This window comes from Indicator indicator, chromosome 11 (genome assembly GCF_027791375.1).
Source record: "Indicator indicator isolate 239-I01 chromosome 11, UM_Iind_1.1, whole genome shotgun sequence".
In the NCBI taxonomy this organism is placed as follows: domain Eukaryota; kingdom Metazoa; phylum Chordata; class Aves; order Piciformes; family Indicatoridae; genus Indicator; species Indicator indicator.
Window position 1 is genome coordinate 23,891,928 of NC_072020.1, and position 72,089 is coordinate 23,964,016.

Below are 72,089 nucleotides of genomic sequence, written 5' to 3' on the forward strand. Positions count from 1 at the left end.
GCTGGAAAAGAGCTTTAAGATCATTGAGTCCAACTGTAACACAACTACCATGACCACTAAAGCATATCCTAAAGCACCACATCTACAGCTTCTTGAACACTTCCAGGGATGGCAACTCCATCACACATCACCTCCCTGGCAGCCTGTCCCAATACCTCACCACTCCCTCAGGAAAGAAGTTTTTCCTAAGAAGTAAAATTTTTTCAAGTTCTGGCCATTCCATGCATGGAATAATGAGCAACTCGCAGAACCATCTTCCACATGTTCTAAACAGAAAGTATTCCCAATTACCATAGCTTTATGAGAATGTCTTACCTAAAACTACAGTAAGTTGGTAACATTAATATCACACAGAACATTAGGGGTTGGAAGGGACCTCAAAAGATCATCTAGTCCAATATCTCTTAACTCTGAATTAGTATGTTTTTCCACTTCACGCTGAAACAATTCAGCACAAAGATTCAAAAGACTCACTTTTGAAACTGTTATGGTAAGAAAGAGCAAGTCAGGTTTTGAAAGCTGCTTTCCTCATTCCCAATAGCTCAACTGCCAACAAATTCAATACACTCTCATTCTCTACTTAAGACCAGTCTCAGAATTAATTGATGCACTATTCCAGTTCTAAAATGTCAAATGAGAATTCCAGATAGTAACTGCTGAATGAGGTATGAAATAATTAAGTATTCAAACATATTTCTGTGTGCACAAAACTGCAGCGGCATGAATGTTTCAAGTGTTTCATGAAGTATAAATTCTTTCAAAATACATAATAAAAATCAGCTTGCTTTCATTGTAGAATTTCCTTTCTCCAAGAGATCATGAAATTTGTAGATAAGTAATTCAATGCAGAGTGATGCTAATTACTGAACTTTACAGAATTTTTAGCAATCTTCACAGGTTCACTAGACATCGAAAGCAAAACAAATCAGATAATGTGACAGACTGGGGACTTAAATAAGCCACAGACACATATTACCCTAACTTAGCAAATGGCTGATATTTTAAAGACTATAAAGTTTATAATGGAGTTCATTTCTTGCCATGAAATTATCCCTGAATAACAGCTTCAACAAATAAGAACGTGGAGTAGGCTAAATGTGTCTGTACAAAAAGTGTCTAAGTCAGCGACAGCAGTGAACATTTCACTCTAGGGTCACAGCATTAACATCTCCGTGGCTCAGGACATCTTTCTGATGAATGTGAAACAGCTGGAATAAATATATCAAGGGTAACAATTGCACTTCCATGGTAGATCCAGTTGCTGCAAAAATAAACTCAGGGGGAAAAGCTAAAGACACACAACAACATAAAAAAAAACCTGCTACACCATGCAGTCCCACTGTTTCTGCACAAGTCCTTTTAAAATAAGAGGACTCTCTGCAAATGCTGGTTGAAAATTATTGTAGCAAAACCAGTTTATAAAGTGCTTTAAATTTAAAAACAACAACAAAAAACAAACCACAAAACTAAAAGGGAATGATAGTTTTATTTATCAGCAGTATTCTTATCTTCAATGGTATTTTCCTCCAGACTTGAGGAACATGTACCTGCTAGTGAGAAAGTGATTTTAAGAACAAACAGAGACTCATAATCCTGTTAATACTTTATTAGTGTAATTTTTTAGCTTTCTATTAGACAGAACATAAAGGCAAACTTCAAAAAATAAAATAAAAAAAATTCAGAATCCACTGCCGTTCAGTAGAAGCGACCATGGCAGTTTGTTTCACGTTCATTCTTTGTTACAGAAACAAGAGGAGGGGGAAAGGGAGGAGAAAAGCATCAATAGAACGATTAGGCACACAGCTGACACTTACTGTACAATGATATGCACAAGTAATTGATAACAGCTATATTCATGAGATGTGCTCTTCAGATTATTCCCTTGGAATATATGAGCTTTGCTCAGATGAGCAAGGATCATTGAGAACAAGGGAATTAACAACAGAGTAAGAAATAAAAGACTTTTAAAACAAGTCCTTAAACAAACTAATGCAACAACAGAATGCAAAATTGTTCAGCTGTGAAAACGGTTGTTTGGTTTTTTTTAACCTAGACTTCAAACCATTAAAAACTCATTTATTTTACAATTACTCAAATACACATGCATTAAATGAAAATATTGCACAAAATTAAAATTTAGATTGTGGAATTCATATATTTTTATTTTGGTACACATTCTGGTAGCACTTAATGTACTGTTTAGTTCTAGCAAACACCAGCAGCATAAGTTTGAGGATGAACCAAATGACAAATTTAATTGCTCTGTTTCTCTTAAAAATAATTAAGGCTAAAACAAGTGCATTTGTTGACAATGGCACAATTTTCAGCAGCCAGTCCCAGCACCCAAAGACCAGAAGATACACCCAGCCAACTCAAGTGCTGTATATTAACATTCAGTTTTGGAGACTTCCCAGGATAATAGACTGCATGGTTTGACAGGGCAGCTATTTTAAATTGTCAACAAGAAAACTATTAAGAGACAAACTCTTTTTTAACAAAAAAAGGTATTCATTTCTGATACTTCTTGCCAGCCAACAGGCACCACTGAATTAGGAAGCCACATTCTGTAATTAAATACAGAAGACAAAACTTCAATACATATATACATACACACACACATGTATATAAATGTGTGTATAGGTGCATATATATGTAATAAATTCATTAATTAAAAGACTAATAAACACGGTGTATTATGTTCAGTTCACATTCCTAAAGATATTATTTTTGTACAGAAATGTACCAGATAATAAAAAAAAAAATCTCCCAAATTTGCACGTGATCACTATTCTCTTGAAATTTTTCATGGTACCTACAGATAGATAAAAGGTTCCACAGATTTGACAGACAGTATTTGAAGTTCCACCTTTCCTACTGCATGACAAATTCAGTGATTTAAAGGACAAATTAGAGTTGGTAGGATTGATGATATTTTAACTATATTGCCACGAACAATTGCTAAACGACATTTCATCCGTCAGGTGTCAGGGGTGCTGGAGCACCCTGACATCAGAGGAAGAGAGGCATGTAAACAATAGGAGCTGGCTATGTTGATTACACAGAAATCAAGAACTTTGTTAAATTCAACAGCACTTAAATCATCACTTCTACAGAACCTGCAGAGAGGAAGGGGGAAGGGTTCTTACATATTTACCAACTTGCCTTCCTAGGGATTACAAAAGATATTTCATTTACAGTATTTAGTTTTGCAATAAAGGAAAAAAACCCAAGTGCACTTGAGCCCATGCATACTGTATGAGAATGTTAACAGTACAAGATGATCATCATTAAGCAGTATGATAGAAGGCTACATTGCATTAATAAAAGTCCATGAGAAAAAATGATCTATATAGAGGCTTCAGTCCATTTAACTAGGTCCTCTGAGAGCCTTCTGTCTTCTCTCAGAACGCTTTCATAAAAGGTCTGTGTTCCTCCCTCACATAAAAGGATCATTTGTTCCCATTAAGACATAAGTTCCTATAGGGATCCTTGATCAACAGCTGTTATCTTACCCTGCGTTCAGAAAGAAACTGACTCTATGGGATTGTTTTCTAGTCACCCAGATAGTGGTGCTCAAACAGTTTGGGGACTATGAAAAAGAAAACACAAACTGAGATATGGTGTGGCCAAACAGGATTATTCAGTTGTTACTTTGTTTTTAATTGGACAGAAACTCTTCAATGAAACTAAACAGATGGATGTGGGGCCTTGATGTCAAATTTGTAGTAAAATTTACACTATGCACAAAAAAAAAAAATTTTAAATATTGTAGTTTTATCTCCTTTTTATTTTCATATATACACTGAGATGCATTCAGGAATTTCCAAGTGTTTGCCGATGAAACCCTTGCCTTGTGAGGAACCAATTAATTTAAATATTTTTTCCATATGAGGCTTGCACATTGAAGGGCAAAGAAATCTTTCCATTGAGTAGGACATCCAAATAGTCTCAAATTTTAATGGAGAGTTGTGTGTAAACTGTGTCTTAGTGCAATTTCCTTCTAATGTGATGTCTATCCTAGTACCCCCTTCCTTCTACAACCATCAACTTGACCTGTATTCGCCAACTGAACATAAATACAATGCCCCTTTTCCACTGAAGTTACATGCACTGTATGTATGCCAGGTGCTGTAAGAGCAGAATATGGCCCTTACAGCTACAGAATAATCAGAATAAAGGGTTTATTTCTACTGTACCTCTGCCTTCACTAAAATCTCCATTAGATCTAATGTTAGTTTATTTTTCAAAACAAGAAATGTGAAGTAAAGGTAGCATAAAAGCCACATTACCTCAACTTTTCTTTAATAAATGTACTTTTATGATGGGACTATAACTATTTCTCCTCTCTCCTACAAACCTGCTATTCCAGAGACTGCTTTTCCTGCTAGCTCAGCCTTTACAGGAATGTTAAAAGAGCCCTACAGAGCCTCAACAGTCATAACACAGCACAATTCCACCTGATTCTCACACATTGCACTATCTCCCAGTGCCAAAACATCCTTTTCTTCCACTGTATCACCACAGTTGTGCTTTACCTGGACAGTCTGGCACTTTCCCTTGCTGGTAAAACATCGACTCAGGAACGGAAGGAATCAGCATTCTTCTATATTGGGCTAACATTCTTCTCAATGTTGCATGAACACGCACCAAATTATTTAAGACACACAAACCCTTCTGGTAGTGGTTGAACTACAAGTGAAGATGAGAAGATCCACAGGTCTTACAGATGCATTAATTACCTAATATGTGACACTAGAAGACTGGTGCAGAAATAACAGCATGTGAGTTCGAAGCCCCAGAGAATCTGCCCAAGTAATTAGTCCTGGACAAACATACACCAGCTTAGCAGGTTTGAAGTGTCACCTTTTCTGCAAGGAAGGCGCTTGAGTAGAATGTAGTCTCTGCTTATACCTTTGCATCTGCTTTGACCGTGAATGAAGTTTGTTGAAGAGCTCATGGAACTTATTTTGTGGAAATAAGGTTTCTAGGAATCTCTCTAGAAACACGTACACCATTCTCTTATTCAGTTGAGCGTGCTGGAACATTTCAAAGACCCGGAGAATGCCTTTCCGTGTTGTCTCAGCGCCTATGATGTGCTTCAGTTCATCTACAAAAACAAAAAGTTACACTGAAGTTTAAACCAAATTCTGATTTTGTGTTAACAACAAACTGAATATAAAGTCTTTCAAATAGCAGGGAATTTGAAGCAACAGTGGCTCTGCAGTACATAACATGACAAAACCAGAAGGTCTCTTACAGCAGAAAGGATTTCTGACGATTACTTAATCTTTTATATGTTATTTTGCATGAAATCATGCTCTGCTCTATTGCAATATAGGTTTTCCATGCACATTAATCCTGTGGTCAAACTAAATACTGGATTAGTTCTAAAAGAACTAGAGCTGCAAAGTCATGGTATTCACACATTCAGTGCTTAAATAATAATAAAAAACCCAACTTTTTTTAATTTAAATATATTTCAGATGTTGACATTTCTTTTCAACAACCAAGAAGAATACTGACACTAATTCTAGTAATAATATATGATAAAAATTATTAAGCTTCAAATCTCAGACTTACTTACCTGGCATTACCTCCAGTAATTTGGTCTTCCCTGCCACTCTTGTTCTCATTCTAATAGCTTTGTCCCTCCGTGGAACAGTCTCTGCTAAAATGCCATTTGGCCAAAAAGCATCTCTGCAACAGAAACAAATCTGTCAAAACACATTAAAATTTTATCGAATGGAAGGCTCTTTTTAATCCCTCAGAGCTATTTCAAAACAAATACAAGAAAGTAATTTGCACACAACCTAACACACATACTTCAAGTATGAGAAATGAGAAAAGGCAAAAGAAGAAATCAAAAGCAAGAGGTAGAATACACTCAACCTACCAGCAGCTATCATAAATAGTTTAGCACGGGAATCAAATGAAAGAAAATTAAGAAATTATCACACCAAATCCATTATATGGAATGTAGTTATTCCATATAATACATCTAAGATCTGTGTTTAACAGTCTCTGTTGCCACTGAAACTCTAGGCATAGGCCTATTAATTGCTTCATTAGATCTCTGGCAGTAGTTAACCTATCAACAAGCTAAAGCTGAAGAAGAGGAGAAAACTCAAAAATGTTCTTCATATGACCATTTATGTATGTCAAGTGGGAGAAAGCAAAAGCAGTATGCTCAAACTAGAATTCTGTGCAGCAACACAGAAAAAAGAACAGGGAGGATACACAGTTATTAGACAACAACAGGCGAGTACTTCATATTTAACACCTATGATAGTCATACCTGAAGCGTTTCACCGCATCTGCTACTTGTTCAGGAGATGTCATCCAGTCAACATGATCAACTATTTTTCTAGAAGTCAAAGCAACAAGTCTCTTATTTAATTTTTAAAACAGAGAACAACTAAGTATAGCATTTTAAAGAGCACTCTAAGTCAAAAACATACTTGCAGTTTTCCCTAACTCTGTAAGTTCTATACAAAAAAAAGTACAGTAGGAAGGCAAATACTGACTGTCAGGATGAAAATTTAAACACACTGATCACTCCTTAAGCTAAAGCCTTTTACTTTTAGAGCAAATGTAAGATGACTAAGCAGGATTGAAAATTGATGTTGCATCTCCCATTAGCATTAGGTAAGTGCTCTGCTTGTAGAGCATTGCTCTTCATAGAGCTCTTGTTTCTGTAAGCAAGCAACCTACTTAAAATGTCAAATTACCATGCTTACCTATGCAGTTACTCATGTCTTTAAGAGGAGATACAGACTGAGCATAAACTTTGACCTCTATTCACCAATACTCGATATCCAAATCTAGTATGTTTATACAGCAATTATATATGCATTTGTGTATCATCATAATCCCAGGATTATGTCTCTAAATTTGAATTTAGAAGCAGATTCTGCTGCAAAATGCCATTAAACCCCAACAATCTACTAGGACTAGGTATGACTGCTGAATCAAAGGAATTTGTGAGTATCTGGGAGAGCTCCAAAAACAGAAGCAAAATAAGAAGCTCTGTGCACTTCTCTGCAAGAAGAAAGCAGCAGCTTGCACACCACTTATCTAATTATACTACAATCTGAAAACAGCAATAAGTATTCAGAGTTATTGACCAAGGCAGCATGTTTTTAGAAGCACAAGGTGCCAAGATAACTGCCACATGGCTGCAAGAAATTATTTGAAATCCACCTGGGGCTACTATTAGATGGCAGCACCACTACTGATAACACAAGAATTGTATATATGCTTAACAGTGATGATGGAAAGATCAAAAATATACTTGTGAAAGGTAAGAAGTAAAACAGTGAGAAATGTCCTGAAAAATTAATGGGGAACTACTTCGCACTTAACAGAAATTAAACTTAGATTCGCAGCACTAATCCAAAACAACAACTTAGCGCCAATCCTGTTCCTAGAATTTTTTTAGAAGGGAAAGTCCAGAAACAGATTTCTAAGCCAAAGGCAAGAAAAACTACTTATTTACTACTATACATTTGCATTGTATTTGCATTAAAAAGGGTGTGAATTACATACGTGAATTACAGAGAATATGGGGGCAGAACGGACCCTTTAACAGACCTTTCTCTTCCCCCTTTTCAATCTTTTAAAGTGTGAGAGCAAAAATGAAACACACACACTCAGTAATGTGTAATCAAATAATTTGACAGTGTTAGTGTATCATCTGTGGCATCAAAGATATGTAAACAGAAGTAGTGGAGAAAATAAACAGTGTTAACAACAAAGCATGGTGTGAAACACAGGGCAAAAGGCATAGACACCATCAGTATTAAGTTACGTTCACAGAAATGTGAACTCATGTTGGTAAGTGAAAGCTCTGTTGGAAGTTCTCTGGCATGTAAGGGTTTCTGGAATTCATCTTTCAGCAATGTTTTGTGTTTATCTCTTCAAAGAGAAATGAACGCAGATCTAAAAATCACAATAACTTAGCAATACCAAAAATTGTTTACAGAGGGACTCTACACTTTCACACAAACACTCTAGATACAAAACCCAGTACCTATTAATTGTATCACCATATGTTGCTCTAATAAGTTGCTGAAGCAGGTTTTTTATATTTCTTCTTAACCACTGATTCCTTTCCTTTAAATCAAAGACTTCATCCATAAGGAGGAGCATTACTCTGAGTGGAATATTGTCATCTACCTGATGAAGAAAGTAAAAGTATAATCAGTAAATATATTTTTGGTTAAAGAAAGCTATCGTTTTAGTAGCTACTTCAGAAGCAGAACAATGACAGAAACACTTTGCTGCCTTATACTGTAACTGTGAAACCTTCCCTAAAACTTCTGTGGCATCACTAATAGCAAAGAAAGCTTAATAATAATTTTTAAAAGAAATATATATATATAAATACTAGGTTTAAATCATTTTAAAAGAAGATAAAAGTTATTACACAAAAGTTGAATGAAGTTACTACAATATATCCTAAAAAGTGCTTCTCCCTAACCTCTTCCTTTGGTAACTGTCCTAATGAAAACCCTGCAAGGAGCTTATCTTTGGTGTCTTTTTCTTATGGATACACTGTGCCAAATTCAGAACCTCCTTAGAGCAATGATTCTTCACTGCAATGAACCAGCATTTATTTTGGTGTCATGCTGACTTGCATGGCTACTAACTGCTTTTATGCTTGCAGATGAGGAAAAGCATCATCATCTTAATTTAATAGGAGATGTTACAGATTGGATTACCAAAAAATTTATGGAAATTCTAGACCAGAGGATTCAGTAACTATGCAAAAGCTTTTAAAAGATGGATGACATACACTTGGCAGTAACTGTGAATACTTTTTCCAATATTAAAATTTGAGAGGCAATTTACTAAATTCTGTGGAGTAAAAGGATTAATTTTCATCTTTGTTGATATTAAGGTTTGTCTTATAGAAACAAAGATTCTCATGGCTCCTTAAATGCCAAAACGCAAGCCTATATATTCCTAAACTATAGAATAAAAAACTAGCATTTGGATTTATGGTTGTATTGCACAAGGGTACAAATTTCTCAAACACAACAAATGAATTCTTTTTTCCACCGATTCGTTATTTAAAGTTTAAACTTAAAGCTTTATAGAATAGCAAGCTAAAATTAAACATAACCTTCAGAATTTTGTTTTGTATATGAAATTTGATACAGCTCTACTTGACAGAGTAGTAATTTGCTGAAGCAGACTATTAATCCTTCACTAAAAGTAGCAAAATCTCATAGCTACGGGGATATATCTTTGTGGACTACACAAGTACATTTTTATACACAACTGGAAGACAGACAATGGATCCATAATCCAGATGGAGATTCTGTAGATCCATGCCTCACTTCTACACTATTGCTTCTCCACTTAAAATTCCATCTGCACTGCCATGTTTTTTTGTCTGAGTGACTGTAAATTGCAATTAACCTTAAAAAAAGCAGTTGAGAGTTCAAAGGTTTCAAAACATTTGAAATTTGCCTCTCAGAAATGCTATGTCAACTTAGAAGCTATGAAGAATTGTAGCTTCTATTCGTTTCACAGAAGAGCAATGAAGTATGTGTAGAAAAGCATGTACTTGAATGACATTAGTTTTGCCCATGTGAAACAGAAGCCATAGGAGTATCAGAGATATATACATTTGTAAATACAAATTTATGGATATGGTGTGATATAGTGGAAAAAAAAAAGAGGGGGGAAAAGAACACCCATAAGAACTCTGCTGTGCCATAATAGCAGTTCTACACAGGAAGACAAACTGGAATGCTTTGATGTGGCCAAAACCCCAAAACAAGAAGGGCAGAACAGGTGCAGATTTGTGACCATAGCAAATTGCATTTAATCACTGGTAATCTTACAGCCTTTCTGTCCTACTTAAGAGAGAAGAGGTTTTCTTCCAATTATTTTCACATGTATGATCAATATTTCAAGCAAAACTATAGCATAGTTTACAATAACATCAAGAGCTTAAACTTCACTTTCAAGCTGTCAATATTACTACTGTACACATTTTAGGTATTCACATACTAAAAGTTTATTATTTGTAAAAACATTCTGAAGGTTCTCCCATAAAAACATAGCAAGTACTACTTCCGATCCATTAAACAGATGCTCCCTAAAAGGTCACATCAGAAATTAGAATCTGTAATATGCCAATGATGTTAACAGTCTGGTATCCCACTCTCTTTGAACAGAAATTGGAGGGAGGAGGGAAAAGAACCCCACCAAACCAACCCCCACCTATAAAACACAGAAGCAGTAGAATATACACTCTATTATTCCACAGGTGTTCAGATCATTTTTGTACCAACAGAGATGTTCTGTAAGGAAGTAAGCTTCTTTTTACTGAAATTAAGAACTGTAAAGGCCTAGCAGAATATCAGAAACTAATAAATAGTGTAACATAAAATAGGCAGCTCAAATTAGTTTTAGGGAAGTCAGCTTTGGAATGATAAACGTCAGACTCACATTGTCATCAATTGTTGCTGCAACACGGCAATGGTCAGGATCTGAATAGGTTTTCTGGATCAAAGGAGGCACCTACAATGAAAAAAGTAATGTTTATGAAATAAAAAATATTTTAGAACACCAATAAATCAGATTCATTTCATAATTGATTTGGTTATCAAAATGAAAACCAAGTATTTGGTCAAAAGTCAGCTACATACTACTGCAGATGAACAAACAGCAGTCCTTTCACCTTCCAACACAAAGCCTGTAGGTATTCCTCCTACAGCTCTCAAAGTTATCAACACCTCTAAAAAAAAAAACCCACAAAAAAACACCCATACATTTTCTCAAGTGCCTAGTGCTTCAACTGAAAAACTCCTAAGAAACTCCTATGGGACTGATAATACTTCTCGTATTTCCTTTTGATCTTAAGCCCTGCCTAGCCATGAGCTTCTAGTGAGCATAACTGGGAGGTTAGTCACACAACAGAGAATTACCCAGCAATGAGGAAGTTCAGAGACAATCATTTTATCTCACAAGCAATGGAAGCAAACCTAATGAGAAAGCAACCCATCCCCCACGCTCCAAATTTATTATTCCCTTTCATGGATTAAGGGTTAACTCATCTTGGTTGCTGTTCTATATCTGCCACATATAACTGGTTTGGTAACACAAAAATGGAGTAATATCTGATCACAGACCTTACAGCTACACACAGGGCCAGGAGGGCAAGGAAGTTAAGATGGACATGTTAGGAAGATTACTACTTTCATAGGACTTCTAGATAGCGTGTCATGCTACCATTCACCACCTCTAAGGAATTACATTTTAGGAATATAAAGGATGAAGAAAGATGGCAGGAAAGAGAAAGAAAATTTTAATTAAAAACAGAACTCAGCAGGAATGAGCAGAAAAGACTATCTCCTTATTCTTTCTATATTATTTCTTCCTAATGAAAGCAGCAGATGCAGCAAACTAGCTTTATGAGAATGGCTGGTAAAAAAATATCAGTAACTCTCTCCTTCTCAAATGGCTGTACTGAATTAAGTGAAGAAGGATGACTGTAATAGTCTATAGATGCCATCTTAAAATGTGTTGCTTAACAGCAAAGAGAATTCCCTCTTTGTACTACAATGACTGCTGAACCTCATGGAGAGTATGGGTACAAACCAGACTGCTTTCCTGTTTAAGGCCTTGACTTCATTATAGTACACAGTATCAGTTAAAGTGAGTCCATAGCTAGTCTCCTATTAATTCACTAGTAGTTATTAACTACCAAATATTTTCTTACCTTGAAAAATGATTGCTTTATGTCTTGTCCCAATCTCTCTGACATTTTACCCATGTTGTCTGACATTTTAGTCATTCCCTCTGCCAGGCTGTCAGGGAGAGACTTGACTGCGTTTGATACATTTCTCATAGAGTTACGCAGTGGGTTTACAAATGTGTCCATCTGAAGGGGAAGATGTTTAACCAGAATTGTATAATCTAGGAGGACACCAGCACATTAATGCACTATGAGAAGTATTACACAGTTCCAGAGAACAACGATGTAAAGAAACAACTCAAATTGCTGAACTTCAGTACCGAAGGCAGGATAAAATTTTAGTCTTAATTTGTATTTCCTGTTCCTTACAGTCTAGTGTAACTATTTCTATGTTTCAACAGATTTTTCCTGAGTCATTTCAATTTCCCATTCCTCAGCTTTTCTTAGTTTCAATTTATTTTCCTTTTCTTCTCCATTCAATGCCATTTCTCCCTGCCAAGCTTCATATTTCCAGATGTTTCACTTTGGGCTTTCAATTCCTTATCTTTGGAATATGCCTCTTTTCAATAGCAATGGAATAATGTGCTTTCATATCACGTCAAGGATAATTAAAAATACAGTATTTCCATAGAAACTGCTACAATTTTTCTTTCAGTATATACTCTATATTCTGTCCAGAGGCACAAATACTATTGTGATACCCTTACATTTATGAAGAAGCTGATATGGTAGAAATCAAATCTTACTCAGTCATTACATAAACCTCAATAAATATTTAGCTGTTTCACTGTTAAATACTCCAGAAACACGGGAAGAACAACAACTTGAAATAACAATACAGTTGCAGATGCTTTTTATATCAAAATCACTAAAAGTCTAGAAATAGCTGTATTTGCAAAGCAGATGCCCACATAAACTGCTCAACTAAACAAAGAAGAGAGTTCTGGTGGCTTGAAAAAAACATGTTCTGAATAGTTACAATGGCTAAACATGGAACATGCTTTTGCAGGGAAATGTATTTCATCTTTTGGAAAGTGGAGAGCATGGGAACGGCAGCAAACACAGAGAAAAGAACTGAAAAATCAGAAGGAATGAGAAAGAAAACCAAACACAACAACAACAACAAAATCACAAGATGCCTGATAGAAATTAACTTCCAATGAACACAAATTAACCTTTGTGCAATATAGCATCTGATTTGAAAAACTTACTCTGTTGTCATACAAATAAATTTAACTACTATAAAAATGATGAATCTTTGCTTCCATATGTGCTCAGATACTTTGCCACTTAACACATTAAAGCAGCTCATTTGCAAATTGTTTGAAAGTGCTATATAGCTGTTTAGTATCAGTTCAACATCTTTGCTTATTGCAATCACTGCACTAATAAATGCTATAAAGTCCTTTTGAGAGCACAAAACATTCTTACCTTTCGTGCAAAATCTCCCTTCCCTTTGCTGTAAGCTTTATTCTCCAGGAAGTCATACACATAATGGGCTAAAGCTGGAGAAGCCTTCATCATTTCAGGATTTAACAAGAGCTGAGTAAAACAAGTTTTAAAAGATGCTTTTTAATAAATAATGAAAATGGCCACATCATTCAATTCAGTAAAAGTTGCCCCTGCACAGAGACAGTGCATTACACGATATACTTTGTAACTTCTTGTCTAAATTTTATTCCAACATTACACTATTCAAGAGGGAAATAACGTACCTCTTAGCAATTCCAGTAATTTTGACTAGCATATTAATCATAGCATCTCACAAAAATACTCACAAACTCAAAAATGACCCAACTTCCTCTAAAATTCCCAAAAAAGGAAACACAAACAAACAACAAAAAGAAACAAAACCAACCCATACAACCACAACAAAAAACATAATAACTAAACCCCCCCAAACCTATCACTGTAAAGATATTGCTATTAAAAATGGACACAACAGGAAAAAAATCTTAGGACTCTAAACCAAATTTAACAGAGTTTTATTTGTGTTCATTATTTATCAATATATCCATTCATTTGCTTACTATAATTTTAACACTAAATGACCAGAAAGTCCCTATGAAGTAGGACAACTAAATTCCTCTAGCTAGTCTCATACAGGCCCTGCATGGAGTAGCCTTGTGGCTGTACTACACCCCCAAAGCAGATGGCACACCAATTCTTAAGCAACAAAGTTACTACAAACATGACCATAACGGAAGTTAGTTCAGTAGTGTAGATCCTAAAACAAACACAGCTGAAACTTCACTAGCTCAGAAAAGCTAGGTCAGAACCAGCTAAGAATAAACAAAAAGAAAAGGCAAACTTAGTAGATAATATGAAGTTCTTACGTTGCTCACGTACAACACAACTCTAGCATGTTTTCTATCTCAGAGAAAAAGAACTCCAACCTAGAACACAACCAATAAAACCCCACAACACCTTACCTGCAAATAGGCATTTAAATCTTTTTTCCTCTTTTCCAAAAATTCTCTGTCCATATTGTTAAATGTCTTCTTGCCAGGAAGTTTCAGTATATTTGCAAGGTTTTCAAACTAGGAAAAAGAGAAGATTTTTTTTTTTTGTTCTGTTTTTGGAGAGTTTCAAATCAGCGTATCAGGTCAAAAACTATAGAGGTCACTATATTCACCACTTATCTACTTTGTAACACCTGACAACTTCTGCATCAAGTCCAGAACTAGACTTCTTAAAATGAAAGGTATGCCATCAAGAACGCACACACAAGAATTCTCAGGAGACTGCCATGGGAAAACTTAATTTCTGAATACTCATCTGATACTCACCTTTTAAATACAAACTAGTATAGTGTGCGAATTATTCCTATTGTCAGGGCAAAAAAGTTTAGGATCAAGATTTATCATTATTATTTTGCAGAAGTTAGCAGGGTCATTAGATTATACCAAGATAACTGGCAAATCTTTCTAAAACATTTTGCCTTTCCTCTCCTATCAAACCTGGTAAGGAAATGATTAGGTTTGTGTCCCTTCAGTGGTTGGCTTCACCCACTTTCCACAGTTTACGGTCCCATGCTTGATATGCCACCACCTGTACCTTCTCTCCAGGTAATTATAGTGATTGGCACTGGCTGACATTGTTCCAGTTTTAAAGAACCAGGGTTCAAGAGAAGTGGCAGAGAAAGAAGAGGCCCTAACACTTAATGTTGAACATATCTACTACAATGCACAAAAATTAAAAAGCAACAAGTATAAAACTCAAAGATTCAGGATTATCCACACAGAATCTAGACTTCTGTAAATAAGTAGTATTCTAAAGCAGGCAGAGAAAGAGTAGAGTGTCCAGGCTTTAAGGAACAACCTAGAAAAAGGCTGCATCCTTTTCTTTCTAAGGGCCACCATGAAATTACAAATTTAATGAGAGACTGATATCATTCAGTCCCTGCAAGGTGGCTTTTTGCAAAGACATTACTAAACTCTGCAAGGTCACAAAGCTCTCATCACATTTACGGCCTGAGGAAGTACCAAAGAATATTTCCAACTTTCCAAATACATTTCTCTTGCAAACAGGTCATACAGGAAAATAACTGAACAGAAGATGGTCTAGTTTTTATTTGGATACTCCTAGCCAAACAGAAGCAATGTAAGCAAAGAACAGCCTCTAGTTTAAATATAGATATATCTATTTAAAATTATATTCATTACACTACTGACTAAAGAAACCAGTGTGAATCTGTTCTGGACTTTAAGGAAAACAGCTCACACAGGTACAGTATACAGTTACCAAGTAACTATTTTCTCTGAAAAACCAATAAGAAGGTTGTTCAGTGTGACATTCCTGTACCTATAAATTGTGTAGGAATGTCTATTTAATTGTCAAAACAAAGTAAAATTGTTGGTAGTTTCGGAGATACTACAATGAAGCATAAGAATTTATTTTTTTTACAATCTTAGTGTTAGAGGACTAATTTCAATTTTTTGTAAATTTAAAACTCAGATTAGCAACAAGAAATCTTTGAACTTTCATATTCTGTATATTTTTCCTCCTGTCATTTTTTCCTAGTCATTTACTAGTAGGTTAGTTGCCCCGTATCAGCAGAACATTAACTCACTGTAAGGTCAGGGAACTTACAGCTTTTATCCACAGGTCAAATATTATTCAAAATAGTTAATTAATTTTAAAAAATAACAAAATAATATATTTTAAGATGAGTACAAAAATTCATATTTAAAATTTATTGACAGCACACTAAGGTAATCAGAAATTCAAAAGAATATAATTGATACAAATATTCAACACAGTGCCTTTTTTTTTTTTTTTTAAATAAAGCCTTTTCCATTTTTACTGCTGTTGTGATTTCACAGCGCTAACCTCTACCTGCACAGAATTTGATCTCTATGCCTATCTATTAATAAACAAGGCAGAGGGATGCAATCCTACACTTCTGGCTAGTTCAGAGGCTACACAGCTGAATCTGCTTAGTTTAAAAGCATTTCACCCTCTTCTCTTAAAAAGCACTGTGTTTTCAACACTGTCAGCATGTTATTTGTACCAGCCAATGACTTACAGGTCTCTATCCTAACATTTTAGAAAGGGTAAGAGTCTGAGAATACAAGTACAGCAACAAAAGGCAGACTGTCTAGCAGGACACTGAACTGCCAACAGCTGTCCCTTTTAACACCTTACAGTTTTAGTTAACATTTCCTTAACATTTCACTTAAAACCTAAATACCTATTTCCCTAGCCCAGTTTTCATTTCTCAATCTCTGTGACAAATATAATGAATGAAATATGCCAACAGTTAAGACCAATAATATTTCCAGGCTGAGGGAGCTAGGGTTGTTCAGCCTGGAAAAGACAAGAGTCAGGGGACACATGATAGTGGCCTTCCAGTACCTGAAGGGGGCATACAAGAAGGCTGGGGAGAGACTGTTTACAAATGCCTGTAGTGATCGAATGAGGTGCAATGGCTTCAAGCTAGAGAACAGTAGATTTAGGCTGGACATTAGGAGGAAGTTCTTTACCATGAGGGTAGTAGAACACTGGAACTGGTTGCCCCCGAAGGTAGTTGAGGCCCCATCCTTGGAGATATTCAAGGTCAGGTTCAACAGAGCTCTAGGCACCTTGATCTAATGGAAGACCTCCCTGCTCACTGTCTATTAAGACCTTTGGGGGTCCCTTCCAACCTAAACCATTCTATGATTTTAAAGTAAAATTAAGCAAAAGGGGTGCAGGGGGGAAAAGCTAAGTTACACTTTCTTTTGTTAGAGCAATTATACAGTTATTAGATACTAAACCACATAAATGTGGACCTATACCTGCTCAGTACAAACAACGCTATGATATAAACTGTTACAAAAGTCCTCTTTTGTGGAAAATAATGTAGTCCTCTGACTCTAATTCTTCAGCCTCTTTGATTCTCAAAGCCAATACTCATGCCACACCATCAGACAAAAAGGTACCTTTCAAAGAACTCTTTGAAAGATTTTTCTGAGGTTACTTACCTGCTCAGTGATCCTCATGTGAAAGTCATGGAAGTCACTGTAGCGGCGATACGTCTTCCATGTCTCTTCGCTGTTTGGAGTTCGCCGATGGACTGTGATGGCATACAGTGCGTACGTCTTGCCGTGGTCGTTACACACTCCTGCCACAGCATATGGGTCATAGTCAGCATAAACTAGTAGTTTGAAAACAAAAATAAAAAAAAGGAACAAACAAAGAAGGAAGACGAAAGGACACAAACGTGAAGCGAAGAAATGTCTGGAATGACAGACTTGAGACACAAAAATGGACATGCAAGCAGAAGAATAAGCCATCCCTTTATCCAAAACACTCTAGAGGTCATATCCTCTAGAAACTTATTATGTAAACTTAAACACAGAGATTAAGCAGCCTCACACAAGTCTCACTGATATGCAAAGGAAAGAATAGAAAGGGTTTCAACTTGTAAGAATAGTGAGTAGATCTTTTAAAACAATAATTTTAACCTAACGAACTCAAGATATCAGTGAAAGGCAACTGTGAAACCAGAAGAAACTCCAGTCTGCAAAGTACTTTAACCATCTTGCAAGTTTGTCCATCAAAAAACCCCAACACTGTGAATACATAAAGCAGTGCTAGCGAGATGTAAGGATTTAGTTTTGTATTAACATCAGCAGCTCATTATTAACTAGAAGATTAAAAAACACCTCCAGAAAACAGGGATTTGTGTTTCCTGTTTGAAAATGAGGTGAAGAGGGAAAGACAGAGTTTAATACTATCTTTCAACATGAACCCTTACATTTGTATATATACTCATGAAGCTCAATAAGGACAAGGGTAGAGCCCTGTACCTGGGGAGAAGTAACACCAGGCACCAGTACAGATTAGGGGTCAACCTGCCAGAAAGCAGCTCCAAAGAGCACGACCTTAGAAGTTCCAATGGACAGGAAGATATCCATTGGACAGCAATGCGCCCAAGAAGGCTAATGGTACCCTAGGGTGCATTAGTAAAAGTATGTAAAGCAGGTCTAGGGAAGTTCTCCTACTCTGTCCTGGTGAGACCACACCTGGAATACTGTATCCAGTTTTGGTCTCCCCAGTTCAAGAAAGACAGGGATCTACTGGAAAGAGTCCAACAAAGCTACAAGGATGATTAAAGGACTTGACCACCTCTCCTATGAATAAAGACTGAGAGAACTGGGACTGTTTAGTCTAGAGAAGAGAAGGCTGAGAAGGAATCTTATTAATGCCTATAAATATCTGAGGAGTGGGTGTCAAGAGGAAGAGCCTCTTTTCAGTGGCACCCAATAATAGGACAAGAAATAATGGATATAAGCTAGAACACAGGAAGTTCCACCTCAACATGAGGAGAAACTTCATCACTGTGAGGGTGATGGAGCACTGTAACAGTCTGCCCAGAGAGGTTGTGGAGTCTCCTCCTCCAAAGACTTTTGAAGCCAACCTGGATGTGTTCCTGTGTGGCCTGCCCCAGCTGACGCCGCTTTGGCAGGGAGCTTGGACCTAACGATTTCTGAAGATCCCTTTCAACCACTAACATTCTGTGATATGCCCTGGTTCCACTGGAATACTACAGATTCAGAGTCAAGCTGATAGTTATCGATACACATTGCCATCAAGATTGCAAGGTTATCATAATTTGTGTGTTTTCATGTTTACCTTTTTTCTTAAATCAAAATGAAACTAAGTTTAATTCAGAAAAAAACATCACATGCCATTTTAATTTAAAAAAAACTGTGATTCTTAACTTTTAAATTATTTTTCCTCCATCTGTGAAGGCTGACTACACGAGACTTGGATTGGACCATGCTCTCAGAATAGGTTGGAGTAACAGTTTAATTAAAATGTCAAGTAGTTGAATTCCTGCTCACAGCCCAACTGTCTGCTATACAAACTCACAGATTTCAAAGTCCATTGAGTTGTAAAATCTACCCCAAAAAAGTCTGAAGATCAATTCACAATTTAATTACCCAGTGTGACCTCATCTAACTAGATTATTTGCAAATAATATCTGAGGTATTTTTGCTATTCACAATTACAAAATAAAAATATTTAATACTAGGCTAATTTTTCAAAAGATAACAAAAAATGTCACCACTTTAAGGACTGAAGTTACTGTCATACATTAAGCTAAGTCAATACAGAAACACAAAAAAGAGAGGAACATATTAGAAGTAGCAGACAGTCAAGAAGTTAGAAGTGTGACTAGACAGACATATTTCATGACTTGTTCTTTTAATAATTGTTAAAATAGATACTACTTAATATTAGCTTTAATTAATGGTTCTCCAGAGACATGAAATTTAGTATCAGAAGCAACAAAAATAAAATCAGATTTTCAGTACAGATATACAGTCTATGACCTATAGCACCAATTCTGTATGGCCCTCCATGGGAAATACAAGCTCAAATGTTTCATGAGGTTAAAATAAATGAAAGCATTAGGATTTCAAGGGTCTTTAATATTATATTAAAATAAATGGTGTAAAACAAGTAAGCAGCCATCATAACACATTCACTTACCAGTATCTGAGATATATGCATGGAGTTGAACAGTCTCATCAGTAGGGACATTTGAAAGGTCATCCAAGGACTGCAGGGTGGGAGAGACAGGGAAGACACAAGAAACAGGCAACAGGAATTCAGATTACAGATACATCTTATTGGAGAGATGCTTTTGATTCATCTACTTAATTTTCAGACTTTCACTACACTAATAGAATTGCTTCATGCATCTATCAATACAAATGTGTTTGTATTACCTGGTTACTAAAGCCGTTCTTTTACAGAGTATAAGGACCTTTTTTCCCCCAACAGTTGCAGTTTTGCAATCACTCTAACGTATGTGCCACATCCATTTCAGAGCTCAGGTCTAACACAAGTACAGTATTTTCTCTGACCTAGTCCATGTCCAAGTCACCCTTAGAGAGCAATAACCTGTAAGGCGTGTTCTGTACTGCAGTGTCCAAATTTAGGAGCAGAACATCAACTGAGACTGAGCAGCAGGTATTTGTGGAAGCTTGGATAAGTGCTTGATATTCTGAGAGGTCTAGGATTTATCAGTAAGATGGAAGGGATGTTATTAAAGACAACTAACAATCAACTGCTCTAATATTATTTGCTATGAAATAGTACCATTAAATTACTGTTACTTTTAAAAAATCAGCATTATTTCTTGTCCTCCTGTCTCTCTTCATTGCCATTCTGACAGTTTAGTTCTCTTCCTGATAACAGAATAGAGTTCAAGCTGACAGATTACTGCTAGAGGTTCAACCCAGCCATGTTTGCTACCATTCAAGGTCTTGCATACGTAACACCTGAGTAACTATTTATTCAATGCAAAAGCAATATGTAAAGTTCAGTTATGGATCCACTCAGATGAAATCTGCAAGAGTCTATAAATATTTACAATGCTTTTATACCACTCCAAACACACCTCACTGGTTTGATCTAGTATTTTAATGTGTCAAATTAAAAGGCAGAAATGAAAAGAAAATTTGTAAAATAACTTGTCCTCAAAATCGCATAGAGCCTCTCTTCCAAATAATCTTAAAATACATTCTTACAGTGGAAAAAAAACTGCAGGCAATGTATTGTGTGATAGAAACTTAAGGAAAGAGTTAATTGCTGTGGCAAGGCACTTTACAGCAATGATTAACACAAATAAATGAAATGGCTGAAATTTGAACAGATAACACATGTTCATACTTAATACACCCTAATAGCTTTGGCATTAGCTATAGTCACAGGAATATAAGTAATTAAAAAGCAAAAATATCACACCACAACCCAATCTTATTTAATACATTGTCATTAGCTGAAAGTACAGAAATTCTGACCTTTGAAGTAACCTTTCCATGGTCTATTTTTCTTCATGTAACTGACTAACACAAGGGGGTTAAACTATGTGTACAGAAATTTACTCTTGACATGGAATTCAGCCAGGAAAAACTCATCTACCAGTATTCAAACACCTGTAAAAGCACTGAAACCCCTGAACAACGTGGACAGCAGAAAGCAAGCGAGTTCTTCTGCATAAACAGAGATTTATTATACATTTCTGCTAGAAAGTTCACTTTGTAAAAACGATAAATGTAGTATTGTGAAAAGGGTATTGCAAAACAGTAAAACCCAAGACACTGAATTTTCCCATGCAAGTATTTATTTGTATTCCTTCTTTGCATGATAAAGGTTTAACGAATTTTTACCTTAGTTGATAAAGGCCACATGAAATTGGTGGTCATCTGCTGCTCAATTTCAGATTGAAATATTTTAAACCCAGTAAGATATATGAGGAATAGATTTGGAAAAAGTATACAATTCTATTCACACATATGCAACCATGAGTACATGCAGAAGCATGTTTCAAATATTTAAGTATATTTATGTATCTGACAAACTGACTCAGTCAGGAATTGCTTAAAAAATACCAAAAAAATTGAACTTGGTCAGATTATTTCTAAATATGAATCTTAATTTTCTAAACACCTAATCCAAATGAAGACCTAACTAGAAAATAAATGTTAACCTTTTAAAAAATAAAAAATTAAATGCCACATTTACAGTCTACTTGAAATTAATCCTTTGAGATTTACAGCCTAACTCAAATTTTATGCCTATTTAGAAAAATCCAAAAGGGATAATAAAGTATGCTTTGCATAAGTTAACTAGAGATAATATTTTTGTGAAGAAACAATGCAAAAATTTCATTAAACAGAAAGAAGGACAAAAGGGACAGCTTTATTTTACAAATTCATACCTTACGTGTTTCAATTCGATTCAAGAACTTTTTCAGAAATTAAACTGCAGTGAGCCAAAACCTATAAACATACCTAATTTAAACCAATTTATTACACTTCCCTTACTGTTGGGGAAAAAAAAAATTAAAAATTCAAGCACTTACCAGATTTATGCTGCCAGTAGGAGATCCATTAAAAGATTCTGGGAGCAGTGAGGAAGGGGAAAATTAAAAACAGGTTAGAAGATGTTTTTTTCTTTTCCAATGTAGGGCTATACACAAGAAAAAAAATGCAGTGACAAACCATTATAGAAAATAATGGACAGCTGTGGATTGGGCAAGATGTTGCACCTAACATAAAAGTACTTCAAGGTTCCAGTAAAGACACCTAAAGGAAAACGTAGGTAAGTTTAAAATGCTACAGTTGTGAACTAGTCCAAAAAACCCTTTCTTTTTAAGCTTGTATTATTCTTTCATTCAGGAATTAGTTTAATAGTACAACAACTTCCATTCCATTTGTACTTCAGTTAACGAGAATAATTAAATTGCTTCATAAATCCACGTCTCCTATGTACTTTCAAATTCTATTTGCAGATTAAGAATATAATTATACATTAAAGCAACCCCCAACATGTTGAAGAACTTCAAAAACTGCTGAATAAAAAATGAGAATAAAGAGTCACACACTTATTTTAGGGACACTCTTTATACCAAAACTTGACCAAAAAAAGTTCAGGAGATTAATGGAATGACTACAGAAAAAAAAAATTATTCCCAAAACAATTTGCCAAAAAGCACAAGGAGGAAACAGTAATTTTAAACTCAGATCTAGTACAAGAAATTTCATAGAAGACCAGGTTGGAAGGGACCTCATGGACCATCTGGTGCTACCTTTCTTGGCCAAAGCATGGTCTAGACAAGCTGGCCCAGACCTTCTCCAGCTGAATCTTAACAGTGCCCAATGCTGGGGACTCCAGCACTTCCCCAGGGAGATTATCTGGAGATTTCCCAAAAACGAGCCAAGATGAGAGGTGACTATAACCGTGACAGCCCATGATGATGCAGATCCACCTCCTACTGGCCCAGCCAAAATCACAGCCTCAGAAGTCTGACTTCAAACAATCTGTCCATTGACCCACGCTCCTCCAAGTCCTTCTACAAGCAGCTCTCCACATGTCATTTAATTGTCATATGAACAAAGATGCTGAGAAGGTAGCAACCATCTGCCCAACTCCCTGGCTCCGGTCTCAGGCTGACCTGAGTGGCATTCCCTGCCCAACCCCATCCCACAGAGGGGCTGTGGGATTGCCCAGCAAGCTCCTCATCTGCTTGAGGGACCCCGGTATACAAGTTCGTCTGGACACCATGTGTTTTGATTTCTCAAAAAGTGAGGATAATTTTATTTCCATTTTAAAGCAGAAAAAAAAAAGGTCCTAAGAAATGCCCCTGAGCTCACCTCCTTCACCATCATCTGATCCTCTGAAACTCGGATCTTTCAGCATGTCCAGCTCAGCCAACATACGCACATACAGCACGTTCTGTTTGAACGAAGGGTAGAATCTTTCATCTCGCAGCATCAATTCATACACCTTATTGAAACAAAAATACCAACCTGAGAAACACTTACTACATTTAATTTATCAGACAAGCTTTCAGAAATTCTACTTGAGCAACATGTATTGGTGCATTCTATTATCTATTTGTGGGTTTCCTAGAGGAAGCTTTGTGAAATGCCAACTTACTCTTCACAGGAAGGTTGTGAGAACTAACAGTGCTCAGAAAATACCCAGCTAGTGACACATGCAGGCATAGGAAGGGAAGTAGCACATTAATTGGAAGTTTTTCCCTTCTTAACTCTTACAGTTGCTCAATAATCATATTTGGTCTCTATCCATTTCACAATAGGATCTCCCTGTTTCCTTCTTTGATAAATTACAAATGTAAACCCACAACTATCTAGAGGCAGATGTTAAGAGCAAAAAGAAGGGAGGGAAGACACTGCATACCACTTGCCTGAAAACTCCCAGTCCAGTCAATACAATATAATCCTAAATCACAAAGATTTAACCATACCACCTCAAAAAATTGTCTCTAACCCATATGGTGACAGTGTATATACACAAATACACATGCACATGTATCTGTATGTAGTGGGAATTAATTCACAATGTTTGGATATTCATGTCTAGAATATTTTAATGATGGTTTGTTGCTTGGTTTGTTTTCTTTCATTTGTGTATTTTTCATAGAACACTTTGTATGAGTGCTATCACCTGGTAATAATGGAAAAAAAAAATCATGCAGATTTAAGTTAAGTCTCTTAAGTAAGTTTCTTTTTTAACATGATAAATTTATGTTCTTCAGCAGAAATCACACATGATACCCCTCTCACCTACTTTGGGCAATTCAGGTTTTACAAGGTGTTTTCATCAGTCTTAAATGTGGGTCTCAAGTACAATAAGAGTGATTCTAGGTTCTACTGCTCCTGTAACTAATTTCTAGCATAAATGAGAACATTAAGTTAATGACTTAAAACCACTTAGACTGGGTGTATTATTTAAAGGCAAAATATTAATTATTCATTAAAAAAATATTCAATTTGAGTGATAAAGTTTATGCATGAAGGTAGTGGAAAAAGACTGTTTTATCTTCAGTACTTGCTGATTCTAAGGGCAACAGGGTGCAGGTGAGCAGAAACAGGTGAATTAACTTCTCTGAAGATAGAATTTAATATTGCAACATGCAAAAACCTACCTTTGAAAGAGAAAGCTAAAACTGGACCAAAATTATACCACTTATTCTACACAGACACGTTTCTTAAATTGATGTATAAACACAAATAATGATTCCATAATTCTAAACTCTGCTTCTTAATTTCATACAGGCCACATACTCCTTCTGCCCACTCTTTTGAAAACTATGGGCTATGTGTGGCTAAACAGAATTGGCAGTTTAGAATATAATGTCTACAGGAAAGGCAACTGGTGAAACAGGTTTTAGGTTTCAGATACAAGTTCCTTCCTCCCTTCTCAAGGTCTACAGTGATGTTTGATATTCTACAGTATTAACAGGTCTTATGAAATACAGGATGAATAGAGTATACCTTTCTCTGAATGTCATCGAAGATCTCAGGTGTTGGATCCTCATGGTTCAGTGTTTCTGCCAGTTTTGCTACTAAGTTGTCATCAATATTAACTCTTGGAGATGCCTGCCATAGAAATCTAAATCAACTTTTGCAGCATAAAAATAAGAAAGTTTCTATTTTCACAAATAAAATCCAGTAAAATTCTGCAATTCTCCAAGTAAACTGAATTTTTTCTTGACAATTATCTCTAGAACACACAGTAGAAGTCAAACTCCCTCCTCTTCCCAAAGTGAAGTTCAGAATCTCTATTACAAACTCAGAAGTTTCAGAATTCAATACAAAGAAATCACCTCAAAAACAAGTCAGACACATTATTTTGAAGCAGTATCTAAACCAGATTTACTCTGCCTTAAAGACATATTGTTTTTTATTTATGAGTAGAAATACCTAGACTTAGAAATGAAGCACAAGCACAAGGAAGTAAATGAATGAAGTCCTGAAACACCTGAGGAAAGGCTGTTTGTCAACTCTGCCAACTTCTGGAAAGAGTACCAGTAGCTGTAATCATAGTAACTTTTTATGCAGACTATTACAGCTACCAGCATACTAAACTACATAGGTCATCAGATTCCCAGTCATTCTTCTGGCATTTCAAACTACTGCTCATTAAGCATCCTTTCAGATGGGCCCACGTTCACACGCTTTCCCCATTTTTTGTAACAGAATCATGGAGCAGCACTGAACCAGAGCCAACACAGCTCACTTGATAACACAGCTTAGAGGCTGAGTTTGTCTGCTTTGGGATAGATCTAGCGTTAGGTGGCTTCTGACTTCAAACTGGCAAGCATCCAGTCAGCTCAAAAACCAATCAGAGTAAGTTCTGCACAGACCACCATGTGGATGGACTACTGAGGTGAAGGAACAAAGTGAAAGAAATGATGCAGAAAGCATCTTTACAAGGTATTTAAGGGATAATTTGTCCAGGGAAGGTTTTGAGTGAGCCAAGAGGTGCTTTTCATGCATGCACAAATTCAGAACAAAGATGCTTTGTTAACACAAGTTGACAAGTGTTTTCTTTCACAGAAGACTCCATTATTGCAAGAGTACTGAAAATATTCAGGCTTAGCCTATTGAAAGGCACCCAACGGTGATATCTGAGCAATTTACACAGAAAACTGCAAAGAGGCACAGGAGGTTACTTAATTTGAAAACTCAATCTTACTCCAAGTTTGTAAAAATACTGAGTTGCATTTATTTAAAAAAAAAATTCTTCTTAGGATTTGAGGGAGTTGAGGACAGACTGAAAACAATAGAAAGGACATCATATACAAGGAGACAAAATGTCTTATTCTGTCCCCACATTTTCTCAAGTTTATCTAGACAGTCAGCTTCTGAGGAACATATTCAGTGCATATAACAGGACAGTCAGTGCCAGTATGAGGTTTTTTAAATGGAGGGTGGGGGGGAAAGAAAGAGGAAAATATTTTTTTACTGCTTGACAAAAGTAGAGCAAAGATACACAACTAAAAGCTCAAATGCCAACTTGTAAGCAAATCACATCCATTTCAGACTAACACAATCTTAACTACCAAGGAAGCATGTGTACAAAGAATAAATTCCAAACGATACAGAAATAAGTTATTCCAACCTTTTCAGATAAATATTGCTCATAAACTCCAAAAGCAGCTGCTCTTAATAGACCCTTGGTTTGATTAGTCTGATGTTTTCCATCTTTCTGCCGGCTTTGAAGTACCTCCAGCTGTTGCTGTGCTGTAACCCTGTATCCTTCCACTGTCATCCAGAAAAACAGATGTGCTTGGCCACCAGTCTGCTGCATGTAATCTACAGAAAACAGCACCACACAGATATAGCCATTGTTGTGCACCTCAGAATAAGAAGCCTCTATGATGTTAACTCCAAGACCTGGTTAAGCACCTCAAACATTTGTCATCTGGAGTCAGAAAATAAAGAAATGTTGTACACATATTGGTGATCATCAGCAGAGTCTGAGAACTAAGCATTGAATCCTAAACTGCACAGGTAGAATTGAATCCATCACTAACGTTTTCATGTAACAGGTGTGTACAGCACAATACAAGCTGTGAGGAAGATCTAAGTGGAGTACTAACTAATCACATACATAGAATCACAGTCATTTAGGTTAGAAAAGACCTTTAAAAACCATCATGTTCAATCATTAACCTAACACTGACAAGCCCACCACTAAACCACATCCCTCAGCACCACATTTACACCTCTTTTAAACATCTCCAGGGATGGGGACTCAGCCACTTCCCTGGGAAGCCTGTTCCAATGCTTAACAACACTTTCAGTGAAGAAACTGTGCAGTGACAGACCAAGACACAGTGCAAGAACAGTCCTATGGAGATCAGTATTGGAACAAGCTTGATACAAGCTTTTGTATGTACCAAGTATGGTGTTCTGAACAGTTTATTACAGACTGATTGACCAAAAAACCAGTTTTGGTTCCCTCTGGCAAAGGGCTTATCCACGTTTAGTTTACAGTAAATTATAATTAGCAATTTCAAGTGTTCAGTCCTGTGAGTTAGGGTATTTTTTATGAATACAGAAGATCAGATAAATTAACACTTACCCATAAAAAATTGTAGTGCAACATTGTCTACCAGAATATGGTCCAAAGGGACTGTGCAAAGTTTTCCAAAGTTTGCTGCCAGTTTCACAGTATCTATTTCCTGCAAGATGCAGTTCAGTGTGTTCACAGGCTTTATTTTTTTTAATTAGCTTTTATACACTTCTACTTACTACAAAGCAGATGTAGTGACAAAAAAAAAAAAAAAATCACATTACAGAAAATAAAGTACCCTCTCAATGGTTAGTTATTTTCAGTCACTAATAGGTGAAGATCTAGACCATTAGGTCATGTTCTTATAACGACTTGCCTTCAACATGGGTGATTTCTGCTACATAGCTTCTAACACTGCCATTCCTGCAATACCATACAACTCAAATTAACCCCAAATCCCCCACCAAAAGTGGCAGCAGCAAGATCAACCAATTTCAGCATTTCATAGAATTAGGGACTAACAAAAGTTGGAGAAGACCTACATATTTCAAAATGGACTAACTTCAGCTGTGGATTGTAGTGTGCTTCAAACCATAGAGTTCAAAAGCAAGACTGAACTAGTAAGTCATTCACAACTTCACTCTTTCAGAACTAAAAACCAAAAAAAAAATTATAGAACACTTACTTTTCCTGACTGCAACCTCTGAATTCTTGAATCACATACTTTAATAACATATAATAAACTGTTTATTTGATTTTTTATAGTGTTGATATCTGAAAGCAAAAAGAAAGAAGATTAAGTAATGCAGTTTTACACAAAAACTCTTGTTCTGAAATGCTCTAAAAACACCACAAAAAGTGACATACCACATACAAAACACATCAACTTTCAGAAGGGGTTTTGTCCATTTTAAATACCTTTCTAATGGAAATGAAGAAGAAATATGTTCCTCTTTCCTTTTTTAAGATTAACTAATATCTGAAATATTACTGAAATTCAGAACCATCAGGCAAACCTCAATTCAACAGAAGTATATCTATCATACCAATTGGTCTCTGGTATTGTTTGCTCTTTTTCATTAATACAAACAAGGCAAATAATTATGAAGATTTAAGGTTTAACACTTCACATACAACTTATTTTCTCTTATGCAGCATGAGAGTTTCTGAGTTTTTGCAATACTCTTCAGAGATCATGCTGGTAAACGCAGTTTGTGTTTTGTAAAGCAATACAGCACTAACCATCTCCTGCTGTATCTAGAGATCGAAGATATTGCAGTTCTTCACTTGCTTTATCTTTCACTGCTTCCAACTCTCCTATATTATCACTTAATTTAATAATATTCATAAAGGCCTCATAGTTACAGTTGGAATCACGAATCTGAAAGAGAAAATTGCACAGTGTGAATAATGCAAAAAAGCTAAACACACAGGACACTATTTTTTATTAAGTGAATTCTTTCGATTACAGCACTGCAAAGTGTCATTTTGAAAACACTTTGATGCTTCTACACCTTTTTAATACTAAAATTTTACATGGGCCAAGAAAGAACCATCACACAACCAAAACCTGTTTCACAACATCACTTTACATTTTCCAGAAATGCAATAAAGGCACATGGAAGACATTCATGAAGATATATTTTCCAAAACCCAGTCAATCTTCTTCTGCTAATACCCATCTTCTTAGCTAAGAGACAGAAACTGGTGAGACCTCTGAAAAGGTTTCAGCTTTGCCAAGGTTCCCTGCAGGTGTACATGCTCCCAATGTAGTGGCTTCTTCAGATAAAGAATTATAAAAAGAATTAAAGCATTCTACAACATAATCATAACCTACTTGAGGGGCAGGGGGGAAGGAAATGGCTGAATTCATATCCTCTCTGAAACCCTAATTCAGATAGCCTAATACTATTTACAAGTGTATTCCAATACATACTATATTTCCCAGTATTGGCATAGGTTGAATCTGCTATAGAGACAACTTGTGCAAGTGAAGAAAGTCTGCTGTGCTGCCAAGATCACTGAAAACTATGTCCTGAGTGCAGCATGGAGATCAGGGGAAGGCTGGCAGCTTTGCAGCCTGCACACGTAGGTGTAAAGGGTTGGGTTATAATGCTGTCTTTACCACCCGAAGCCAAAAGTCACTTCACCTACATCTTTCCTAAATGGTCACTTTGATATGGAAATGTAATACTTGGTCTGTACCATAAAAATACATTGACATGAGAGCAGGATGAATGAAGACTGGATACTCTTTACCATAGTTAATAGAAAACCTTCCTTTAAATCTGCTTTTAAAAGTAACAGGACATGCAGTACCTCAAGCATTTTTTAAAAAGCTGGATTTCACAGTGAAGACAGACAGTTTTGGATCAAATTTCAATTTTATATTGAAGCTTTGTATTCATTGCAAGGGAATGTGTATTGAACTGTGGTGTGCCTAAAATGTGGAATTAAACTTGCTGTTTTCAGAAACTGAATTTTGTCATTCAAGTCTGGTTTTACGCCAAAGGCTCCAAAAGAACCTGGAAATTACTTCCATCATCTCTACTTCCAATTTTAATTTCTGCAACAATCCTTCAGTTCATAAGACTTGTATTGAATTTTTGAAAGCTTTTTCTCTTCCTTATCTTTCCCTTAGCACATTACTTCTGATCTCAGAAAGCAGTTATGAAAATTAGTATTTGGGACATGGCCATCAGAACAGAAATCTTTGTAAAAAACCTCAGCATTCTATCTTCACATGCAGCCAGGGGCAGAGCTCAGTAAATAAAGAACGAGGTCAAGTTACAAATAAAGAACACACGTAGGAGGAAAGGGGAAACAAAAACTGGAAGGCCTGGTCCATATAAGCAGCAATATTTTTTCTCTAGAAAATTAGCATGCAAACTTTACATTAAATGGAGGTGGCAGGAGTGAAAAAAACATTGTAGATGTACACTTGAATTCATTCCATATATTACTTTTACTCTGAAATCCAAGACTAAACGTATATGAACAGATAGAAAAAACTTTTGAAATCAAAATTAAATGAGACTCATAACCTATGAGAGAAAATTGTAAAAATTTGCAAAAAATTGGCAATATTAAACATGTGAATATTCTATTTATTCTATTTTACTATATTTTACTACTTAAAGATTTGGGTTTGGGTTTTTTTACATGAGATAAAGTAAAGACTTTGTTTCTTCCCATTCATTTAAATTAAAGATTACACAAATATCCCTAAAACAATCACCCTGAGAGTCCTTAGTAGAGGCAAAGAATTCCATTCCTACTACTTGTCATTCTGGAGGCCTCTTAAGCTTTGAAGGACACACCACAAAAACAGCCAAGGAACAAAAACTTCCAGGCTTACTGCCCTATTTTTTGCACAGCTAAGTAAAACAGTCAGAGTCTAACCTTACACTTTTGGCATACATCTGTCCTCAGCCAGGCAACTTTTGCCAAACAACCACAACAGATAATAGAGATATGCACACATTCACACTCTCTCTATATAAAATTTAATATAGCAGCCATAAATTCACCAACTCTGCCAATATATCCATTGGTAACTTTCCTACCAGCTATCTGTCTGCCCTGATTACAGGGAACACATTTAAAGCTTCACATAAAAATATTCTGGATGTATCATTCATTTTAAACATTATAAATCTTACCATCCATATGACATACTGATTAATATAATCAGGATCACTGAGCTGGTTTATTAATGGAAGAAGAATTCCTCGGGAGAGGATTTCCTGAAAAAACAAAATAAAGTAAATAATTTTATACATTTATCCTTAAACCTAATATAACTGCAATGATTTAAAAATCACTGCAGAGAGGCTAAATATAAAAAGTGTAAATTACAGAAAATCTTCAACAGTCACTAGTACCATTTCCTTCCAATTAACGTTAGAAGATATTAATGCCTCAAGAAAAACAAGATCCATTTTATCATACTTTTCAAATGTTGCTAAAAGAAATTTTACAATCATTTTACTAGCAAAGACAGCTTGTGTGAATACTCATCAAGACTGCACATTTTACACAACAAAATGGCATTAAACCAAAGAATTGGGATAGCTTTTAGAGTTTGTATTTACCCTGACAAAGTATCGCATGATCTTGTTCTGGAAGTCTCCAGGAGGTAGCAATATATACAGTAAAACCTCACACAGATCCCTTAGGAATCCTAGGGAGTGAGAACAAAAAAACATCAGCAGAATTTGATAATATGTTATATCACATCTTACCTGATATTACACACCCCAACAGATAAATCCTTAAATTCCAATACCCAAGCAAAGGTATTTTTATTTTTATAGTCCAAGCATCACAGTAACATCTTTCAGACTGAATATAAGCAGCACTGATGTTAACACAACTGATACTGCCTTGAAACCAAGACAAAAAGCCAGCTTCCAAGAGCCAAAATACTAACTTCAATGTATTTTCCTTATCTGACATACCCCTTCACACTTCGCCCAAAAAGACAAACTGATTCTTTTTTAATGAAGACTACACAGTAGTGAAGAAGACAGATCTAACAAAACAGCAGTAAGAAATCTGCAAAGCCATCCCCTGCCTCACAAAAATCATACTTCTATTGTAAAATTTTTCCAACAACAAAAGGAATAGCTACATATGTACATACCTCATAATTATAGAACTAATATGTACAAACTGGAGGAAATATGTATGTATAGTAGACAATCATACTTTGAAAGTTAGATGCTAAGACTTTGGTGTATTTCATATTGTGAAAACAATTGTTAGTATTTTGATTTAGGCTGCTATACTAAAGTAATTTCAGAAGATAATATTGACAGACCTTCTTCATCTTTGGGAGAAGTGCAGACTAGATCACGACAGACTTCTTTTTCCATTTCAACTTCAACCTCAAAGAATGTATCTACAAGTTCCTCAGCTTGGTCTATAGAGAAGAAAAAGAAACATACTTAATTCGTAGAGATTAGAAATTTAAGAATAACCTTCAATTATAAAATGAAGTTATTTCACATACATAAGATACTTTTTACTTGGACTCAGATCAAAAAACCACCATATTATTACCTTTCATTTGATCACCTTTCTCTGCTATTCTTTGCTGAGCTTTTCTGAAAACTCGAAGATGAGTGCCGAAGTCATCAACAAGTCGTGTAGTGAAATAAGGCTGCCAGTCTGTTTCCTTAGACCTATCAGAAGAGGACATTCATGAAAATTAATTACTCTATCCTGAGCACAAAAACAGTAACTCATTTCTACTTCCCCTTCTTCCCTGACAAGAACCATATTGATGATAACCATAGGAAAGCAAAGAAATCAGTCTCCTAACTGCCTATCCACTCAAGAAATCTGATGTTGTAAAACACTACTTTCAGACCACATTAATATGAATGCTTGAATTACTTTGAAGTCAACATTAGTATCTGGAATAGTGTTCTGATTCATGACATTGTCAAATATCTGTGAAAAATCCTGATATAAGCAGTCTACAACCTAAAACTAAATGACTCCCCCAAGTCTTCCTCAGAGATACATTCTGCTGTTTTGGAAGGCACTAAACCAAAACAATTTTCCTCTGAATTTGCAGCGTATGCAAGAGTCAGAAAACACATTTCAAATGGAACTACCAGTGAACTAATATTACCAACAATTGATTCCACAGCTTCTATGAGAGATAATTACTGTGTATCTCCAGCAATACAATAGTCACTGCTAGATTTGCATAAAACTATTTCCTTAGCAGTATGAAAAATAGGCAGAGACATTCTTATGATGTCCACACCTCACTAGCCCAACTGAAAAGGCACTTGGACATTATAGGCTTAAACTAAATTATATGGTAGTGATGGTTTTACTTGGCACTAAGTATTCCATTACCTGAACTCTCTCTGGTATCTACTTGGTAATAGCAGAATCCCTCTATAATGCTTCACCTTTTTGTGTTTGTTCCCTCACCTGCTTTTTCTTCCCTCAAAGAGAGGGAAAGGGACAAGGAACTGTGGGAGAGAGTTGCAAAATCTGGTGCAGAAATAAGAAGCAGAGCTGTCTCCGAGTAGTTAAAAAAAAAAAACATCAATAATCAAGATCCTTCTGCACAACCAACAAATGATACAAACCCACTAGATGGCAGCCTTACATCACACATCCAGAAGTGCAACACCAGAAGAAAACCCAAAACCCCACGATTCATTCTCTTCACAGTCTCACGGAGTATACGAAATCAGAGATGATGGTACTAATCTAAGACTGCTAAAGCTATAACCAACTACAGTCATTACTAATACACTGGATCACTCTTCCTTAACAACAACAGCAGCTACAGCCCTGTCAAAACAACCTGATTTGTACAGAGCACCACAAAAGCACACAGGAGTGATGGCTATGTTTGAAGAGCTGCAGTACTGTAGGAAAAAAAAATTACTATAACTTGACCTGCTTTGACATAAACCCAGTGCATGATATTGCTCAATGAAGTAATTTCACCAAATAGACAAAACTACTGAAGTTCGGCTGCCAGACCTACTTCATGTAAATACAGGATTACTATTTCCATTATTTCACAATCAGTAAGATTTTATTGTGATTTTTTTCCTACCTAGCTCTCCATCTTTGATCTTTTAAAGTCAACAGGGCATAGCACCTCAAAATTGCTAACAATTTTATTATGTTTAGGTGATCCACAACTACCTCTGAAGCAGCAGTCAGCATGGTGAGATGAATAACTGAAATGATCACTTATGGTAATAGATGGATACAAAGCTATGCAGTACCTGGGCTGGGAAATCAGCCATACTAGAGAAGATAAGTAATTCCCTAAACAAGTTCCCCAACTTCCTGCCACTTGATTAAACAACAGCAGAAAAAAAACACATCCAACAATTAGCAAATTGACCATTTGTTTTGAATCAACCCTATTTTAAAGAAAGATTTACATATGTGACATATTTTGTTCCCCAGATTTCCACTCCTTTCAAAATTCTCACTGTTCTTACATATTGAAAAGCAATACCAGCTTGGCTTTCAAGACTTGACTTGGGAACAGCCTTACAGTTTATATGAAGCAAACTTGCATGTAAAAAGGTGATGATTCATGCAACTCAGTGCTGAAGTTGCTGGAAAACAAAGCTATCAGGTAATCTTAGACATTCACCTAAATTTTTAAGAGGCCATGTTGCAAAAGACCACGGAATATAAACATCATCTCTGCTCATTCCTTAAGGAATCAGCAAAAGACTGTAGTGCTTCCATCACGTTTTAATGTTTGACGTGTTCTCTCTGTAAAATGCACTGAAACGTTTATCTACTACTACCCAATCCATGAAGATATTTGTCCACCTGCTTAGACAGTGTACTAGTGCAAATACAAACAATCTTACCTGGCAGAAAACTGAACAAGTGCATACTGAAGAGCCTGTCTGATTTCCAGAAGAAATGATTCATCATCGCTTAGTGTGTAATACCAATACTGCACATAGTCTCTCAGGGAAAACTGGATTACCTGAAATTGGAAAGGAAAAATTAAGAGATGCACTAATGAACAAAAGACAAAATATAAAATAGCTTTTCATATCCCATAACACAACAGCAGTCTTCTTAAAAGGTTAACATAGTGAACCATACTCCCCTACCATCATGAAATGGTGAGTGAAGCAATACAACTCACTTACTGACACCTCTTTTTGTTTGTATCCATTCCTGTGGAGAACTACAATACACACAAACCAGACTCAAATATTGCCCAAAATTCTCACCCATCCTCAATGTTTTTTCACTTACCATTCTCAAATACGATGAAAGTTTCTCAACTTCTATTTGTCTCTCCATTAGAAAGATATTACAGTCAATACTTGCAAAAAGAAATCTAGGTTTAATAGTCCTGGTTAGAACTCACCTGTTGCAAAGGCTCATCAATGATATTTGCACCCGTCAGCCTTCTGTCAATCTTAATAGGTCTGGCTTCACGTTTCATTTCTTCTATGCACTTCAAAAGATTAGGAAATGTAACTTTGCAGCATTTAACTATAATTAAAAATCAGTTCTAATGATTATGCTATGTATATTGCCAGTAGTATCTTCATACAACTTGTTCCCTATTACTACAGTAGACAAGATATAATCACAGCATCATAGAGTGGTTTTGGCAGGAAAGGACCATTTAAAATTATCTATCTAATCCAATCTCCTGCAGTGAGCAGGGACATCTTCAACTAGGTTAGGTTGCTCAGACTTCCATCCAGCCTGACCTACAATGTTAACAATGGAACATCTACCACCTCTGTGGGCAACAGTACTATCTGTGTTTTTCACTATGTGGTGAATAATGGTGAAGAAGCAACCTGGAAACCTACTTCTTGCTTACTGTAAAGTAGCAAGTTTGCTAAAATACTAGAATAGAAGGAAATAATACTCAAATACTTATAAAAGGAGAGAGAGAGGACGCAACAGCAGCACCAGATAGTTTGTAGGCAAGACCCTAGTTCTACACTGGATTATGAACTTTCTGCACCACCTCAGGCAGTTATGTTGGCTACTTGTTTCTATCAATTTCTTTAACCATCTCACTTTATTGTATGCACCAGAAGAGAAATTACTGTTGGTCTCATCGCTGCTTGACAGATTAGTCTTTAAAAGCTAATTGGTGAGGGGCTAAATTATTTTATAGAAGGACTTGCAACTCAAAGCGATTAACTCCAAGAATGACTTCATGAGAGCTGACTTTTGGAAAGTGACACCACAAAGAACACGCTTTATCAGTGCTTCTCTGAGTGAACTACTACAATGTCTTTCTATGAACTTAAAATGAAATCTGCAATAAACCCTTTCTTTTTCATAGAAATAAGAACCCACACTATTGTTAAAAAAAAATTAAAAAACAAGTTATTTTAATCCTTGATGGAGAAAGTTAAGATTGTATTGGCAACATAGAAGAACTGCTAAAAAACATAAATGAAAAAGATTATAAAGCATATGTCCAGTGTTTGTTATTCTACATGATTGTCCTTAACTGTCATTCAAACCACAAGTGAAATCCCTGAGGTCAGAAAACATTCCTCCTACTACTCAGCTCTGTATCACACCATGAAAGTATTTTGTTGCGAAATCTGTAATTATTCTAACTTTCAGGACAAGGGAATTGCTCAATGCTACTTTGATATTAATGAATAAAGTTGACTCCTATTCAAACAATATTCTAGCTATATACCAATGAATTTGCGAAGTATTTTTGTGTTGACAGTGTCTGAAACACCAAACTAATACTGAATGCAATTATTACATATTAAGCACAACATAATTCAAACTGCCCAACAAAAATTTTTAAAACTGAGTTTTGAAGTTTTAGGACTGCATGCACAAAACCACATCTGAAAAATACAGAAGAAAAAGCAGCAAAGAAAAGAGCAGCCAGAAAAAGAAAAAAAAGGAAAAAAAAAGAGCGAGGGTCACAGAGAGAATACCTGAGGTAAGGTTAATTGGTAAAAATATGAATTTACATCAGCTCCTATGATTCAGGTTTTGGTCTGGACTTCAGAAGTCACTTTATCCAATCTCCTGCTCCAAACAGTGCCAAAGAGGTTGGACCATTCTTTCATGTTCTTTTTCCTCCAGTAAGATGTTTACATACATGCAGCATAATTTCATCTGCTTTTGATTATGTCTGAAGACATCTACAATTTAGAGCAGCTGCTTTTATTTCATTGTAGCTACAACAACTGACCAAGCTCTCACTTAGAAAGCATTACCAGTTTTAAGCCTGGCTTTCCAGACATTTAGAAGACTGACTTAAAGGAAAGATACAACTCACAGGAAGAAACCATCCTATTTGACTGTGACTTCACACACAATATTAGTCTGACATATTCTACCAGTATTAAACCATTCATCAGGAAAAATGAGTATCACTTGTTAAATCTGACACCTACCTACTTCATTTTAGGCAGGTAGGAAGCACTTAAGAGGAATGTGGGACATACTCCCCAAAGTGAGAGGCAGCACAGAGTACAGAAACCCAGGCTCCTCAAGCAGCACACAACTGCAGTGACTAAGTAGACAGACTTTTGCTTCACTGCAGTAATAGGCATTTTTAAGTCCTTTTTTGAAACTATGCTAGTAACTTCCATATCGCAGAATCAACCAGGTTGGAAGAGACCTTCAAGATCATCAAGTCCAACCAATCAGCAAATCATATACTCCTGTTTTTCATGAATGAACAAGACATAGGATATTTACACATCTGCATCAAATCTGTAACATTGCATGTGAACAACTGACTCAAAAATAGCTTTCGAGACTAGTTAGGGGTCAAATACACAGCTAGCACACCTAAATTGTTATCACTGCTACCTGATAGTAGTTTGGTGATATTGTACCCAGCCCACAGAAGCTCCTTGCCTTTTGAATGCAGAATAAGAAACATCAATTATGATAATAACCAAACATTCCACACTTCTGGTAACGTTAGACTGAATCTATCATTTTATTGAAAATAGTATTCCAATTTACCAGTTCAGAAGGCTCTACATTTGCCTTTCCTTCAATATTATTTTAATATAAGCCTGCAAACAATTGTGTATTGGTTAGAGCCAGTACATTATGGCATCATCAAATACATTCCTGACATAAAAGTTACATTAAAAAAAATGGACTTGCAAAAAGAAAAGCAAGTCTTACCCTAATTTTTAGCCTCCTGCATTTCTGCAAGCAAGAAAAAAAGAACTGCAGAAAGGTGTATAATCTTCCATCAAGTGCATAACTAGTTCTCCTTAATGTGAGGCACTCACTAATAAGCAGCAACCAAAGAAACATATCAGTACCAAATCCTCTGTTGTACCTTCAGCTAGTAACTTCTACACATTATTTCCAACCACATATTTGGCATTCTGAATTATAATCAATTTCTTCAAAATCAAGCCTCTGAATTCATCTTAGCCTAAAAAAAAAAAATGCCAAATAACAAGAAACCCTCAAAGCAATCAATAAAAGTCTGCCTCTGGGGAAAAGAGCTTCTCATAAAAACTGTATCACATCAGACTGTTTCTCAAAATACAGCATCACGAAGTAACTTCACACTAAGGTGAGCTCAGTTTGCACTTGGTCCATGGAAGAAGCATAACCTATACACTAGCCATTTGAAACATCAGTTGTTCAAGACCATTTCAGGCCATGAAAACAATTTCAAGTTAAAAAAAAAGAGACTTTCTAATAATGGCAAGTTATCAGAAATGGCAAACAGGAATTCCAAGCACCACACATTGGCTGACCTTTAAGTCCTAATCAAAACCAAAACTAGCTAATGCTATTTTAATACAATGCGGGAAAAATAATTATAATACACTTTGCAGAATACAAACAGATTTGAGATGAAGAACAACTTCAAAAAGCATTTGGTAAACCAGCTAAAAATAAATACCTTTGTACTACAAAACATAAATCCAAAGATTAGTCAAGAAAGGACATTTGAGAAGTGACATGTGAATAACCCAGACTCAAATCAGAAGTCAAACTACTGAATTTGCAAGGATTACACAAAAAATTTTACTCCTTTACAAAGCAACCAGAGCATACATATTTACTCATGTCAAAGAGCAACATTAAAAAAGGTATCAGTAAAAAATATCTTTCAGAAATACAGAGGAAATTTTAAAAGATAGAAAAACTTAAGTCAGCTCTCAAAGCGTGAGACACTACCACCCATATAATATACAGACTAAAGTCTATATAGCAGCAAGAACCTTAATCTCCTAAAATGAGGTTTCATTAAAAGAACAGAATCATTAGCTGACTGCTGACTTGCCCTTTTTCAGCCCTGAACTTCCTATTTTTCATTTGGATCAGTAACATTGCTGTATGGTTTAGAATATATTTAAGTTCCAAATCTATCTCAATGGATCGCAAAACTGAAGTGAAAAGGCCACTTACCAACTGAACTATGAACCAGTCACAAAATAAGTTCTGCCATTAGAAACCATACTGCTGAGTCACAAAATAAATGTCTATGTGGTACTGGTAAGAAAGCTGAACAGTTCCCCCTCCTCCCCTTCACAGACAACATGAAGTGTAGTGACCTGACAGTTAAGACAGGGCAGGATGTTTCAGTCAAAACAGTTGTGAAAGTAGTTATAACATAACTAGCAATCTTTGGATAAAGTGTTTTCTCTAGTCTGATGAGTGCAAATGGATTAGACAGATATATATCTAAACTTCTGAGCTGCCAAGATATATTGGTTCATAAACCAGGAATTCTATGAACACGTATCAGCTATTAGGAATTTATTCTGTACTAAACACATACAGATTTATCCACTTAGGAAACCTGAATTTAAGTCAATCAACCAAAATGTCTGTTTAGAATTCAGAAAAAGAGTTGAAAAGAGGATCCCATTGCTGTTCTACACCTAAGCATCCCCATGACTTTTCCTTGGTCTTAAAGGTAGACAAAGGTAACTTCTACATTCCCGAAGCACTGTAAGTCAAGACATAATTACTTCTTAGTCAAACAAGCATCTTCCTAACCACAAACAATCAAAAGACTCAAACCTGGAGAGACTACAGATTCAGTGACGGAAGAATCCTATGCTGTCATGACAATCTTACAAGATAAAGTTAGAAGGAGCTACTTCTCCCACCAAAAAAAACCCCAACACACAAGTAGTGTTCACTGATCCCCTCACAGGTAATACTAGCCAATTACACATTACTCATTTATCATAATAAAGCCAGAAACAATACTTGAAACAAACTTTCCATAAATGTTTAAAAACTTGTGTTTCAAAAAGGGAAAATTGAAACACAAACCCATGCTCTTTTACTTTGGGAAATAGGTACAATTCTTAGATTATTTGTGACATCCTGGGTTTTTATAATTATAAAATCTGATCTAGAAGTTAAGACTAATAAACTCTCCTTACCTTTGGGATCCCAACTGATGTACAAGGAAGAAATGAATGTTCACACTGCTCAAGATACTTTTCCGAGTTGCTTTTTCCAAATAAAAGAGTAACCACAAACCCCCTGAAATTAAAAAAAGAGAGACCTGCTACAACATCAGCCATTTGCTCCCCCCACCTTGAAAATATTTCACAGAAAGTTATGACAATATATGACAATTCTCACTGTTTACTAATACAGTGCTCTTTCACAGTGTAGCTTGTCACTCAAAATAACTTCACAATACTAAGTATGATATTTTCCAGTTTCAGATAATCAAACTTTATATATTCTTATCACACAGATCCATGCAGCACACCCTACACTACACAGCCTCCTGCATGAGAAGGACCCGTGATGGCACACTACCTATGCTCACAAACATTAATGCACAGAAAGACAGGCACAAGCATTATCTGCTCTGCATGTATTTACACAAAGATTCTTTCACTTCAACATAGTGAAGACAAATTCCTCAGCAATACGTTCACGTCACTGCATTGTAGCTGAAATCACAAAAACACAGAACAGGAAGAAACAAATAGCTACAAGGATGATTGGGGGACTTGAAGATCTCTCCTATGAAGAAAGACAGAGACAGGGGCTGTTTAGTTGCAAGAGAAGGCTGAGAGGGGATCTTACTAATGTCTATAAATATCCAAGACATGGGTGTCAGGATGAAGGCAATGGTTGCTTTCAGGTGGTGCCCAGTGATAGGACAAGGAACAATAGGTACAAGCTGGAACACCTCAACATATGGAGAAACTTCTTTATGGTGAGGGTGGCAGAATGCTGGAACAGCCTCCCTAATGGAGTCTCCTTTTCTGAAGACTTTCAAAAACCCACCTGTATACATTCCTTCCTGTCTGACCTGCCCTTGGTGATCTTGCTCTGGCAGGGGGATTGGACTCAATCTCTAGAGGGCCCTTCCAGACCAAAAATTTCTATGAAACCGATGAAAAGATCTACAGGATAACTCAAGTCAAACACAAGGCGTTGGGTTTTTAGCAGTTTGTAAGGCTGTGTTGTTGGTTTGGACAGTTTTTTGGCTTCTTTTATTTTGCCTTTAATTAATTCAGCATACAAAACCTAAACAAATGCACTCTTAGACAATTTATTTTAAAAGTATGTCAGATCAGAAATTCTTTGATTTTTTCCTTCATAATTCCACAATGGTATTAAAATTATGGCTTATAGTTAAGCAGGACAGGAGTTCATTTTATTATTATTTATAACAAAAACCCCAGTCTGCTGCTACAACAGCAACAATTTGCAGCTCATGACACTAGGGCACAAACCCACATGAATATAAAGCTGGTTTTACTAAAAAATGGGTGAAAAGCTAAAGGCTGTGACAATTGTACCATAAGCAAAGTATGTAGCCTTTGAAAAGTAAAGCATTAAAAAAAAAAAAAACAACACACTTATGTTGCTCCGACTATGGCTAAACAAGCATCACTTCTTAGCCAAATTTCAAAGCATTACAGTTACAAGCCAGCTGACCAACATTTGTGACCAGAGGAACTCACAGAGTTATTCCAGACTTGAACCATGCTGAAATGATACATTATTGGTATACAATATTTTTACTTATATGATTAGAGAAAAATTCCTAACCAGGGTAAAATATGGCATTTGAAGGTCTTAATTCCCAAACTAGGAAGCGTTCTTTTTAAGCACTCGAAAAGATCAGCAATTCAAACCAGGGAAGTGGTCATTTACACCTGAACAACTCCAGGATAGAAAAAAATTAAATATATACTCAAAGTTAATGGTAATTTGATAATGCAGAAGGAAGTTTCATTCAATACTCTGATTCAGTTACAGTCGTCTTTATCTGGACTTTCTACATACGAGAATAAAAGATAAAAGTAGGTCTAAACACCCTGCTGCTCCAGATACTTCCCAGTAGCTTAACACCAATGGTTCTAGTGGCATCATAATAATTCAGTTCAAGGACAAAAACTTGCTTAGAAAAATCTCAGTATTAGTTTCATTCCATTTAAAAGTTAATTGACATTTTGGTTTATGTGGAGGATATTTTGTTTGGGTGTTTCAGGGGTTTTTTTGAGGGGGCCATTTTTGTTGGGTTGTTGTTTTTGTTAAGCAGGAAATCTCATGTTTTCTTTTTATTATCTATCACTTTTCTATTAGAAAATTCAGTCTTAAGCAGCAGCATACCCAAAATGCCTTTTGTTTTCCTAATCAGTTTTTATTTCCAACATGTATCAGCTACTTTGGGGGAGGCAAGGAAAAGAGACAGGCATCTCTTTTATTCAAAAGGATTGAACCCTTAGAAATAGTAGCTATAATTATACATCTGTTTTATCTCAAATGTTATGACACTCTTAAAGGTAATGACTCGTTCAAAATACTAATATGCTACCAATATAGTTTAAATACATGGTCATCCTTTTAGATGCTTTTAAGCATTCTTTGTTTTTGAACTGGAAATGCCAGGAGTTTTCTGCCTTTCCAGCAGAAATAATTAGATTTTATTCTCTAATTTAAAATCTCATGTACATTAGAGAAGGATTCAGTACCTGCTAGCTAACCAGAAACTTCTAGTGTAAACACTTAATTCATCAAGAGGATATTCAATACAGTAAATGAGAAATCACTTTTGTGTCATCCAAATAAATACAATTTCTTCCTTTTTCTGCTGTATTTTACTTAAATTTTTGTTATTAAGTTTTTCCAGAGATTATTGGAAGACCACCTTCCACAGGGACAGATTAACAATGGTTCCAACCCACCACATAGAACAAAGGTGTAAGACAGAAACACGGAGACTACAGATTTGTCAGTTTTCCCTCAAGTCTGAAAAGTCACAGCCTCAGCTGAATGCTTTGTGAAAGTCAAAAAGCAGCTTCCCTATTTAGTCAGCAATTAGAATCATCAATGTAGGCAGCCAGTCACTAGGGATGTGATTAAGTATTGATAATTATGTTTTTTGATGACACAGCAAATTCCTTTAAATGATAAAGCAACTGATGAGGCAAGAAATTTCAGTTCTCATATCAGAAGCCAAACGCTGTTGGTATAGCCACAATACACAATTTTTATTTTACTTAGGATTGAAAGAGGGAAGAAGAGACAGCAATGTAAGAAACTATTCACAGTACAAAGCAAAGGCAGATAGTAAAAGAGAGGCTCAGCACTCAGGTTAAGGGGTTTGCACCAATACCTGACAAAGGCAAAAAACTTCATTAACACCTTGTAATAGTCTTGGCTGCACAGGTTAAAGAAACAATATCTATCTATGAACAGCAGGAGGCCAAAGAAAGAGCTCAGCTAGGTGCCTGAGTTACCAGCTACCACACTGATGTACTAAAATCCAAAACACCTAACAATTTATAAATCAGTGTTGAAAAGAGATGAAACAGAACTTTTGACTTGAAGCTTTCGCTGATATATACAAATGGGTTTAGGATCCTTCTGGTGTACACAAACAATAGAACAACCACAAGCTATTTGTGCAAACACATATTTAAGACTAAACCAGAAGGAACTAGATAGCACATAACAGAAGAAGTGAAACTGTATAAACAGACTGATTATGTTGCTACAACTCTGGTACCACCATTGTTTTCCTTCACAACTCACTGGCATACAATTTAAATGCTTAGGTCAATACTAAGAATGCAACCAGCTACAATTCAACATTTTCTTTTGCTTGAACTGCAAAAAATGGAACAGAATTGGAATCCCAGATAGCACAAGTCAAACTATTGATACAGGCCACTATTTTTGAGCCACTAGAAACGTTAGAAGACTGTGTGATAAATGGCATAAGAACTCAAGTTTCAACATGAAATTCCTCCATAAAAATTCATGTCCAAAATTGTTACTTTACTCCAGATAACAGTACAGTAAGTATTAAGCACACTATTACAATCATAAACCAAAATGAGGTTTTATAAATTTAGATAAGTGACATTATAATATGTAATTGCTAATCATAATGTTTTGAAATAACTTTTTCATTTAATTTGCTTCTAGAGGAAAGATGACCAAGTATTTTGCCTAACTTCATGGGAATTGATTCAAAAATAAAAAGCAGCAACAATAATTTAGATATAAACCTATTTTACCTAGTTAGCACTCACAGTTCTGCATGCTGAATGCTAAAACTTAAGAGTAGGTATGACACTCCAAAAAAGATTAACAGTGTAAAAAAACGGTTGTGTATGTTGAAGTAATGAAGTAAAGACTCACTGGAAGGGCTGAGACTTCACCTCTATCTACAGAAGTGAACATGCAATAGGGAGATAGATACTGATTCTGCTTTTACAGATAAATCCATCTTGGGGTAGCATATCTTTAAGAATATCAGTATTCACTGACTAACCACAAAAATGAACCAAAGTAGAGCTGATTTAGAAATGAGGGTGAGAGTGCATCTGACTTCAGATACTCCATGAGAGACTGCTTTGACTGTTTAGCTTGGAAATGCCAAGCAACTGAAATTGGGCAAGAAGGAGGGATAATCTTTTAAGAAATGATTATATCCCACACTGGCTTTCATACTACAAATACTAAGGAAGCGGTAACAGTAAATGAAAGAACTCTTGCCCTTTGGATGAACACTTGAGTCTTTTGCCCTGGACAAACAGACAGCAAAATAAGCTGATCATACATGAATCAAGACTTACAACACAAAAGCATTTACTTAAGTTGCCCTTATTTTAACTAATTCCTTTCTCTTTAGACTAACTACTTTCAGAGACAGAATTCTAAGTATAATATATCTGAAACCCCAAGTATGGCAGCTTTAATTCCAGCCACTAAACTATTACACTTCTTGATGTGACATACATGAATATACTTACATTCTGTACTATATTCAGTAAGAATGTAAAAAGAGTGTTTCAGGGGAAGGAAAACAAGAACAGTCCAACCACCCTGCTAGAACTCAAGCATGTCTTTGGAAAACCTAGAAAAGTTACTGTCCTGCAGATTAGTGTTGAGACAGAGGAAGAAAGAATACCTCACTAATACATTTGGACCTGGCATTAAAAAATAAAAGCCTTAATGGTTACAAAGCAGGTGATATAATACGCACTATAATGACGGTGCTAAAGAGTACAGAAACAGAGCTGCTCAAATGTGGGAATATTTATCACATAGAATTCACTTCAGATTTTTCAGAGCATGCTATTTGCTAAAATACACATTGAGAATTTACTTTCCCAGTAAATTATACAAAACACTAAGTAGCATACTTACCCACCCACAAAGCAGAGGATATAAAACGCAAAATAAAATATAGCGAAGGGTCCAAAAGTTACTAGAAAAAGCACAAGGCCAAGACTTCCCCATCCCCATATGGAAAGACTGGTCTGTAAACAAGAACACAGAGAAAAGTAATCATTAATACAATATTCACATAATTTCAAGTCTCTAAAACAGTATTTGTAGTTTCTACAAAGCCTGATATATGTTAACTAATAACAGTTTTGCTTTCTTTTTTAAAAGCATGTTACTATCAGTGTGGGCCAACAGTCCAGTTTAGCCAACATTAGAGCATTTTTCACTGATGTTTCACTTCAGGTGTAACTATAACCCTTTAATGGTTCATTTCTTTTTCTTCTCCATTCTTATTTTGTGCACCTCTGTTTCTTGAGTTCCATTTATTTTTCTCTTTATGAAATCATCCACTGCTTCCAAGACAAACACAGGCTTCACAACAGAACAGGAAGAAATTAATACAACCCAATTAAACATATCACTTTCCACAACCAAGCACCACTGCTTTTTCCCTAGATCAAGGCAGCTGCAAGACCTAAAAAGTGTCCCTTTCTCCAGTCAAGTCACAAATGGGTCAACAGATGCACCAACTATTTGGTGCAAGTTTACTATTAGTCTTTCCTTTAAATACAAGACAGGGAAACTTAAACTGATTACTACCTCTAACAAATTCATACAATTGTTTGAAGTATCTTATTACGATTCTGTTTTAAAAATCAGGAAATTTAAAAAACAGAATACCCAGATTCCCAGATTAGTATTTTCTTCATGCAGGTATTATTCATGTTCCTAGAAGAGATCTGGCTTAGCAGGCAGGACTGATACTTCCAGACTAAAGGAAGACAAAGGTTGTTTGGGAAGTCCATGGTGCAACTAAGGTCAGCACAGAAGCATCTGTTGGGCATGTGGGATTTTACAACTGGTGTCTCAAATAAAACAGAAAGCAAAACTTCACCTTCACTGGTGGATTCACCAAAAGCATGAAAAAAGCAGCAATATTCAGGTTACTGTGCCAATACAGGTTGCAGTGTAAGCGCATTCACAGATATGTGCATGCATATATATAGACACACACACACTCTTACAGACTGGATCTATCTAGAGAGATCCGTACCAAGAACTAGAGATGCATGTGTATACACACACATATATATATGCAGGGCAATTTAAAAACAAGGTAGGGAACACCTGACTGAACTAAGCTACAATAGTTTTAGACCTTTGCAAAGCTGCAATGAAGTCAGCAAAGGTTATATAAATTTAATTCAATCTAGTCTCTAGTTCTGTATGGAAAATGTGTTTCAGCCAAGTCCCAAGAGTGTGAAACCGATGATGACAAGTATTTATACGCCACTAAAACTGTTTCAGCTCTAAGGTTCTCATCTTTTCTTTTTTTGTTGTTTAATTTACACCTTTCCTACCAGCGATCAAATGACACTCTAATGGGAACACAGACAACTGCTATGTCAACAAGTAACACTACAAGTATTTAAATAAACTCGTCTTGCAGTTTGACATTTAGAAAACAAGCAGAGATTGAGCACCATATCTGCAGAGCGCCTTCTTTAGCTTTTAGTATGAAGGACATGGGAAGCCTGACTACAGATCTTATTTCTCTGAGGGGACTGTTTAGTTTTCATTGTTCTACCTTGGGCATGGGAATCAGAAAAATCAAAAGTTCTAAAAAATCCAATAAATAATGAAAAATAATATAAAATAAGGCTCCTATGTATAGGAAGCCTCCTACATAGGGCTTCAGGTTTTTTTCTGAGAGCAAGACATCAAACTGGCCAAAAGCATAATCATAGTTCTCAGGAGAAACTGTTTCATAGATGTAAATTGTAGTAATCAGAATAATTTAATTCTTCCTCCTTTATTATAAGTTTTATGGAACACGAAGATAAAATTCTATCTCTTCTTAATTAAAGTTTCTTAGCAAGACATGAAGAAGCTATACCAGCTTTTTTGTTGGATGCTTGAGGCCGGAAAAAATTACATTCATTCACAAAGTTATGTTTAATTAAAGTGTTACAATTAAAAACTGGATTGTAAATTATTCAATTCTCTTTAAGCTGGAAAGATATGATATTAAATTATATTAACCATAGAATCCACACAGCTAAAATGTTAAAGGATGGGTGCTACGTTATATTAATTTTAAAAAATTTGCCACAGCTGAGTAGATTTTGTTGTAGACAAACTGTTTGGAGGGTGAGGAAGATAGAGACACAAGTCAAAAAAAAAACCTACAAAACTGGCAGAGTTAACTAAAAACATGAGCTGTCATTATACATCCAGATTACAATACACAAAGAGGATTCCTCATATTCATGCCCTCAGAAATACATTTTTAAACTTCCACAGAGCACTAAAAGTAAGATACACACATAAAAGATAACATTTAATCATGGCATTTGCAAAAAAAATAATCAGTAAGCTTAATGGCATTATTAAAAAAGTTTAAGTTCTAAATATGGGATAAACACTCTAAATGACTTTTAAAAAAACTTAAAGTAGATAGCAGAATGCATATTCAGAGTTGGATGAATGCATAATTAACAAAGAAAGTTCTCTAACTCTAATAAATATAAAACAGCGACCTTTTGTCCTATGCTCCAGTTTTGAAATTTAGCGTATTGCTACTGAGATTTAAATCTCATTTGGTATTTTAATAGGATTTCTTAAAACTCACACAATTTGTTACACTGCAGAAAGTAAAACAGACATTGGCCCCCATTCTTGTGTACTTTAGATTAGTGATTTATAGTCTTACGGACTTTGAGAGCACATATTCTTTTACACACATCTGCTTTTCCTTTCTTTTGACTTCTGCTTTCTAATTAATGGAGCATTTTGATGGTTCCAACTGCATACTGTTATGGCTAGCAGTGCTGAGCTAAGACTGATACACACAACTTAACATGACCATTCGGACAGGAGCTTATGTAAATCCGAAAGATCCACTGCCCAGGAACTGTGTACTAAGGCCACACAGTCTTAAATTAAGGTTAGGAGAAAAGTCCCACTGTAACTTAGCATGCATGCAGATTCATACAATTTACTAGTTATGAGTTAGAGTATTTCACAGACAAATCAGTGGGAGCATAGCAAGTATTTAATGGACCAATCACAACAGCAATTATTTACTCCAGCAAAAGCACACAACTATGTCTCATTGTTAGTAGCTTCAGAAGTTTCCTTGTTCACTTAATCCAGCTGACATGTTTTCAGAGATTTGCCTCTATTCCTCTATTCCATCTTTAAACAAAATTCTCAGCCTTATACACCTTTCTCTGAAAGTTCCCCAAGGTAGCTTATAGGTTGGTTGGATTTAAACTGGCGCTATCACTTTTAGCTTGCAACTAGAAGGAGGGCATGCAAGTATTTCTAGTTTAGTGCCAAACCTATGTTACTCCAGAGGTCCAGCTGACAGCTAGTCCTCTTCTTTCTTTTTCTATTTCTCCTTCCCTTTCCACCAAATAGTAGACATTTCCTCTCACACAGCTCTGGCTGCCACCATCCTCCCACTCCAGCCATGAGCTTCTGTTCCAGGTACCTGCTCTCTTCACAATTGCCCCACACACTGAGTAATTGTGGTTTCAACTTTGGAGACAGAGTTCCACAACAGGGTTACAAGAATACTAAGGTCAGAAATCATCCACTTGTCAATCTTAGGGCTTCAATAGAATACTACTTAAGTCTTAAGATGTCACGTCCAATAAGCCCAAGCAATTTCCGAGGCCTGCCATTTGTGATTGTTTTCAGACTTTGTGGTTGCAACAAAATCATCCAAACAGGGAAAGATCAGTGTCATTTAAAAGCAAACTCATTCCTTTTTGCTCACAAGTCTTTTACTGTCTATATCCAATTACATTTGCACATTAATATTTTTAAATGACATTGGTGTCTAGTTAGGGACAGGCCAGCTACTAAGTAAACTATTCTTTGCCATTTGAGTACAATTTTTTATTTTTTTTTTAATATGATGTTTTGCCAAATGTGTTTAATGCCACCTCTGGGCTCGCATTAGAAAAATAAAAAAATTAAAATTGCACATACAGTAGATGTCAGGTTTAATTTTGTTAATTCTACACATCTGCCTTTTAATTTGGCTTCCATTTTGAGTGTAAATGGAACGTGTTCATGTATAAACCTTTCTATAATTAAGGTGTCTGTCATTTTTGTCAAGTGATTAAAAATGTTATTCTAGGATTCGAATTACTGTCTCTTTACTAGCATGACAAGTAGAATTGGAAAGCTTTATCAACTGGAGTGCCAAATTAATCTGTGGTGAAATTGTTACACTACACTACTATGAGAAATATTTAACAGTTGTGAAATAAACCAAAGCCAAAGTTACAGGAACAAAGTAAAAGACATGTCACAGGGGATTTTCAAGAGAGTTCTGCATACCCTTGCTTCCCGGCATCCCTAAAGGTCTCCTTTCAACCTCTTCCTTCTTGTCCTTTAGCTCTTTTCTTTCTTTAACCCAAAATGGCAAGGCAAAATAAAACCCTAAGCTCCATTCCTACTTCAGACTATGTACAAATAGTTGTAGTGAATCTATACAACATATTACTGTGATACTCAAGAAAACTATCTGGAGTTTTGTTGGGGTTTTAAAATTTTGTATAGTTTATTTTGCTGTTATTGTTCTAAGCTTAGACTTATTTTTTCCCCAAAGCAAGGTTAAAATATATATAAATATATATTAAAGTATACAAATACATATTTTTTAAATATTAGATTAATTATACAGTGAGAGTTAAGAAGTTAGGCCAGTGAAGTCTCTTCTGGATAAGTGCAGTATTCCTGCTGATCCCTCCTGGTCAGAGGCTAGAAACTCCCCTCTCCTCTGCTGCCATCTGAATCGATTTGTCTCCTCTCTACCTTACTACTCCTCCTCCACTCAGTACACTCTTGGTATGTCAAACAGATTAATCGGTTAACAGTTGGATTAACTCAAGTGCAATCATGTCTGACAGCATTTAGTTTGGATATTCCTGCTACTCCTCACAATACGAGACAAAAGCTCGTAATGACAAAAGTCATTTCCCCCCACCATCCCCCACAGTTGTTATACAAAGTGATCTAAGAAAGCTCTAATGGACAGGCAGTAATTTTTCATCAGTATTCTAAAACCACAATTTCGACTATTCATTGGGGTCATTTTTAGAAGTGCAAACCTTTAAATGAAAACATATGCTGACATATACTGTACTTCAGTATTATGTAATTTAAGAATGTAACTAAAAAAAGTTTAAAAGCTATTGCTCATGTTAGTTCACTTTCAGCATTTATCTAGAGAGCAACAAATTCTATTGCTACAAACCTGCCTGTTTGCAGTAGTCAAACTATTACCATTATAACAAAAACAGAAAAATTATGTTCCATGTTTTGATACAGTTGGTTGCGGAATAAATCTGATGAAGACCAGTCTTCTGATTAACACTGATATTTGTTCTACCAGAAGTGGGAAATATTTTCAACATTAAGCTTTTTTGCATGAAAAAAACAAAAAGTAAAATTCAGCCTGAATTCACAGTCAAGACTATTTCCCCCTCTACCCTCCAACAGCTGCTCTGCCAGCATTGCTGATCACAACATGAAATTAGGAAGTGGTTTTTTTAATTTTAAACTGACCTTCATTTTACTAACTTTTCAGTGCTAACAGCTATTTTATTATACAGCAGAATTATCATCAAGGGACAGGAAGCTTCATTTAATGCAACCTTATTTTCAAAGTGGAAAAAGTATTTATCTTCCTACAAAAAACAAGGGGCCACCTTCGCAGACACACACACTTCCTTATAAAATGATTGCACTAAAACCCACACTGAACCATATTCGAGTTTAAAAGCATGTGGAGTTTTGGTCAAGTTTAAAAGAAGCTCTTGAGCATGTTGGATGATGGAAAATCGGAGATGCAAGCCTACTTTCTTAAATACTGAAGCAATTCATTTTTAACATAATTTCAAAGAAAGTGATTTTCTCTGTAGCAATCCATATTGACATTTATCCAACATAGTTTATCCATGTAGACAGAAATCAGACAAGGAGGACTGAAGTATTTTGCATCTCTTAAGCTTGCCCCTATTTGGATCACCTTATTGCTTGACAGGATCAACCAAGGTGATCCAAAATGAGAAAATACAGTAATCCCTCTAACTCTACCTTGAATTGAAGCCAATAAGATGATCAAGCCTCTGGATAAACAGATTACATCTATTTGAAGTTATGCTAAAGGGAAGAGAAGGGAAAGCCCCTACAACCTTTATCAAGTTGGGGGGGGGGGGGATTTAAAACAATTTGTTCTAAAAAGCTAAAAATAATGACGTCACATAGTGAAGAAACTGTATTGCATATTTCGTCTGTGATTATTGCTCAAGCAGCATTTTAAGCTTTGTACTTCTTGCCTAAAAATGCAGCAAGGAGTTATTTTAAAGTTCCTTTCACCATTGCTTTCTTTCTTTCATTGTTAAAGCAACCTGATCCTACTAAATAAATTCAAAAAAATCATCAACTTTGCTTCTACCACTTAAAATTCCTAACATTTATCTTGGCAGAAATATATTGTATCTTACTTAACTCTCATCTAACTAAAAAACTTGAAAGCAGAGCTCAAGGCTACTGCAGAAACAACTGTACAAGACTTTAAGAAGTTTATGCTTATCTTGACAGCTATGCTTTTTGAAGGTAGAAAAGAGATTTCTTTAGTTTTAAACTCATATTCCATGCTAGTGGTAACTTCAGCTGAGCATACTTTGGGCCAAGCAATAAGCAGGTACCTGTTCCTTTAACTCAAATCTCCACCATAATGCTGAAATTATGCCACTACTTATATGAGCTCATACTTACTAAGAAAACAAAGGTTACATACAATTGCAGTAGCAGTTATGGTGCTTTTTTCCTAAACAACTCATTATGTGAAAAAGCAGATAACACCTTCAAATTTTATACTGAAAAAGAATCAAATTTTTGTTTCTACCATGTGATTTGTCTAGAAGCCTCTATAAGCAAATAATTACTTTTAAGTAAACTTACAACAAACAGATTCTAAGACTGGAAAACTATGTTTCGATGATTATCTGCAGGATGTGTGTGGGTTTTTACTGAGAAATAAACTTATTTCATGTGGTTTTATGTAATTCCATAAATATATAAACACTATATATATATACACACACACTCATACACAAAAGCCAAGAATTCAGTTTACTGTAGAAAGATTTAGTCACTAACTTCTGAATAATCTTTTATTACCCTTGCTTCCTGAGGTTATAAAATTTGTCACCTGAGAGTTTTATTTCTCTAATCCACTGGTACTATTACATCTGCTACCTAGAGCACAATTTTCAGGGTCCTCTGAACTACAACATTATGCCACCAACTCTAAGAATAAACTGCTTTGGATACAGTATAGTACTTTACTGTGGCATTTTACTGTTTTAGAAGTACATACCACAATCTAAAATAGCCCAAATAAGCAATACTCCTCATTCTAGATGAAAGTTACTTTAAAAATATTAAGTTAACAACATGAATTTAAAATATTTTTATCCGAGACAGGACTAAATATAAAGAGAAGCTACTTGCCTTATTAGGTCATGTTACAAATGTGAAGGGAAGTGGAAAAAAAGTTATTTCACATTATCTATCATAATTGTCAGGAGTCCTCCAGTAACAGACGTGCTCAAAAAGACTAAAAATTAATTCCCGCATTGTCCCTAGTGATCAAGACTACAGTAAGTCGTATCACATCTCTATGTGGAGGTATTTTGGTAAGTGAAGTAACATCTTTAAAAGATCTCCAGAAAAAAAAAAAATATTTTTTTCTTCATTAACAAGGGGGATAAACAACAGCATAGAGCTCAGAAAGGAAAACCACACTGAATTTCTCAGCTGTAATGTCAAATGGCATCTTGACTACAGGCAGTACTGCAACCAGTATTACAGATTTCAGAAAGCCAAAGCTCAATACAAAGCCAACATAAATGATTTGTCAAATTATACTGGCAGCAGAAGAGGATCTGCAAGAAGGAAGGTCCAGGCCAGGAAGGAAGAAAAACACACGCCAGTCAGCCTCACTCCTAACAAGGCCAATTTCCTATGAAGCATGCTTGCTGGATGAAGACAAAATAATCGTGAAAACAGATGTACAAAATGACAAAAACCTTTAAAAGGCTATAATAAGGCTCAGAACTTCCAGATCCTTGCAACTGTTCTTCTGGACAGACTACTGCCCAGTTGCATAAAATAAAGCAAGGGGAAAAAAAAAAGAAAACACATTAGTTCAGTGTCTCAAAATCATTCAGTAGTTCACACTATCAAAAGGAGACTGAAATTTCTTTAATGAGTAGTTGATGCAGAAGAACAGTATGGACAACAAAAAAATTTTTAAAGGCAGAAAAACGTCCTTCATTGAGTCCTTATTTCTTGTCTGCTTTACCCACTCACTACCGAAAGGTGTTTGGTTCATCCTGTATGGGAAAGTACAGTTACAATATAACTCTTTCCAATTGTGCCCCTTTGCCTTTCCCTCAGCACTGCCACTGAGAAAACTGTATTGCCTGCTGCCTCTGCAACTCCTACGAAACTCCACAAGTTCTATCCAAGCGATTCGCTGCTCAGTGCGAAGCTCAGGAACAAATAGACTGGAGCCTTCTACAATTTATTCCAAGCTTTTGCTCCACAACCTCTGTCCATGTGGCCCCTCTATAGAAGCCAAGAGCCTGTTGAGTATCCTAGCTGACTGAACCTCAAGTAGTCATCTCCTCCTTCCTCACAATAAAATCAGGGCCCAGAGTTACTGTGCCAACTACTCCCTGTGTATCTCCCAGGTGCATATAGTATCTCCTGCTCTTAGTGACACTGACTAAGGATAGCAAGCATCAACATCTGCAAATGTTTCTGCACCTTAAAGGGGTAGTTCTGTGAACTCAGTGGAACACTTAATTCTCAAACATTAGGGCACGGAACATTCCAATTAATTTGGAGGGGGGGAGGAGGAAGGAAACCACAGAAATGGCACATCAAGTCTTGCCACTAAGACATCAAGATTATAGACTGAAACTAATTATAGATGAAACTAATTAAGTCATTTGAGTAACCAGCTCTCAGGGCAAGTTCACAGATGATATCTAAAAACCTCAATCAATGTCACTTGCTCAAGAACAGCATTCCCTGCTTTCAAAAGGACAGGAATTATTTTGCATTTTGATTCACTTTAGATCTAACAGAAGAAAATGCAGGAAAGTACTACACACTTCCCTTACACCAGATCATGCAGCTGTTGATTTGGCAACTTCTCCTGTGATCCCACCCTCAAACCTCTCACCAAAACAAAGCAACTCCTCACACAGCTGCTAGACCTGATACAAGAAGTAGCATCACATCAGCTTGTGCCTGGTGGTAGGAGAAAAACCTCTTTAGTAGCAGCCCAAACTACTAGATCTAGTTAAGTTGAATGTCAAATGGTATCCTTGGTGTCTCAAAATCCTTTGATGTATGCATGATATCTAAAGAGAAATATATGGCCAACCCACTGGCAACAGCAGGAAAACAAAGATAAATATATATAGAAGAAAAATAGAGGAAGGAAACAAAACAAAAGCAACAAATAATAAACCAAAAGAATAAATAGCAAGGTGGAATCATTTACAGACTAACCCAGGTACAGTGTTCCATACAGGAGCACTACTGTTACTTTGATCAGTGAGAAACAGAAAAATGCTTTGTGTAACATGTAAAGAAATACAAGAATGAGAGACATAAAAGTTATGGGCAAATCTCTAGAAATCCAGAGAGAAAATCCAGAAGCAGGGAAACATGACATCATATTAAGATTATTTTTTTTGTTTCAATAATTTCCAGTAGAAATCAAAAGAAAAGTGCATATCAGTAAAATAAAACACAAAAACAGTAATGGGCAAAAGCAGACCACCATTAAATGGAGAATTTAGTAAAGAAGGATACCCAATGCAGTAATGGAAGATTTGTTTGTCTCTGGTCTCACTATTACTAACTTGTAATCTTCTCAAGAATTCTTTTAGGGGCTGTAGTAGGATAACCACCAACTGAAAGACACAAAATCAATACTATTTAAAGTCCAGACCTTTAAGTCAACATAAATAAAACAAACTTATTCCAGGGCTTGAGTCACACATGCAAGACAAATTAATGCACGCATGAAGCAAAAGAGAGAATATAGTTGTAAGACCATAAAGCAAGGTGCTGGTACTAAATGCTTGTTGTACAAAGAGAACGTGAGAGTAAATCGCATTTAACATGACTACAGGAGAGTACTCAATTTAGGAAAAAAATGTTGACTGTTAAAAGGAAAACCATTGTAAGAAGAGTGAAAACTTAAAATAAAGCCTCATTCTCTTAGCCAAGTGTTGTAGAAAAGTAATCAAAACAATGAAAATTATATTCACACAAAATGTTTTCCACAAGACTTTTAAAATTAAGCAGTAAATGAACCATAAGGAATTCTCATTTAATTGTACATACCAGATTAAATCTGAGACCCTAAATTACAAGATTTAAGATTTATATAGTACATGATGTTACTTTACAAAGTTAATCAAATCATATTTAAGCATATAAATTATATAATAAAAAATTTAGTTTAAAGTATGTTAAAAAAAGGCTATCTACCTCAATCAGAGATATCAAAAATTAAGATATCCATCAGTAACAAACATGCCAACATTTACTGGGAAAACTATAGCATTTTAGGGATAAAATAAGTTTTAAAAATTTGCATACCAAAATGCAGCTGCAATTTCAAGCACATACAGTTCCTTCAGTGGCTAAGGAATACATATTATTATTGATCCTATTATTTTCCAGGTATCACAAAAAACATTCCATATGCTTCAAAAGCTGGTACAGTATTATCAAATACAACAGTAGTGGAAACCAAAAATAAACAAGGTTTTTAGTTATTATGAAGGACATAGAATGCAAAGGTTTACGTGAAAAGGTGTCAGGCCACTCACAGAAGATAGGACCTGAGACTCAAGAGTTCTCTCTCCAGTCTGCAGCAGGAGTGACTGAAATAGCAGCACGGCCATGAGCAAGGCTTTTTCAGGTCTCCAAGTCAAACAAAACCAAGATCATTTTGATGATCAGCAAAACTTTAAAGCAATTACTCTTTCTACAGTTACACAGGTCAGATACTTACTTTCTGAACCATAAACACCACCAGATTTTTATCTCATCTGCGAGCCTGGGATGCCAGATGCTGAATGCAAGATGACTGGGGAATTCAGGCACCTTTTTTTTCCCCCATTGCTTTCAGTGCCAATTAAGAGATATGAGAGTAATTATCCCAAGTCTGATGCACTGTTTCATAATCAATTGGTTAGCTGCCTTAAGAATTTCATGATGAACTTCTACAGTACTGTCTACTTGGCCCAGTCTGACAGCACTGACAGGAAGAGTGGAAACGCAGAGTAGCCTCCACGATATGTAGCAATGCAAACTTCCTGTGTAAATTCATTCCCCTCCATCACAATGGACTGCCTAACCTGCCTGCTCAGAGGCACCAGCAGAAGGCTACAGTACAGTTATTTCTTAGAATTGCAAAAACATACTGAAGAACAGGAATGCATCCTCTTAAAATAGTGGTATCTATGAAATAATAGCATTCTCACACAAACAGATTTGTACAAAACATAACTAGGATCACCCTGTTCCCCCCCAGAAGCATAATGTTAAGGGAAGAAAGGCAGAGGAACAAAAGCACAGCTGCATTTAAGCAACTAATACTCTTCAAAGTGAAACTCCCAAATTCATTAATGTCCTTGGGAAGAAAATGCTTAAAGGTTGCCCTCCTGCTCAATAGGTGTCTGTGAACTTCTAATTAGCCTACATTACCCCCTTACTTGAGCACTTGTAAAATGAAACAAAAATAGTTCTTGATAGTATTTCTGATTACCAAAAATTCTTCCAGTCAAGGCACAGAAAGGACATCATACAGGCCATGTGATGCAGGAAAGGACTTAAAAGAAAGTTAAGCAAGCACAGATGAATTCACATTCTCTACATGCTGGGGCTGACTATTGGCGGTCATGATGCCTCCTAGTTCTTGAAATTACTCTCTCATTTAACTGCAAGTGTCAATTGCAATTGATGTTTCTATTATTTCAGCCTTGGCACACTGAGCAAAGTGAAAATTGCTAATGGAACTTCAAAATATTAATTCTCTAAGTGTTACCAGTAAGTTACAATGCCAACGGTGTCTTGTTTCTAGTAACAGCCACTGTCCTAATGCTAGTTCAAAGTAAAACATGCTTTGTCATCTTAGTCAGGGTGGGGAGAAAGGGACACACATATTTAAAACCAAGATAATTCCCTGGAGTGCAACCAGACAGCGGAAATCATCATTTGGAGCTCCTTCAGCTATCTAACCAGACAAGCTATAGCTATTTTTATTGAACTAAGGAATTTTACACTTCTCTTACATGCTATTTTGGGGAACAGTCCGGACTGACATTTTGGAAATGATGCAGAACTCTGCATCCAGTCTCAGACATTTAGGTCCAAATACAGACTCCAAGAATAATCCTGAGCACAATGCTTTACTAATAACGAGCAAATACTTAAAAAAGAAAACCTAGGAATATATAACATCCATTCTTTGAAGAAGGCTAATTTTCTTGATTTTACCAAGCTTCACTACTTTTAACTGACACCCCACAAAATACGGAGTTATTTAACTGTTGCTGTGACAGCTCTTTAGGGACACAAAACAGAGCAGCTTACAGAGTATACTGAAGAAGAAATGGAAGCTTTTTACCTCACAAGTGTTTGTAACTCATGCTCCAGTTAGATCTCCTCTGGCAACACACTGGCCAGGCAAAGCCCCAGCACACAAGTTTCACAGAAGGACAGAAAAGTAGTTTCTTTCCACACCCTGCTAATTGCCTACACGTTTGAAGCTGTCTCTACCAGCAAAACAGTTCAGTCACATGAACCTTCAACTACCACATACAAAGGTACAGAAAAAAACACAACAATGCTATAGCATATGAAGCAGTTGACTTTGTTCTGCATCTTTCAGAGCTGGATTAACATATTCATTACAATGTGCTACTGTTGCAGTAAGGCTAATTCATTATTATTCTAAAGCAAGTTAAAACAAACTGCTGAGTCAGCCTTTATTCTTAAAAATCAGGCTAATTTGCTCAGTTTCACTCAAAAGCAGTTCTCAATGATTAGTATCTATCAAAATTTGTTAAGCATCTCTTCTAAATAAAAAGTAGATTATTTAACAAACAGGTAGTACTACATGTACTTAGCGAATTATCTTGACCAGTTGCAGTAAGAAGACATACCAGCATGTCAGAGCTCATTTTGTATAGCTCATATTTAGTTGTGGACAAGAAAAGAAGTTGTTTTCCTATATTACCAATATTCAAAAGTCTTCTCAATTGTCACTAGTACTGCAACAAAATACTCCTGTTAAAACGAGAATTAAGTTGCTCAAAATTTAGGTGCTGGGAAGGAAGTCCCTGCTGAGCATCTCAAAGCAGTTCAATGAGCAACTGGAGAAAAAAAAAAAAAATCTATTCTTCACTTTTTCTAAAGTGGCCTCTTTAGACACAACACAGGCTGCAAATGCTGACAGCACAGGTCATCAATTTGAAAGACATTCTAAAACTTCTTGTAAACTAAGTCAAATGAAATCCTTTTTAATGTTTGTTCCCATCAGAATTTAAGACATCACTGACCAGGAAAAGCCATAGCTGTAAAACACCAGCTGCCTCAATGTAGTCAGGGCTACAGCACAAGAGGCAAGAATGGTGAAGACAGCTGACTGAAAACACCAGTGACAGACCATTGCAATTTGCGTCCATCATGGCATCACCATACAAGAAAGTGCTGAAACAGTAAGACACATGCAAACAGGCCACACTGGGTCTTGAAAAGCAAAGGAGACATCTGATGAACGAGAAAAGAGGAAGAAGTGAAAAGACACAGAAAAGTCAACACAACAGACTAGGGAAATGATTGCTGAAGCAAGACTCTGAACACATGCAGACAAAATGTGTTCAAGATGACTGCAGAAAAAAGTTCTAGTGGCCAAGGTGATGAAAAACTGGGGAATGGTGTTGCTAAGTAGGCAAATAAGTATAACATGCCTGGCATGCAATGATATGATTTCCAATGCAACTAAAATAAGACGACCTGCAGTATGGACCAAATAAAAAACACACCCGGTATTTTTTCCTGTCGGGAAGTGCGATCTTCCCCTGAAATTACTGACTACAAGGTCCTGCATCCACACAAAACTGGACTGAATCTGCTGGGGTCTGCATATATGGATACAGTCAAAGGATGCAGGAAACTGATCTTGAGAAACTCTAAGTTACGTTTCAACTGCATGAAATAACGTAAGTAGAACAAGATTCAGCCTTTCCTTCACGTTTAAAAGTATTTAAGAATGCTGCCTACATTGCAAAATTACAAAACTAACATTTGTAGCAGTGGGGAATGTTTCTAGATTTTTTAATGACACCAAAAAATGAGATTGGCCTTAGCCACTCTAGACAGCAGTGAACTACACAAGCCTGCAAGTATCCAGGATTTTTTTTTAAATCTAATTTCACTGCATGTTCTTAAAGAAATGGTCAATTTGAGGGGAGGGAACCTAACAGATTTGCTGGCTGTTCAGTATTTTCCCCTTAAAGTTACGAAGATAAATTTAGCAGCCTACAAACTTGTCAAGTTTTCACTATTGTCCTACTCCAATGTAGGTCTGACACACATTTCACCTCACTTTTCACCTATAAACCAATGAAAACATATTAAAAAAAAAAACCACCCCCCCCCAAAAAAAGGTGTGAGATCTAGGCTGTTCTAGAATACTATACATATATTGGAAGGCTTGAAGCAATCTGTATCTTCCTGCAAGTTATGGAAAGGGTTTATGGGCACAACTGCATGCAATTTTTACAAGGTACTTCAGGTACCAGGTCATCATTGGAATACCCAAAAAACATGCTGGAAAGGACTCCTAGTTCACATCTCAGGCTGGTCCTCTGACAGCCAAGAGCTGTCTGGTTGAAGAACTCCCCACAACTGTTTTTCAGACCGGTAAGCAAAGCTTGCAACTTTGCTAGACCTCCACAAAACTTTATTTCCTTGGCAGAGACCAAGCCTGGAATATTTCACCCTGAAGCACTCTGTCTACAAATATTTCATATGCAGGAACTAAATAAAGGACATCAGAACCTAGTCCTCCAAACACCAAGATTAAGCGTCATAACCGGTCATCACGTGTAAGCACTAGGTTTTTACCTCAAAAAGCCGAAGAGCGAAGTACCTTCCACACTGCTACAGCCATCATGAAACAGAACACACAGTCCAGTATGAGGCACCCACCCAGAACATTCTATGCCACCCTTAAAATAACCTAAATTACTAGGGCTAATGCTTATGCATCACACTCACTAACACTATTTAACACAGATTATTAATCCTGACCATCCACCAAATACCCTTCATGCGAAACTAGGTCGTGCGTTTTTACGTGTTTAACACACTTGGCAAATTTCATTCTCCCAGGGAAATCTGAGAGCACCTCACTACAGTGTCACTTCCTCTACACCCTTAAACTTTGAACTGATGCAAATTAAAACCTTTAGGATACTTTTTTAGTTATCACTCTCGAAATCAAAGCTAAATATTTTCCGTGTCACAAAGCAAGCCTTCACGCTTCAAAATTTAAGAAAATTTAGTTTGGGGCAAATAACCTTCATCACAGGATAAAAAGACAAATTATAAAATACAGACAATGCAATCATCACATTGGAAAAGTGGCTGTATGCTAGACACCTTGCTGACATATTAAAAATAGAGAATCAATCGTTCTTTGTCAAGAAAAGTGAGTACGGGGGAAAGTCTCATTTGCCCCTTTAAGTGCATCTCTGGACAGTGGAGCCTTTTCCAGCCCACGCTGATCCTCAAATACCTGCTTGCCTCACAGCTTAGATGCCCAGCTGCTTTGGGACAGAAAGCCTTTATCAGGGAGCGGCCACCCCAAGCAGCTAACTTCTACCAATTACCTACAACCACAAACTCCTGCAATAGCAGAACTGTTCGATTTAAGCCGTTTAAGCAGAAAGCAAACACAGAGCCCTCACGAAGCTACCACAGAGGAGAAGGCCAGAAGGTCTGAAGTCGGTGCCTGCGGTCGGGGCCCGGGCGGCGACATCTCTCCGGCGGGGCCTAGGGGCGAGGCAGACTCCCTCCTCGCCAGGTGTGCTGCTCCATAAACGGGGCCCGCCAGAGAAAAGAGGCCTTGCTGACCCTCACCGGCCGGGAAAGCTCAGCCGCCGGTAGACCGCGGGCGTGAGTGGGCCCGCCCCGGCCGGCTGCTGTACGGAGCAAGCTCGGCGGGCCGGGCTCCGCTGCGGCGATGGAACGTCCCCCTCTCGTCTCGCCCTGCCGGCAGAGAACAGCGCCCGGCTGGGGAGGAGCGAGTGGTGATAAGAAGGGCACGGCCCTGCCCTGAGTGAACTCGCCGGCGCCTCTGTCCTTACCTTGGCCAAGGGGGAGGTTGTCTGCTACCTAAGTAGGTCGGAGGCCCCAGCGAAGGGCTCAGCCGCGGAGCGCAGCTGTTCGTTCGAGCGGACGAAGAGCCGCTCCCTCCCCTCCCGCACCGCGCCGGCCACGGCAGAGCTCTTACCTCTGCTAACATTATTACCCGCTGCGCTGCGGCGCCTCGGCGGCTCTAGCCCCGCAGCATGGTGAAGCCCGGCGGCCGCGCGGAAAACTCCCCCTCAGCCTGCTGGGAGGCGAGGCGAGCGCCGCCAGCCCCCTGCCGCCTTCCTCAGCGGCCACCCGCCGCCCCCAGCCCGGCAGCCGCCTTCGCAGCTCGGTCCGGAGACACCGCCATCTTGAGAAAGCTACGTGCACCAGCGCCGCCGCTCCCCGCCCAGCGCGCCCGCCCATTGGGGCTGAGGGACGCGGGTCCGCCCCTGCCGGGGCCAGCTCATTGCCCGCCCCGCCCCATCGCGAGCCACCTCGCCGTTCTCCTGACCCGTCGTTTGTCCTGTGCTGGGGGTCCGTGAAGAGTACAGGAGATCCTGTGCCAGGGTCCAGACTCAGGGTTTCATTGTGGCGGCCAGGAAGGCGCCGGGGCTGTGCGATTTGGTGAATCCAGGGACCCCGTATGTCTGGGGAGTCAGTGGGGGAGCCGGCGCCTGTCCCGGGTGCAGCGGCCCTGAAACACTGCACAGCCCGGAGGGAGAAGTTGAAGGCAGCAGAAGTTGAAACGTTGTTAAAGCCAGTCTGCTGTGGGTTTGGGGTTTTTCTGCCCTCTCTCCCACGAGACGTTGGTGTGTCTTGTCTCTGAGCTCTTCGGTGCAGCTCTTCTCAGGATGCCAGTTGCAATATTTTTTTTTTTTCGAATTTCTGACCAAGCAGCATGCCTGATCCACCAGCACTGCTTGTCTTTCTCTGCTCTAGATGTTAAGAAGACACATATATAAGTCCGTTACCTACGGTGTTAAGCAGTGGCATAAGCTGTAGAAGAGAAATACCTCTCAGAACCAGAGCTGTGTCTGCTGCAGACCAGAGAGCCCTCCCTGCTCATGAGGTGGTGCAAGCTCACAGCTCAGTGTCTGAATATACTGAAAAATTCCCATATGAATCTTTTTCCTTAAATCCTATTCTGCGTCCATTTGTTTGCTTGCTTGCTTGCTTTTTAACCAGACTTCAGAGTTACAAAGTTAACCTTCAGTGCCAATAACAGAAAATAAACACCAAAGAAGTAGTAATAGTTAGCCATGAAGATAGAGGAAATGCAACACTTTATTAGTGACAGGCTGAGAAAGTGGGGGTTATTCATGCTGGAGAAGAGAAGGCTCCTAGGAGACCTTGCAGTGTCCTTCCAGTAGCTTAAGGGGGCCTAAAAGAAAGCTGGGGACAAACTGTTACAAAGGCATGTATCACTAGGACAAGGGCAATGGTTTTAAACTAGACAAGGCTAGACTTAGACTGGACATTAGGAAGAAGTTCTTTACTATGAGGGTGGTGGAACACTGGAACAGGTTGACTTGGGTGGTGGTGGAGATGCCATTCCAGGAGACATTCAAGGTCAAGCTTGATGGAGCTCTGAGCAGCCTGATCTAGTTGGGGATGTCCCTGCTTGCTGCAAGAGTGTTGAACTAGATGACTTTTAAAGGTCTCTTCCAACCCAGTGCATTCTATGATTGTACTATAATGTGAAGAAAACAGCCTTCTTCAATTATATTCTCGAAGCAAAGCCCCTTTTCATGCTGAGGCAAAGGGTATTAGGCAGCCTTTAAGGCTGGTGGATTTTGTAGAAATTCTGTAATTTTCCCCAGGTTTGTTAAAAACTTAGCGCTTGAAGGTTGCCCACTTCTTGGTTTTATTTGTATTACTGAGTTTCAGTTTTACTCATACAATAGTTTTTCCCCTGCCAGAGACCCAGCTGTTAGTCGTGTGGATTGCCCTTTCAATAAAACAGACCTGCAATATTCATAATCACTTATTTGCCTTTTCAAAATAATACAAAACATTCATTTTTTTTCCCAAGAATCTGGTGAGGTTTGTACTTATGACTCTCTATTTCTGAACGGTTCCAGTTAACGTTACTCTTTCCTCCAAGATGATCCCTCAGAGAACATCCAAATCTCACAGCACACACAACTCTTATTTTAAACAATAGGATTAACAGTAACAGAACCATGCAGTTGTGTTGTACATGGTATTTCACCATCTTGATAAATTAAAAATTGTTCAGAAACATTGAGCAATAGAGTTGTGAAATACCAATTTTATTGCTTTTGTCTTCTAACATTTATTTACAGCATGTTGTAAACACTTATTTGGAAGACAGTCATATATATATGTAGTTGTAGTTCTCTATTCATGGCTTTCATCACGTTTCGATTCAGCCAAATAATACCCTGTGCTCAGCTCTGTGGTAGAGAAAACCCTGAAGGGACCCACAATATAGCAAAGTGCTCAGTAAATTATACAAAAACGTTGACACATACTTAGCTAGGTAGGAAACAGAACACTTAGAACACCAACTGGTTGCCATGTCACTTAGTCATAAATACATTCTCTGGGCAAGGCACAGTATCATGCACTGATAAGATAAATTACCCATCTTATAAGACTGTAAAGGGTAAACCAGAGGTAAAAGTCTCATGATACTTTTGAATATACATGTAAATCCTAGTACGTAAGGCAAGATGATGGTCTAGCAAAGGAGAGTCTCTTGGCACCCTCTTTCCTTCTATGTTTAAACACATCAAGTAGGGTTCTTCAAAAGAAGTAATAACCTTTGAAAACTTATTGCAAAACTGTGTACAACCTAAGTGTGCTAAAGGTAAAAGAAGAGCAAATCAATTGCAAATCTCACAACAAGATGAAATCCCAATTTGCGCTTGAATTTGCCACTACTTCTGCTTGGGACTTGGCAGCCCAACAGCTTACCAGTGAAGGAAGCACCTTTCATTTCTGTACTGCTGCAATAAACCTGCCAATACCTCTCCTGAAAACTGTTCTCTGATTTTACACCTGTCCACGTAGCCTTAATATTGTTGCAAAATAATAATTTTTTTAATCAATTGTTCTATTTTTTGGTTAAAAACACCCAAAAGGGCAAGTTAGTATAATTGCAACAGCAAGAACGAGGCTGTGAGGAAAGACTGAACCACACAAGAGCAGATTCAAGGCAGAAGAGGTGGCAGCATTGTAAAGGAGAGGTGAGAAGACTTAGTAACTTGCAAGAAGGATGGTGTGAAGAAGTCTGCTGCAAGAAGCACAAAGGAGGAAGAGAAAAGAAAGCTGCCCATTACTGAGGAATTAAACAGTTACATTGGCTGTTCCTGTTCTTGAAATAAACTAAAAAATGTAAGTGCAACTCTTTATTTTAATTATTGTTTTTTTTCTATGAAGGAGAGTATTTCTAAATTCATGTGAGCAGGCCTAGAAACAAGGCTCCAACTGCAATGGAAAAGATTATCAATGGTAGGCCAGAAGCACTTGAATACTTATTTGTTTCCCTGAGCCCATCTTCAAGTGACACTAATGCTCTTAGACTTGATGAGTCATCCCTATTCCTTACATTTTCTCCTTGTGCATTCATTACACATACAGCTTGGGACTGGCAGTGACACAAGCTGGTACACTTAAAGGAAGCAGTGCAGCCACATTAGCACTGTGCTCACCCAGGCAAAGCAGCACACTCCTTATTTTCATGTCACTTCCACAAACCTGCAAGCACTCTGTGAAGAAGTGCTAGGGCACTAGTATATTAGGGAAAGTATATTATACGTTTTATATATATATGCATACACACACACATATATATGTATATATATGCGTATATATATGTGTGTGTATATATATGTGTATATATGTGTGCATATATATATGTGTGTGTCTGTGTCTGTAATCCAACAGAAATCTTGCAGGAAATTTTTGCACCCAATCCCTAAAATACTTTGGTAACTTCCTTTCTCATAGGCCTAGCCAAATGCTTAATACAATTAGAAGGAGCACCTTAATGGTGATGGCTGCAAATACCTTCATATTTATAAGACAACTCCTATCTACCTGTTGCCAAACATCTGAGTGTTCTTTGCTTTTATTATAGTTTTCACTGACTATGAGCAAAGTAAGTTGTCTAATGTTGTAGATCCACATTTTGAAATCCCACTGAAGACACTGGAAGTTGCGAGGGGTGTCTACCAAAGTTATGGGGGAATGCAGATTTAAAATCTTAAACAGAGCAAGAGGAGCTAGGGATAGCACCAGCAGGTTCTCCATCTAGAAGTTTATGAAGATTTTTGTAAAGTGAAGCATAGTGTGTGTACTAATTTAAGAGGCAGGCTCAGAGACAAAAATACGGTTGTGAGGGGGTGGACAGAGCACACACAGAAGGGGCACAGCAATAAAAGAGCAACTGTGCCAACTTCCAGCGAAGCACAAAAGAGCACAAATTATTTTCCAGCCCTGAAAAGAGGGCAGTCCCACAACCTAAATAACTGTTAGCTCACCAGCTTATGAAAAATTAAATCAATGACTTAATTGCCAAGCTAATTAAGGTAACCTCTGAAACAGCAGTAACCTGCATTTGGAAAGCAAGAGGATATGTTCTCCTCACATATACATGAAGGCTAGGGAAAGGGAAACTACAGGCAGGGTTGGGGGAGGGATGAATTGGGCTGACCAATTTTGCTTTACTAAGCAGTTCCTTTATGAGACTCTTCATCAGCAAGCCTGAACTTTTGTACTTTTCTCTATGATCTTGCAAAGATCTTTTACAGCATTACTTCTGTATACTACAACTAGCTCTGGTTGTCTATAAACAAATTATATAAACCAAAGTTGGGCTTCTGTTCTCTTATTTCAGTTGTTGTAGCCCAGGCTGGCAATATGGTTGGGGTTTGCTTAGGGTTGTTTAGACTGTGATTCATTTTTGGGGGGGAGGAGAAGGTGAGGTGGAAGAGAAATTTGTACGTCAATAAACATTTCCAGTGTCAAGTATTAATGTTTGAAAGCAGTTCATTCCATTACATTTCAAATAAGATCAGATGAGCCCAAAAGTGTACATAAGTGACATGATTGAAAGGGAACTTGGAGCATCTTTAGTGTGTGAAATTTGAATATTCTGTCATTTCAGGAAGTTGCCTCTTCTAAGATCTTTGGTCTGAGTTGCCTGATTAGAAGCAAAACATCTGCTCAGGATCACAACTCTATATTCAAATTAAAGATCTCGTTCACTTTCTGCTGTCTCAGCATTGGCCTAAGATGCAGCACAGACAGCATGTGGTGTGTGTGAAAGGGCTACTCAAGATAATATATGAATGTAGGCAATAGAAAAATGATTACTGAGGAAGCATCAGGGGCAATTCCTGCTTCATCTTCTGCACTAAGGATGCAATAGCTGCCCAGTGTTCATGTTCTCAGAATTGATTATTGGAGGCTCCAATTTCTTCCAAAGGTATTTCCAGCTTACCTGTCTTCACTGTAGTCAAATTTCTGCTGTTCAAACATCTGTCTCCAGCTAGGATGGATACTGTTTGCCTTAGCATCTTAGTCCAAGTTGTCTAAGCAAGTATTAGAATAAACTACATTTCTTAATACAAAGGAAACTCTCTCAAAATGATAATGGTGTCTCTTTCAGAGGTCTAGAATGACATGACTAGAGTCATCTCAGAATTGTGACATAGAGGTTAGTTATCAGCTACTTAGCGTCTGTGAGAATAATGCACACAGACAGAAGGCTTCCTATGCTGTTTGTACACTGCTGTTGCAGAGAGGAACAAATAGGATAAAAAATTGTTTAGAAAAGTCACCTTAATTCTTAAAATTCTATCATGGTTATCCTTCTCAGCATTTCTCCTCCCTCTCTACTCTGCCCTGGTGAGGCCACATCTGGAATATTGTGCCCACTTCAGGGCCCCTCAATTCAAGCACAGGGAGCTGCTTGAAAGAGTCCATCACAGAGCCACAAAGATGAAGGGAGTGGAACATCTCCCTTATGAGGAAAGGCTGAGGGATCTGGATGTCTTCAGCTTGGAGGAGACTGAGAAGTGATTAATGTTTATAAATATGAAAAGGGCAGGTACCAGGAGGATGAAGCCAGGCTCTTCTTGGTGATGTCCAATGATAGGACAAGGGGCAATAGGTGCAAGCTGGAGCATAGGAGCTTCTACCTGAACATAAGGAAAATAATTTTCCCTGCGAGGGTGACAAAACACTGGAACAGGCTGCCCAGAGAGATTGTAGAGTCTCCTTCTCTGGAGACATTCAAGACACACCTGGATGCGTTCCTGTGTGACCTGCTCTAGGTGGTCCTGCTCTGGCATAGGGGCTGGACTAGATGATCTTTTAAGGTCCCTCCCAACCCTTAATGTTCTGTGATTCTGTGATTAAGTGTGTGTCACAAGCAGATGCAGTCTGGGCCTGAATTTTCAGCTTTCACACTGCTTTAATAGTCATTACAGTGGTACTGATCTTGTGATAAAGCATTATGGTGATACTGAACTCTGACAGTGACTTGAGGCCAAAGTGAAGATATTCAATGGCTTGGAGAACACAAAATGTATTATATCTAAAACATTTTGGTGGAAAATACTCACATAATAAGACTCACAACTAGCAAAAGAGAGGCAAGTAGGAAGCAAAGCTATTTACTGTGCACTAAAAAAATATAGCTTAATTTACCATATTTGTATTTTGAAAAATTGGTGTCAATGGTGTCCTCTTTATGTTATCCAGGAAGATGATATCATCCTGAGAAGTCTGAGAAATCTGACAAACTGTACTGCAGTTAGCATATGATGCAAGGTGTTCTTTAGTTACAAAATCTATTTGAAAAACAAACAAACCAACCAACCACTGAGAAGAAGGGAATTAGAAGTGATTCTGAAACTTTTATTTTCTTTAAATTATGTTTTCCCTGAGTCCTAAATGCCTAATCCATAATCAACAAATGTTCTAAACTATTTTAGCTGCTTGGTGGGAGGGGGGCCCAACACAGGGGTAGAAAATGAGAAAAATGGAATAGCTAAGAGTAAAATAAATATTGTCTGCAGTATCAACCACCCCAGGTGTTCAAAGCCATTAGCCAAGCTCTAGGAATCATGACATTGGAAGTGAAAGTTGTTTACATTTTCCATGTTTCTTGAATCTCTGAGAAGCAGGCAAGTCATATTTTCAGGCTTTGTACTCATAAAGGCTGCAAAGACTCTTTAAAGTGCATTTCTTGCACTGAATTATGCAGCTTCATAAACTTTAAGAAATAAGCTAAATATTGTAAGTTATCATAAATTTGTAGGATTTGGCAAAAACTGTGAGGGGACTGGAGGGCTTATTATACTTTTCTGCATTGTGCATCACTGATGTTTGTCTTTGCTCTCCAGGTGAAGGAGTTTATTAGTATTGCATATGGTCTCAGAGATGAAGCTCTCACTACTCAGACCTTTGAGGTCACTTTGCAGATTGTTTTCATCCTTTTGGTAGTTTGTTTTGTTGCCCAATTAGAGCAGTTTGTAACAGAGACTGATGCATAAAACTTTGACAAAATATAGAGATTTAATTTAATCACTGGAAAGAGACACAGGAAATCCAAACTCCTGACATTAAATGCTGCTTGTAATGTATTGGGAAGAGGATAACACAGAGTACAACAATCATTGCTTATTTGAATGGCATTTCCCTTCTGTTAAAACCAGATGCAGAATAATCTCCCCTATGTACTTCACAATGTCAGTTGCTGCTCACCCTGAAGAAGGGGTAAAAACTGGTTCTATGTCAACTCCAATGTGTTTTTCATATATTTAAAGGACTAGCAAGTCCCTCCTTCACCAGAAAAACCTGTTCCTCTGGTCCTCCTTTTCCTCAGATGCACAGTCAGACTGCCATTATGAAGAATCTTCACCTGAGTAGATTTTATATACAAAATATAGAATAGAATCATAGAATCATAGAATCATAGAATCAAGAACGCTGGAAGAGACCTCAAAGATCATCGAGTCCAACCTGTCACCCTACACCTCATGCCTATCTAAACCATGGCACCAAGTGCCACGTCCAATCCCCTCTTGAACACCTCCAGGGATGGTGACTCCACCACCTCCCTGGGCAGCACATTCCAATGGCCAACCACTCTCTCTGGGAAGAACTTTCTCCTCACCTCCAGCCTAAACCTCCCCTGGCCCAGCTTGAGACTGTGTCCTCTTGTTCTGGTGCTGGTTGCCTGGGAGAAGAGACCAAACCCCTCCTGGCTACAACCTCCCTTCAGGTAGTTGTAGACAGCAATGAGGTCTCCCCTGAGCCTCCTCTTCTCCAGGCTAAACAGTCCCAGCTCCCTCAGCCTCTCCTCACAGAGCTTGTGCTCAAGGCCTCTCCCCAGCCTCGTTGCCCTTCTCTGGACATGCTCCAGCAATTCAACATCTTTCCTAAACTGAGGGGCCCAGAACTGGACACAGTACTCAAGGTGTGGCCTAACCAGTGCTGTGTACAGGGGTACAATGACCTCCCTGCTCCTGCTGGCCACACTATTCCTGATGCAGGCCAGGATGCCATTGGCTCTCTTGGCCACCTGGGCACACTGCTGGCTCATGTTCAGGTGGCTGTCAACCAGTGTCCCCAGGTCCCTTTCTGTGTGGCTGCTCTCCAGCCACTCTGACCCCAGCCTGTAGCTCTGCATGGGGTTGTTGTGGCCGAAGTGCAGCACCCGGCACTTGGATTTGTTGAATGCCATCCTGTTGGACTCTGCCCATCTGTCCAGCCTGTCAAGGTCCCTCTGCAGAGCCCTTCTACCTTCTAACAGATCAACACCTGCTCCCAGCTTGGTGTCATCTGCAAATTTACTGATGATGGACTCAATCCCCTCATCCAGATCATCAATAAAGATATTGAACAGGATGGGGCCCAGCACTGATCCCTGGGGGACACCACTAGTGACAGGCTGTCAGCTGGATGTGGCACCATTCACCACCACTCTCTGGGCTCTGCCCTCCAGCCAGTTCCTAACCCAGCGCAGAGTGCTGCTGTCCAAGCCACAAGCTGACATCTTGGCCAGGAGTTTGCTGTGGGGGACAGTGTCAAAGGCCTTGCTGAAGTCCAGGTAGACTACATCCACAGCCTTTCCCACGTCCACCAGGCGGGTCACCTGATCATAGAAGGAGATCAGGTTGGTGAGGCAGGACCTGCCCTTCCTAAATCTATGTTGGCTGGGCCTGATCCCTTGGCCATCCTTCAGGTGTGCAGTGATTGCCCCCAAGACAATCTGCTCCATGATTTTCCCTGGCACTGAGGTCAGGCTGACAGGCCTGTAGTTCCCAGGTTCTTCTGTCCGTCCCTTCTTGTGGATGGGCATCACATTGGCCAGTTTCCAGTCTTCTGGGACCTCTCCAGTGAGCCAGGACTGGTGGAAAATGATGGAGAGAGGCTTGGCCAGCTCATCTGCCAGCTCTTTCAGCACCCTAGGATGAATCCCATCAGGTCCCATGGACTTGTGAATATCCAAGTGACTCAACAAGTCTTGAACTAATTCCACATGGATTTCAGGAGTACAACACTGTTCCTTGACCCCATCAACCAGTTCAGGAGGCCAGTTATCCTGAAGTCCTCCTGCCTTACTGTTGAAAATGGAGGCAAAGAAGGTATTTAGAATCTCAGCCTTCTCCTCATCCTTAGTCACAATGTTACCCTCCACGTCCAATAAAGAGTGGAGGCTCCTCTTGCCCCTCTTTTTAGCATTAATATATTTATAAAAATGCTTTTTGTTGTCCTTCACGGAAGCGGCCAGTTTAATTTCTAACTGTGCTTTTGCCTCTCTAATTTTTCTTCTACATGATCTAACAACATCCTTAAA

At 37.4% G+C, this 72,089-nt stretch overlaps 1 protein-coding gene across 2 annotated transcripts; it reads right to left on the reverse strand.

The window, feature by feature from the left end:
• Positions 1–4,730: 4,730 nt before the first annotated feature.
• Positions 4,731–45,740, reverse strand: SNX13 (sorting nexin 13). Of its 2 annotated transcripts, none has more exons than XM_054384736.1 (25): positions 45,689–45,740; positions 40,441–40,543; positions 35,427–35,516; positions 34,912–35,033; positions 32,603–32,724; positions 32,361–32,462; positions 31,633–31,721; positions 31,201–31,284; positions 28,781–28,919; positions 28,224–28,312; positions 27,608–27,707; positions 26,642–26,835; positions 25,012–25,116; positions 23,365–23,497; positions 22,074–22,111; positions 19,694–19,763; positions 17,176–17,315; positions 14,143–14,250; positions 13,142–13,252; positions 11,735–11,896; positions 10,462–10,533; positions 8,030–8,175; positions 6,296–6,364; positions 5,585–5,697; positions 4,731–5,107 (listed from the first exon to the last, which is right to left on the reverse strand). In XM_054384736.1, exons 3-25 carry the CDS (start codon positions 35,502–35,504, stop codon positions 4,860–4,862), a joined length of 2,634 nt encoding a protein of 877 aa, XP_054240711.1. In that variant the 5' UTR covers positions 35,505–35,516; positions 40,441–40,543; positions 45,689–45,740; the 3' UTR covers positions 4,731–4,859. The 2 variants fall into 2 exon arrangements, with proteins under 2 accessions (XP_054240711.1, XP_054240710.1); XM_054384735.1 differs by having other exon boundaries at positions 17,176–17,348.
• Positions 45,741–72,089: the final 26,349 nt, after the last annotated feature.

Excerpts from the sequence above, each read along its gene's own strand:
- SNX13 (XM_054384735.1), bottom strand. The coding sequence starts at position 35,504 with ATGAAACGTGAAGCCAGACCTATTAAGATTGACAGAAGGCTGACGGGT. Across the intron at positions 23,498-25,011 it reads TCGATGACATTCAGAGAAAG|GTGTATGAATTGATGCTGCG; the intron begins GTATACTCTATT and ends TGTTTCAATAAG. Across the intron at positions 14,251-17,175 it reads ACATGAGGATCACTGAGCAG|TTTGAAAACCTTGCAAATAT; the intron begins GTAAGTAACCTC and ends TCTTTTTCCTAG.